This window comes from Diadema antillarum, unplaced genomic scaffold (assembly GCF_040938485.1).
Source record: "Diadema antillarum isolate AM-2024a unplaced genomic scaffold, OU_Dant_1.0 seq00000782_RagTag, whole genome shotgun sequence".
In the NCBI taxonomy this organism is placed as follows: Eukaryota; Metazoa; Echinodermata; class Echinoidea; order Diadematoida; family Diadematidae; genus Diadema; species Diadema antillarum.
The window spans coordinates 1,255,720-1,327,808 of record NW_027271670.1 but is presented as its reverse complement, the minus strand read 5'-3'; the positions used below and the strand labels follow the sequence as shown (position 1 = coordinate 1,327,808).

The window sequence follows — 72,089 nt, the reverse complement described above, 5'->3', positions numbered from 1 at the left end:
ATTTCTTTTTTTTTTTGTCATTCATAATCTCTTGGATAAACTACAATACATGCTTCTCAATTCATGTGTAGCAGAATTTAAATCTGAAATGGTACACTTTACCTTTAATTAAATAAGTATGTGGGAAGAAATGAGAGTCAAGATCTCATAGAGACATATACAAAATCTTGAGCACATACTATTGTAAAAGTGAAAATTTTTGAAGTGTTGAAATTTTTGCGTATTTTGCGCAACCTGAAACTAGCGCAAAAATAAAAGTACACGAATATTTTTGTTTGTATGACTTGATTCCACGGAATTAAAAACACGTGAAACTCTTCTTATCCCGCCGAGCGCGAAAAATTAGTCGCGCGAAAATATCCACTTTCACAGTTGTCTTTCAATCCAGCTTTATACTCTCAACAAATTTGGAATGACAATAGTGTGGTCTTCTTTATCCAAGGTAGCCTCTTCAGCATTTCCAATACTCTACTAGAGGGCCCCGACGTTATTACAGTGTATTATTACCATATTAACACTGCTAGGTACCCATTTATACACCTAGGTTGAGAGGGACATGGGGGGTAAAAACATACTGTCCAAGGACGTACATGTTATATCCCTCATTAAGCATCATGTATTTGTCCCAATAAATGTCCACCCTTTGTCATATATTCCCCATTAAATATCTTAAATTTGCCCATATGTCCACCCATAGCCCCTCACTCGCAGCCCATCCTACCTCAAAATATTAAAGTATCAAAAGATCCCAGATTTGATATTATACAAGCACCACAGAAATTGGCACTGCCCGGATCATGGCTGAATAAGATCCCAAGACATGACATCTCTTTAGCCGCAGTCACCAGTCACCATCCTGTGTGACAAGCCGGGAAGCCTCGACCAGCCCAAAGCCAGCCTTACTTCAAACAGATTTAGGGTCCATTACCAACAACAGAGATGGAGCGCCTCATCCAGGATGTCACTGCAGCCCTTCAGAGCTGTAGTGAGGAGGAGCTCAACTAGGTGTTGGTAATCGTTGCAATCGGTGAAGAGAAGGTAACTAAGGCAAGGGTGAAGGGTAGGTTGGGTCTGATGAGACTGATTAATTCCTATTTGTACAGTGAAGACCTTGCAGAGATACCCGACGAGGGCGAGGCCATCTGGAGGAAGGTCCATGGGGTGTTCGCAAGCAAGGTCGAGTCAACAGGAGAGACCAATGATGACACAGCTCAAGGATGCAAGACCCACTCAGCTCCAAAGACAGCACCTATACCAACCCCAATGACATCGTCCTGTATGTCTCAGCCAACTTACGGTCAATGGAGAAGAGATATCCAGCCAGATAGGGGAGGCCACCCAGAAGTACAAGCTGAGCTACACGAGCCTCATACACCAGCTCGAGAGGGGAAGCTCGAAGGGTTAAAGCAATGAGGAAGTCACTGAAGCTATAATCAGGGCCATGGCACCAGGACTTGCCCTCCGAGCGTACCTAGAATCGAGTCCTGACCTCGACCTTCCCACAATGCGACGTCTCCTCCGCTCTCATTACCAGGAGAAAGAGGCGACTGAGCTCTACCATGACCCGAGTCAAGCAGTGCAGCGAAGGAAGGAGTCCCCACATGATTTCATCCTCCGTCTGCTTGCCCTGAGGCAGAAGATCCTTTTCTCGTCCAAAGAGGTAGGTTCATCCTTCTGCTATGACAAAGATCTGGTGCAGAGCATGTTCCTACACTCAGTCCTGACCGGCCTCTCCAGCAAAGCAATCTGGAATGACTTGAAGCCGCTCCTTGGTGATTCAAGCATCAATGATGAGGTGCTGCTAGAGAAGCTAAACATTGCCGCACACGAGACAGAAAGGCAGGAAAAACACAAGAGGGCCAAAGTCAATGAGGTAGCCAGCACACCACTTCATGCCACTTCCGAAGGGACCAAACCCAAGCAACCTGCCCTGGACATGAAGGAGATGCATAAGGAGATCAAGGCATTGATCCAAGCCGAGGTCCAGGCAGTGGCAAGATCAGGGAGGCAGAACCGCCGACGTCCTCCTGAAGAATGGGGTTGTGCAGACTGTCAGAAGAGGGGCGTGGGCCGGCAATGCCGACATTGCTTCAAGTGCGGAGGCCTGGGTCATATTGCAAAGGGGTGTACGGGAAACGGTCAGCGGGCACCAGCAAGGGACGGGTCGTGCCCCCAAAACGGCAGCCAGTAGGAAGTCCCAAGAAAGGAGGGCCCTTGGACACAGCTACCAGATTCCCAACAAGAGCCAAGACAAAGGTAGCAAAGCTCATTGGTGGAGAATGTAAACTCAATTGCAAGATCAAGGGAGTGGAAACAAAGGCACTATGGGATACTGGAGCCCAGGTATCACTTATCTCACTGAAATGGATCCAAACCTACATCCCACAAACTCCCATCAGGCCCATTTCAGAGCTGCTACATGACCAAGAACTGCAGGTTTTGGCTTCAAATGGTACGCCTCTCCCCTTTGATGGCTTTGCAGAACTCCCTTAGCTGTATGACTAGAAGGAGACGGAGTTAATGAGATTGTCGTTCCATTCCTTGTTGTGGGGGATGGCGCCATTCAGGAGGACGCCATCATTGGGTACAATGCCATCGAGGCTGCAATTTCCCACCCTTCATCCTCTCTCGCAATGAGATATGTTATGCCCTCACCTTGGCATTGGGATGTCATCCTGATCTAGTGGAAAGTATGGTGACAGTCGTTCAGACCGTGTAAGTAGAAACCACTCCAATGGTTAGAGTCAACAAGGTCACCATCCTACCATCTAGTAAGAGTACAAGAATTGCCTGTATTACTCATGCTGGTGCGCGAGGAAAGGTTCCGTGTCTCTTTGAGCCTGACGAGAAGCATCCTCTATTGCAGGACGGCCTCTACATTGACCCCACCCTAGTAGAAGTGAATAGTGGGAGCTCAGGCAGGATCAACATATTTGCTTTCAATACGTCATCCCACCCTATTGTGATTCCCAAAAGGACAGTTCTTGGGCACCTGCAAGAAATTACAAATATGCACGGGCAACCACAGACAAATGAGGTACTTGAAGCTGGGGTGAATCAAGCCACAACCACAGTCCAGAAATCTTTCAGGAGCCAGTTTGATCTAGGACACCTCCCTACCTCGCAACAAGAGAAAATCTTCCACATGTTGGAGGCAGAGTGCGATGTCTTCTCCACAGAAAGTGAAGATATTAGATCGATCAATGACCTCCAGATGAACATAAACCTAAGTGACCCCACACCGCAAAGATGAAGGCCACTGGACTGAGATGGGTTGGCGAGCTTGCTGATTTTAACTTCAGCATCAAATATCGCCCAGGAAAAAGAAACAGAGATGCAGACACCTTGTCAAGAGAGCCGCTCAGCCTCCATAGCATGGACAAGTACTCAGAGGTCATTCCACAGCCAGTACTTCAAGCAGTGACTCAAGGCATCCATGTGAATGAAGAAGTGCCATGGAACCTGGTACTTGGGAGCACAGACCCTCTACCCACCAACGTTGCCGAGGTTCACATCTCAGCTGCACTTCCCCAGTTGTCCAGCAATGAGATTAGGGCAGCGCAGAAAGATGATCCTACCATCGCTGTCATCCACAACCGCAAAGAGGAGGGAAAACCATTCCTACTCTCAGAAAGGAGAAAACAACCCAAAGAAGTCGCCAGACTGCTGAGGGAGTGGAACAAGCTGGTAGTGGATGAGCACGGAATCCTAAGACGGCAGACCGCCACACACAACCAACTCGTCCTACCTGGCAAGTACAAGCAGCTAGTGTTTGAAGAGTTGCATGTCAACATGGGTCACCTTGGGCCTGAGAGAGTCGTGCAACTAGCAAGAGAACGCTTCTATAGGCCACGGATGGAAAAAGATATCCACAACTACATCACATCCAAATGCACTTGTCTTTGGGACAAAAGACCACCCAGACGAAGCAGGGCCCCGATGGTGAGCTTCCAAACTTCACAACCCTTGGAGCTCATCTCAATTGATTTCTTACATTTGGAAAAATGTAAGGAGAGGTATGAGTTCATCCTGGTTGTGGTGGACCATTTCACAAGACTGGCCCAAGCATACCCCACCAAGGATAAGTCTGCCAAGACAGTGGCAGGGAAAGTCTTTAACAACTTCATCCTACAGTATGGCTTTCCTGAAAGGATCCACCACGACCAGGGTGGAGAGTTTGAAAACCATCTGCCCCAATTGTTAGAGGCTCTGTCAAAAATCAAACACTCCAAAACTACTCCATACCATCCACAGGGCAATGGGCAGGTGGAAAGATTACTAATCGAACCCTCCTGCCCATGCTTCGCCGAGAAAGCCGACTGGAAGGACCACTTACCAAAAGTGGTCCATGCCTACTTTACTTGGTCGGAAGCTACAGGATTCTCCCCCTTCTTCCTTATGTATGGGCGGGAACCGAGACTCCCCATAGACCTCGTTTTCCAGCTTGAAGATAAGAAGAGAAAAGGAGGGAGAAACCACCAGGATTTCTGCACCAAGTGGAAACAGAGCATGCAGGAAGCATACAAACTGGCTCGGTCAAATGCAGAAAAGAGTACAGCATGCGGAAAACGTCCGCAATCATAAGCAAGTTCCTGGCCCTAATAAGCTTCAATCTTATTGGGAGAATGATGTCTACATCGTAAACAAGAGGGTAGCAGACGACATGCCAGTCTATCAAGTTGCAAAGGAAGACGGGACTGGACCTACCCGAGTCTTGCATCAGAACATGCTACTGCCCTGCAGAGATCTCCTGAGTCACATGGACGACGAAAAGCAATACCCCCTTTGGCCCCGGAAGGAAAGAAGGGCCCCCAATTGCAAAAAGCAAGACACCATCATCCTCCATCCAGCTGCCCCATACCCCCTTCTAGAGACGAGTCCTCCGACGAGGAAGCATACTATCAAGAAGCAGCCAGACGAGATGTTCCCCACATGCAACCGGCTGAGTATGATAGATCTGCTGTGAGCTCAACACTGGATGAAGTGGTTCTCCTGATGAGGTCCCACAGAAAGTACCCCCGGAAAGGCAAGAGGATCCAGAGGTAGAAAGGGGAAACCCTTCCTCACCACAATTGGCTGAAGACTACCAAGAGCACCCTAATTTCCCACAGAGGGAAATCACCCACCTCCTCAGCCACCCCCCACAGCAAATCTTGGACCAACCCCACGGCGTCGTCAGCCTCCTTCAACATTGACATACGACAATCTGGGTGACCCAACAGTTCAACCGATCCGCCCTAACTTCATGCCAATACCTGCTGAAATGCACTTCCAGCAGCACCAGCAGCCCGTTAACACCCTTCTTCACTACCAGCCTCGTGCCCCCCAATCTATTCCCCAACCCTATCACATGCCTACCCCTCCTCTTCACTATCACTATCAGCCCTCAGTGCATACACCAAATAATGCTTGTAATAACCCAGGACTATGGACCCCATCGCTACCTCAGTTTGGAGCCCAGCAGACTACGGCCCTGGTGCAGCACAAGGACAGGCAACCGCTACTCAGCGGGCACCCACCTCTGGCCCCGGCAGGGAGCTGGATGGCCGATCGTCGCCCACCTGTCCCTTCCGTGTAAGCGGGAGAAATGAGCATCATAGCCCAGCAGAATACAGTCCTGATGCAGCGAGACTACACAGCAGCCATGGAGGAAAGGAATGACATCACTCAGGTAGAGACTGTTGCAGACCGCGGATATCAACAAGGTCAAGTTTGTTTCATACGCGATCAATATCAATGTGGAAAATACTGGGGATATTCACTGCTAGTTGGACATGAACGCTCCCGAAAGTGGAAAGTGGATGAGATGTATTAGAAGAAGTAACACTGCGCAGTGTATTAAGTTCAAGAAACGTTATTCTTTTTGGCCGATTCCTGAATAGTTTAGTGCCAGAAGAAAAATGAAGAGATCAAAGCTCATTCACTCTTTCTTTTATTGTTTGTTTATATTATGGAAGGCATTCATGCCTGAGACTTACCAGAACAGTATGCGAATTTGACAGATCAGAGCTGGGACTTGTCGACACCCCAGTTCATCAATTACGACTGGTGTGACATAATAGAAGGACAATTTTGTTACTGGAATGTAACAGTAGGAGGATTTATTAAAAAGAGTTTAACTAATTCTCAGTTTGCACAGCCATAATTGATTGGACATTGTGTGTTTCCAGTTGTAAGTTGTTTTTTTTCCATGTTCAGTGGACATTTATTTTTTTGGAGGGGGAAGGTGTTATATCCCTCATTAAGCATGATGTATTTGTCCCAATAAATGTCCACCCTTTGTCATATATTCCCCATTAATTATCTTAAATTTGCCCAAATGTCCACCCATAGCCCCTCACTTGCAGCCCATCCTACCTCAAAATATTAAAGTATCAAAAGATCTCAGATTTGATATTATACAAGCACCACAGAAATTTGCAAGATAGACACCCCCCCCCCCCCCATTTGAATAATGGAAGAGTCCAGCGGACAGGAGAGGAAGTTGGTGGAGAAAGTGTTACCACTGGAAGCCATGCTGCTATTCAGTATCTGGCTACCATCAACACCAATCAACCACCTCTGTCTCTCCTTGTCTTTTGTTCTAGGATCACTTGCGCCCTCAGAGGTGCAACATACACATGGTAAGCATTGGACTAGATTTGAACTCGGGTCCTGTGATTGGGACTCGGTAGTCTTATTCACTATGCCACAGAAGCCCCTCGAATAGAAAGCTACATAAGGCTGAAGTTTACATATTCTGCCTGGGAACTGTTCTGATAATGCCCTATCTACTGAATTCATAGGCAGATATTATTGACCAGCACGGATACACTTCATTATATGTGGGAATGTCGATGCAAACCGAACACAACCTGGAAAGATTCTTCACATGTATGAAAGATATAGATCTATTTAGCTTTATTTGAATAATCTTGCCACTGCAATCATTTACAGCTTTTTCAACCACAGATTTTGATTACGACTGACACATTCCATCAGGTACACATAGAGAGCATAGATTTTGGGCGACATCTCTTCGAGATCAAGGGTGAAAATCCATAAAACTTTGTTGACCTCAAGTGGATTTCAACAGTCCATAAATCTTTCCATCATTCCTCTCTCCTTCTCTCTCCCTCTTTATCTACCTATTTCTATTTCTCTCTCCCTCTCTCTCCAGCGACACTATCCATGTACTGTACAAATACAACAGAAACCATGCCTTCAGATTTAAAAAAAAAATAAAAAATACACCCGACGGGGGAGGGGTGGGGACTCCTACGTGCCCCTTCAATGGCTCCCATATACCTATGTACTGTGCCCAAACATTTTTTACATATTTGTGTGGGTTGGACTTACATTGAACAGTATGGATGTCATACAGCAATAATTGAGTACTCATTCTTCAAAACAAACATTTTTGTTATTTACTTGCGTGCTGTCCTATTGAATGGTAACAAACAGTGGATATTTGAAAACATTGTTCGCATACTAATTGAAATAGAAATCATTAAGAACTGGAATCATTAAAGAAAAATTCAAAACCTGAAAGCAAAACAAAGATTCATATATCAGTGCCATTTTTCCACAGTTAAACAGTTCCAGAGTCCATTTGCTCCATCAGCTTTCACAACTAGACAAAGTCTGAGAAACAGCAAACTTCCAACAATTTACACAAGACACAATGATTTAAAAAGAAAACAATGCCAGCAATTCATTATTCATAACATGGCTATCAATACCACCATAAATAAGGCTCTTTCCTTTGTCAGGCAGGTACACTGTGATACTAACATATGTACTCTTGAGTTGTGTTTTGTATGCTTTTATTTCCAGGTTGTGATGAGAGTAAGAGCATGTCACCAATTTTTATCACGCTGGAACTGAGAGCAGAAAGACTACTTGAAGATTGAAGTTTCTCTTTCTCTCCTGAATTGGCAAAAAAACAAAACAAAACAAAACAAAACAAACAAAACAAAACAAAACGTTAAAAACAAAACAAAACGAAAACGTTAAAACAAAACAAAATCGTTTCTGATTATCTGGAGATTTGATGAATCAAACCATACTATCTTACCTTTCTCTGATATAAAATATGCATTGAAATTCACAGGTGTCAATTAAATGACAAGATGATAATTCCTGCAGCAAAGTACACTAAAGATTTGACAGGGTTTAACAAAATATTAAAAAAAATGAGACAAACATTATTGTTAATATGAAACCTTCACAGGTTGGGTAATGAACCAAAAACATTAGGAGGAGGCCTCAAGGAAACTGAATGTTTTGGGACCTCTGTTCTGTACTTCCACCTTGGTACAGGTCTGCCAACATTCCCACATCCAAATCAGGGATATTCCACTTCGCAATCAGGGATCTATCTGTATGTTAAGTGCATTTCGATGGGTGGAAATAATTCCCAAATAAGGGAGATTCTACTATCCTCTTATTCAGACACGAACAGATTTTGACATTTTCAGGGTGACTCCTGCAGAATCAAGGAAACTTGGCAGCTCTGCTGGTAATAGCCCCTCTGAGGGTTCTCCTTTTGATGACAAACACATTTACTGGAGCTCCTCATGAAACTCTTTTTCAAAGACCCATGGCAGATGCTGAGATGTCTATGGGTGACTTCTACAGTTCCCATCACATATGGTAAAAACTCCCATAAGCAAGGATCATATGTTGCATAGCAACGTAATTCTAAATAGACATGTCGTCTTTAAAGACCCGAGTCCAAGTGTCTTTCCACCACACAGGAGAAGCTATAATATGAGGTGAGAATAGAAACAGGGTGTGGTCATGGGGGCATGGCAAGGAGGCTCTCAAAGTTTGGGGTGCAGATGATGCGGTGCTTGATGTGACCCAACGTCAGCATCTCGCTGGTTTCATCCTCCCCGTCTCTGATGCGGACGGACACCAAGTCCTGGATGGAGCAAAGTGGCAAATTGAGAAATATGTGACTGCATTGTGTATGCCTGTTTCAAAAGAACACACACTGTCAAGGTACAAACTTTCATGCTATTAATATTTCACATTGGACTGATTTCAGTAAACATCATTTGATGACATTTCACAAATGAAAGTATTTCAGCACATACATGGATATGTCAACAGATATTTGGGTGTAGTCCGTATTGTACTAGTTCAGTCACACACAAAATGAAGACATATTTCCACACCCTAAGATAGTCCACATTTTCAGCACATTTGTGTCCCACATATACTTTTCCTCTGGGACATTTTACCACCAGTTATTGCACTGAAAGCAGTTGCTTACAAGTGTAACTACCCAGATAAAACTAAGGGTAACTATGTGTTGTTATGCTCAAAATCCTATTGTCAAACCTTCAACAAAATTCATGATAAAAATGATTAGTAATCTGCACACAAACTTCATTTATATGAAGCAGAATGAACCCTCTATTAGAACAAGTATCTTGATTATTTCCCCCTCTGGAGTACATCAGTAGCTGTTCAAATATAACCAATGCATATATTTAATAAAATATACTTCAATTAGCATGCTTTACTGGTTATTTTGTTTTTCCTTCTTTGAATGTAAAATAATACAGAAATAGTACTGCTAAGCTTTCTAAGGGCTCAAGCAGAAAAGAATACCAGCAGTCGTTGTCAGATCTAATGCATATGGTGTATCATCATCCATTTCCCAGACAATAATACAGCAGTCTATTTCCCAGGTCACGACCTCATAAACTAGAACATACAGGGCATAAAGCAGCACACAGTCATACCTGTAAGAACCCACAGGGCGTTCCCATGGTGACGTCCAGGGTGACACCGTTGGTGAGGACTAGTCTTGTCTTTCCAGACTTCAAGACTTGCAGCTTCCCCAGAAAACCCTCAGGGAGATCCTTGAGAGTGCATGGTCGCTACAATAGCAACCGGCAGAGAAAGAGGAGGAGCAGAAAGAGACAATATCTTCATAAGAAGTATATGGTCCTGTATCCATCACAAGAGCTGTGGGTCACATCACAATGATAACTGCTACTTTGTGGCACCTTGAGAACTATCATTTCACAATGTGCAGCAAAGAGATATTATTTCCAGTGACAAACAACTTGCAGAAACAAAATGAATGAAGCAAAGGTTGACGACATACTGTATCAGCTGTTGTTTTTGTGTACAGATATTTTCGCGATTGAGGAGATCAGACATTTTCGCAAGATGTTATTTTCATGAATTGATACTTGCTGTTGTACGAGTGCACTATTACCCTAGTACAAGGTGATATTTTCGCGTGTTGTTAAATTTGCGATCCACCAGTGATTTGCAAAATTCATGAAAATTAAACCCTCGCAAAAACAACAGCATATACAGGACACTGAAAATTAAATTTCAGCTTTCTGTAAGTTCTGACTTCAAAGCAGATATGGAACTATTTTTATAATGTCTACTCGCAAAAATGTGAATTTAAAAAGAATAGTTTCCCTTTATAGAAACTGGAAGATATCATATCGTCGCTGGGGCGACAAGACCTCATATCTACAAAATGTCAAATGCTCAGGAGAGCCAAAAAACATGGCGGCCAAAGCACTATAGCAAATGGGATAGCCTTTCCTTTGACATGCCATGGTGGCTTCATTTTTGGAGTAAGACAGCTGGGATTTGGACAGGACATCACTTAACCTATTATTTGACTATTAATCAAAAAAAGTCCTTTTCACCAAAATTGCAGATACAAGGTCTTATCACCTCAGCGACAATATGTCTTTTGTGCTCTACAATTAAGACAAATGGATCACTGGCAACCAAAGTTTATCTTTCACTGAAAGTAGCACTACCTTTTTTGTGCTGTTCTTTGAGTTCTGAACACTCCCTCCGGAAATGACAGGCTTCCGGTCCTCCTCCTCTTCCTCAGCTATGGGGAGCCCGGGGAGGGTGTCCGGCAGCTGGAAGAACAGGGGCTCTCCCTCCGACTTCCTGCTCTTCATGAAGAGGGAGGGGCAGGTGGGTCGCCCCGTCGAAAACTTGTCCTCCTCCGGGAGGGATGTCACCGGGGGAGGCGGAGTGATGGAAGTTTTGTCAAACTTCTTCTCGTCAGGTAAGTCAACTTCCATGTCTACGGGCTCAGTCTTCACTGCAGAGCAACAAAAATTCAACATGATTAATGTGGAGCTTTAATCTCCATATATTTCTTCCCTGACTGCTTAAAGGGATGGTACAGTATCTGTGGAGATGAGAATTGGGCTTTTAACTTTTTGCGAGATACCAAGAATAACACTTATGAAATAGTACAGAGGATACCATTTTCAGAGGAATTCAAAGTTTATTTGATGAAAATTGGGTTTGGAATGACTGAAACATCCAAAAACAAAGTAAAACAAAGCTATCATAATAAAGTTTGGGTCCAACACTTACTAGAATTGCTCTGTTTTGGATATCTCAGCCATTTCCAAACCAATTTTCATCAAATAAACATTGAATTCCTCGTGGAATTACATGCTCTGTCATATTATCTCACAAAAAAATGTTAGAAACCTGAAATAAGTTCTCAACCAAAACTACACGATCCCTTTAATAGGCAGAGTAACATCACTTTATACAAGGACCCTACAGAAACAGTGTCTACTTTGATTGTGATGAAATTGAATGAGAGTAACATAACTTCATCATGATTATGCTGCAGCTTTAATTTCCAAGTGTCTTCCCTATGTGCTTCTGGCCAGAGTTACAGAATTTTACACGAATACCCTACAGTCACAGTGTCTACTTTCCATGTGATGAAACTGACTGTAAAGAAACATAAATTCATTATGAATATACTGCAGCTTTAATTTCAAAGTATCTTTCCTAACTGCTTCAGGGCAGGTTAACATTATTCTATATGAGGGCCTTAAAATATATTGACATGGTGTCTATCTTAACCCTTTGAGGATGGGCTAATTTTGCTACAGCACATATTTCCCATAGACACTTGCCTAGACTCGTCCTCAATGGGTTAACTGTGATGAAAAAGAAAAGATCCTCACATGACTACACTTCAGTACTAATTTCTGAATGCCTGCCTTGACTTCAATAGACAGCATAGATCAGCATCAACATAGACATATGAACTTCTGTATTAATTCTCGAATGTCTGCCTCGACTTGACAATATTACATTAACAGAGACGCCAACCCAAAGCACCTTCTTATCTGGACATTCTCCCGCCTGAAACCCCTAGCAAACGGGAGACTCCAAGTTGATGTGTGCGAAGCGCGAAGTTCCTAAGGTTCCAGATGCTCTCTGGTGCTATATAAGGCTTTTTTTTTCAACATACAATAGAAATAAGTAAGAAATCCTCTCCGATGGGAGACCAAGAGCCAGGGCGGGAGAAATTAAATCTCAAGCGGGAGAACGGGAAATTTTGCAAAAATGGGTTTTTGGCGGGAGATCTCCCGTCGAAAATGGGAGAGTTGGAGTCTCTGCATTAAATTACATTTTCACTTAAATTTTCCTATTAAAAGTAAGAATTGTTCACGTGAGTTTTTCAAATACCCAGTGAATCAAGACAAGTTGCTGAAAATTTCATATTTCTTGAGCACCAAAAGAACATTTGACTTCACATCTTCAAAATACATGGGGAAAATTTAGCCCCACCATATGTCAGTTAATAGACAAATCATAAAGATCAGATAGGAGTGTAAGTAAAATTCTCTTTATCTTCTCTACATACTGTAACATTGTAATATCATATATTTGTGGTAGAGTTTCTATGCAGAGACAACAGTACTGTAAAACATGATATATTCGCGGCATGAAATTTTCGCGAATTGGAGCCAACAGCCTATTTCGTGGCATGAAATTTTCGCGAATTGCTACTGGCATTCAATGCATGTAGTGTAGACAAAAGCTTTCGCGTGCATTTTAATTTCGCGAATTTTGGCACTCGCGAAATTCGCTAAATTAAAATGCACGCGAAAATTTCTCGTTTTACAGTATATGGATCTAACCAAAGCTTTAAAAGATTCACAAGTTGTGAATGGAGAATATAATTTTCTGACATTTTTCACTGAGAGCTTTCAGTAATTTCTTAATTCGCTGAATCTAACTATAGTTCAGGAAAATTCCCTTAATATGGTCTCAGACAAGACGTGCACTAAACAATGACAAAAATAACAAAACATACCTTTCACTTTAACATCTGGTAAGTCATCTGTCTCCATTTTCACTTCGGACTCATCGTCATCATCATCCGATTCATCCTTAATCACTGGTTTCCGTTCCCTTGTGGTCACCTCCTTGACCACTGCCTTGGGTGGCTTGGCCATGGGCAGTGAGACTGGCTGGTATTGGTCATCCACGCTTGAATCCTCCAGGTCACTGATGAACTTTGACGAATATGAGGAATCAGATAGAACTGATATTCATTCCAGTGTATGGCATTAGAATTACACTTGTCGCAACTATGTGGACAGTGTGTACATGGGAAGAGGGTGGATGCACTGATGCACATGCCGACATAATCTCAAGTTAAATTGGTCAATTTGTTAAAATCAATACATTCACAGCATATTGGACTGCATCTTCAACGTCCTACTACCATTGCATAAAAGCTGTCTTCCCGAAATATCTTGCCCTGCCATGGCACTATGAAATGTCATTCAAGGCACTATGAAATTAAAAAAAGCTAATCAGGTGTAACAGCAGCAGTGGGAATGTACACACTCATGTGTACTACCAAAAACTAGCAGGTGGAAAACCACAGTTCACCATCTTTCTTTTACTCCACTCTAAGACTGTCTTCATTTCAAATAATACTCACATCTACCAGAACCTGCCAATCTTTTTCAAGTTCACTTTAAGATTGTCCTCAAAATGCTCCCCTGTACACCTTGTATACTGTGTACCATATATATGTTGTAAGATGTAAAGAATAACCTATATAACTTATTCAAGTTTCCGCTACCCTTTCTTTTTCTGTCAATTACATCCTGGTATGCTCTCTCTCTCACAATCATCAAACTGTTCTTACAACTATTGCATTGTGACAAAGAGGAAGTTTTATCACTATTCCCTAAGTGGGGCTTACATCATCTCTCACAAGCTCTCGAAGACGATCATCTCCACCAACAAAGTCTCCCGTTTGGCCGACGCCCTTTTTGCCGCCACCTTTGCCACCTCTTGAAGAAGACCTACCATCACCCCCTCCTCCTCCTCCTCCAAAGCTGGGCCTTTCAAACACGCTTGAAGTGGCTGAAAAAATATCAAATAGATCTTGCAATTCAACAGACTCATGAAATCAAGCAAAATCAAGTGGGATACTTCCTTTGTCCAACTCAGTTGATATTTACTGTGGCTAGAAAATGATCAATAATTATGAGAATTCAAAAGCATTACTTTTACTGTCTTTATAACAGTCTTCATTATTGTTTTTGCTGTTATCATCATCAGTATGTCATTAATATTATTTTCATAATATTTCACCTATATTATATCATGATCAATCTATACTGCATCACTCAATGCCAACATGTAATATGTATACAGGGTCCAAAAAGCTTACCTGTACAGGATCATTTCCTAGGAAGCTTATGTCATTGGTGCATGAGCACCAACAATTTTATGCATGAAAATGGATCCTCACAGTACGATGTCACAACACTAGAAAGAAGAAGAAGAAGAAGCAAAAAGGAAAGACTGCCAAATAGATTTGGCATCATTCAACAGCAGTAATGCACTCACGCCTTGAGTTCAACCTCTCCGTGGGCCCACCCTCAAAGATGGATGAATGGGACTGGATGTACTCCACCTTGCCACGCCCTCTCCCCCTGCCTCTCCCACGACTCCGGTCTCCTCGTGGCCCATCTCTAGACTTTGATACCACGGGTGAGGATGAGGATGAAGAGGCTGCATCTCCTTTCTCTTTGCCACTTAAAAAAGAAATAAACAAACAATAAAGCATTAACTTTTGTACGTCAAAACTTAGATTACATTGCAAGTGCAAATTTGCTGCCTCAGATTCTAACAGGTAGAGAACTAAAAGATTGGCTGATATGTGATGCTTCAAGAATTTGCTATGCTCAGTTCTTTCTTTTTTCAGTTGCTAAAGATAGAAAATGATACATAAACAAAGTCATAGGATTCTTGCATGAACGTACAAATTATTCGTGTAGTAACGCTGTAAAGGTGCAACTTCTAACATACGAAAATATGACTTTCCACACTTACTCATCCTTGCTCCTGTCTTTCCTTACAGGAATATTTGGCTTGAAGGATTTCTGCAAAAACGAGACAAAACAAAGAATTAGTAGGGCAAACAAAGTATGATGAAGATAATGTGAGACAATCTGTATTACATAAAAAATATGGCACCACATAAGAATTAAAATGTGGTAAATTTGAGCTATGAGCAAAAAGCATGACATACAAGGTCCTATGACCAGTGGTATTGATGTAGGAAAACAAATATCACACATCACAATTACTGTAATACACCGTATATTTTGCAAGGTTTTTATTTTCACAAATTTTGCAAGTCAGCTGCAATACGCGAAATTCAAGATGGTGCAAAAATATGGACTCTGAATCCCAATATGAATGTGATGTACACGTATACATTTCTCTGTTTAGTACAGGACTCCACGACTGCAAATCTAAACACTCGTGAAATCATTGGGAAAACTCGATTCGCAAAAATTTAGACTTGCTAGATGTACATGTATGGCGTATACAGTATCAGATCATACAGATTTATATCTCACATCCTTGAACAAGACAGAACAAGTACAACTTCATTGTGTTGCTTACATTTACTAGCATTATGATATACATAAACATTTAGAAATAATATAAAAATGTTTTATACAAAGTAAGGATCAAAGCCTCACACTGAACAACGTTCACTCATACAGTATTTGTTCCTGTTCAACCCTTCTAGTGCTTTGTTCAATGATTGGCTTACATGCTGGCCTGCTGTCTTTGGTGATTGGCAAAAGTCTGGAAACTAATTGTCCAAGAATGGAGAATACCTATCCCCCCTGTTTCCTATTGTGTCACCTTGACCTTCCAGTTGGAGCAATCCAAATTACCCATTTGAGTGGGCTTGCTAACTTTACCACTACAGCTAGGTCAAGTTGGGATAAACTTCTGGTGATGAAACAGCATGGCAAGTTACAGAATTACCACTGTCACGATAATGGTCAAAATTTGCAACAGGCAGCTGCTGTGAATGGGCACTGGTCCTTAAATTCTTCATACTTGCCTTTGGTATTCCACCCAGTGTGAGGTCACGTGTGCGTAGGGAAGGCAGTCGCTCGCTGGGTTTGATCACACTCCCTCTACGGTTGACCAGGCCCCGGGGAATGGCCCCCGATGAGCCCTGTCCAGATGGATTGCTAGACATGTCTTACAGGCCAGGTCTCCACATAAACTCCGAACAGGATGCTCGTCCTCCAACTTTTTCGAATCATGGAAGAGAACATATTTGCAATTTAAAATGACAAAATGGATGCAGTTACTACGGGCGAGGATCAGATTATATTTTGGTGTAGTTTCTGAACAGAAAACAAAAAATTAAATGACTTGTCTGATCTCACTTCAAATTATTCTCATCTACATGTATTTGTGACCCGCTACAACAAAAAGGTCCTAAAGTCGCGCACGGTCGAAGCCGTGAAAATCGAGTTTGAAGTCAGAGCATCAAAATTGGTCAAAACTTACGATTTTCTGATGTTGACATATTATTGTAGTTTGACATATCTTCTATCATCTGTCGAAATTTTGAAGCAAAATGGTGAAAGGAAAGACAAAAAAAAATAGCGTTTTTCTGGGCCATGTTTTTTTGGGCGTTTCAACGAAGCAGAAACTGGTTCCAAAATTTGGATTGAGCACCACAGATAGGCTCCGCCCCTAACAACGACCAGAGTGATCTCATTGGTCAGTTTGCTGCTTGCCGCTAATCGAAGCGTGAAGCTCACACACTGCCCAGTCGACTGGTGTGTGCAGGCGGGGTGCGCTATGCCCAGCCGCTTCTCCTGGCATTCTGGTCACTGATTGGTCGGTGAGGAGACCGCCGACGCTGTGCTTGAATGAGCATTTCGGGAGTTGCTAGGGCTTGCTTTCTATTGTCCGGAGGTGAAAACTGACTTGCGTGTTCCTTGATCGCGATTGCGTCGCAAGGAAAACTTTTAGGGTGCTTTTCTCGAAACAGTGATTTCCCAGACATCTCGCCATGCTCTCTTTTAAACATCGATATCTCCGCAGCCGATTATTTTTATAAGATGTGTTATATATCAATGTAAAGCAGAAAGATTAGGAAATTAAGCCATGCAATTTTCAAATAATTGACCTCGCCCGACTTTAGGATCATTTTGTTGTAGCGGGTCACATTTCATTAACAGAAACTTGGTAGTTTTGTGTCCACCAGAATGACAATTAAAGAGCTCTTTAGGTCTTTAGAAAACAATTAATGGAGACACAAGCACATCCCTGTTATACATCAAACTCCAGTCAAGAGGGTCAAGTACAATTGTACTGTAGTCAGAAATATCATTGCTCAATGATCATTCCTCAATATCACATCAAATCAAAGTCAGAGTCATTTCCAAATGGGACTAAGATACATCACAGTGTAAGCGTCTCAAGATACAGTGCCATGATTTCAAAGAGTCATACTCATAGCACATTAAATATATTCTTTCTGGTGACATTTACAATTCAAATCACATTGACATGTAGACCCTACTTGGCAAAGATTTATGTCCATGCTCATAGTTTCACAACATTTAAATGACACGAGTACTAACTGTTCAGCATTTGGTTCAAACATATTTGTTGACTCGTCTTGTGGCTCATGATGTCGAGGGTCTAGAGAAGATATCAAAAAGGCATGTCTACTCATGGCAAGGCATCCAATCATGTGATACCTCAGCTAGAATAATTATGATGGAGCCTAGGCTACCCGAGCATGCAACTGAAATGTCCACAACTTGCCAGAACTTTTCATACGACTTCAAACTTCTGTATGCTCTCTCAATCTCACATTTCTGATAACCTGGAATTCCAGTTTGTACATGTATCTTAGAATAACATTGGAGGTGTGTTCTTCTGCATGATTACCAAAACTTTTTCAGCAAAGATTTACACATGTAGGACTAGGACTTAGGAGTAGAAAATAGTACATACAGTCAGTGCTTTGGCTGCACATCTTTAATAATTTGTGAGTAGTAATGCACAGAGGGGTGGAGCTAAGCTCAAACTTGGAGACAACATAGCATTGCTGCAAATACGGGGCCGAGAGATGTCCCTGCAGGATAACCTCAATCATGAAATAGTATGCATCCGTGTTTTTGCTCATTGTAGAACTCTAATCTCACCTAAGAAATTGTCTTTCTTTCCAACCATAGTCTAGAGTTCTATAATTTCAACGATATAATGACTAATGACAAATGTCAACAAAGAAATTCTTAGAATACCGGTAGTTAAATTTACTGTATCGTACCGCTGTGTAGAACCTCTACCTATGCTAAGTTATAATTTTGAAGACCTGCTGTTACTATAATCCCTGTGAACTTGTTAGCCTAAATTTGATTAAATTTAAAAATTTATATGAATTTTAACAGCGCAGCGGGCAGCTGCTCAGACCGATAATCGATATCTAATTCAGTTCAGATCGCGGTGCAGTCATCGATCGATTGGAGCAGTGCAGTTAGCACTTGTGGTCGCTGAGTTGTGGAAGTAAATAGTTACCCAGTCTTCTACTAGTATTACATCCTTAGCATCATATCCAGAATTGGACTTTGCTGAGTAACATTAACAACGTTGTCGTTACCAACGTAGATATGTACATAGATGTAGATACACATTCCCCAACACATTATTGAATATACGGGACTGAACATACACATCGGTCCTCACTCACGCAGGCATAGATCTAGATCCGAAGTTTACGAGAATTGACGAACAGTATATTCTTAGAGATCATATTCAATCAAAGCATACACTATTTCTCTCCACTGCTTTGGGTCGAAACGCAACTATCTTACCTTTTTATGCATTAAAAGACACTTTGGTCAGTCATTTTATGGTACCTCACACGCACTGCTGCACAGACCCAAGTGGTGCAATCCCAACCTGTTAACGCTGAGGTCGCTCTCCATCTTGCTCGATTCGGCCGGCAGAACGCGGACGCTATGCGACAGAAAACGTCCGACAAGGGCTGCAGACTGCCGAAATATAAGCGATGTTCTCCCTCCTCCTATAGTCCATGGGCCAAGACCCGAAAAATGGGTTATTGGTACCACCTGAGGTTACAAAACCTTTTTGGTGCCACTTTGTTTGTCGGGCACAGATGTGCTTATCAAGGTATGATAGCATTTCCAAATGAGTAGCTTAGTCATAATAAATGAATATTTAACCAATTTGGTCTCGTTTTTATATCCCTATACTTCTGAATCGAAACTAACCGCTATACAAAGAAGAGCACTGTCTTCTGTATGTCCACAGGTGTTCTGTTATAAACGTCATTTTCTTGTGACGTTATGACATCGTCATCCTCCTGAATTGCATATAAATGTGCGATGTGACCAATATCCCCGTTTGTGAAGACTAGTGAAATTAAAGCTAGAACATACTTCTCAGAAGGGCTCAAAGTTCATCTTCTTCCATCTGAAATTTGCTTGCAATATATCGAATATTCAGGCTCTAAAAATAAAAATTAATGTCTGACTGACATGATTTGCAAGGATAATGGGTTGTATTTTGAGACCGGATGTGTTAGAAAATAAAAGTTGATGTACCGACTCATATTCAGTAGTGGATAGGAAAAACCTTAGAATGTGTATTGATGATCGGAACGTACCCTTTTATAGCAGTAGTATTGAATGACATACAGCTAACAAGCTGTGCATGTTATTCACTCCTGATAGGTACATGTACTACTATCCCGATATGATGTAATCGATTATCAAAGGAAACCAAAACCCTAAGAGAAATGTGAATTTTAGGGAAAGCAGCAACATTAGTACACTAGAACACATCAGTGAAAGCTTGAGGAAAATCGGACAATCGATGCAACAGTTATGAATTTTTAAAGTTTTAGTGTTGTAATGACTGGATAAGGAGACTACTAGAGTTTATGACTTTATGTGTGGACAACAATATAAAGAAAATAAAAGAAGAATCCCCCCAAAATAATTCTTTTAATGGAAAATATGCATTCCATCAACTTGTTACTGACATATGTTAAGGGTAATATCATTCCCCCTGCTTTATGAAAGAGGTTGGTCAAGTGCTCTTTCATCAAGCTAGAAAAATGAAAGTATGTTGAATTTTCTTTATAATATTGTTATCAACATATGGTGGTTGTTGTTGCTTTGGTTTTAACGGTGTGTATTACTCAGAATTAAGTATTACGCAATGACATCATTAAGTGGAGTAGCCTCCTCATGCAGTCATTATAATACAAAAACTTTAACATTTCATAAGTTTTGCATCAATTGTCCGATTTTCCTCAAATTTTCACTGATGTGCTCTAATAATGTTGCTGCTTTCACTCACACATTGCTATTTGGTTTTTGGTTTCCTTTAAACATCACATAGCAACCATGCTATGAGATTGCTGTACTTTTGGCGTAGTCATGTGTTCCACAAGTCCGTCGTTATCCAAGTAGAATGGTGTTTTCACAGCAATATTTCGCAAATTACAATATATTCATACATTCATAAACATTATGTCTCCGTTTTAGAGCAAAAATCGACAGTTTATGCAGTCACAAAGGAACTGTGTTTTGCATTTAACACTATATAAACTGTTTATTAACTTTTATGTCAAATTCTTTGTGAAACTGCTACCACTTTGTGCATTTACGATGTGACTTTATTGATCTATAGTCAACCTCATGAGGGTGGCATTATATCAAGAAAGCTTCTTGTCAAATTGTTTATTGCAATGTCATTGTATATATATATATATATATATATATATATATATATACATATATAATGAAAGTATCACATGTCGTAGTGACTCAGACAAGCGGTCGAATGACAAACGCAAAATTAGTAAAGCTTGTGAAAGCCACCTATTAAGTATTTGGTTAACGTTTCAATGTTGATCATCCTCGAAAATGTTCTGTTTGGTGAATTTGCACTTCAGATGTGGCAGATTATCTCATTCTCGACAATTCAGTTATCGACGTGTCAGTAGTAATTTGCGATAATATACATGTACCACGATAGAAATAGCAAAAACAAAACAAACAAGCAAACAAATAAACAAAGTCAGTTTCTTCATCTCTTGGTATGTCCTTTGCCGCTTTATTTTTTCTCCAAATAATTCACTTTTATGATTGCACATGTAATACTCAAAGATGCATCATTGCGCTGGAGTTTTTGTCATGTATTTGTTCAAACAGGTTGTTCAGCAAAGACCGGCAATTTCTTATATTGAGTTTACACAATGTTATAATTATTGTCCTTTTTTTTCATTTTTTTCAATTTTCAAAGTTTATTTTCAAAGTTTATTTCATTTTTCGACGAAGCATATAATTATGTTACACTTCTTTTGACAACAGAGAATAAGGTAAAAAGAACATTATGCAATGAAAAGACTGTACAATAATTGAGGACCATATAGTAATTATACATTGTAGGAAAAAAAACAGAAGTGGTCGAAATGAAGTACATGCATAACCTTGCTTAAAGTAAGTCCTTAACTTCGTCTTGCGAGATAACGTTGGTGACGGACAGATATAACAAGGGACATTGATTCTTAATTTCAGTTGTCTGGCAAGCAGCTGGAATCTCTCTTCATAATTGCCAAGATCTCAACACAAAATGTCATCTGCCATCTGCCATCACACACACACACACACACACACACACACACACACACACAACACAACACCACACACGCACACACACAGCCACACACACGCACATAAGCATAAACATGCAACCGCACCACAATTCTGGAAGAGAACAAATGCAGGTCATATTTTCATGAGAAGCTTATATTCGCTCAAAAGAATGTTTTCCTCATACTTATCTATGTATGCTATATATAGGACTACTGTCCGACATCAGTGCCGAGTGAAACGGATAATAATATGTTTTGTTAAGTATTGGGGAGGTAAAGAGGGCTTCAAAGAATGATGTCAGCTATGTGTGTAGACGGTTTCCTTCGTTTTAGACTACACTTTGGCGCCGCTTGTTGGAGACGAGTCCTCTTTCGGTCGTTTTCTGCGTGTCCATGGTTCACACCCCATGGCAGGTTCGTCCCTAAAATAAAGATCAACATAGAAATATTTAACTTGCATTCAACTTGCATTCAATTCAAACCAGGAAAATGGTTTGTCGGAACACTTACGCAAGACTTTCAGTTGTTCATACCGATGTGTTGGCTCAGTGAGTAGAGCGGCTGCCCTCACAATCGGGAGGTCGTGGGTTCAAACCCCGGCCGCGTCATACCAAAAGACGTTCAAGGATGGGAGTTGCTGCTACCTTGTTTGCCGTTCAACAGTTGAAAAGGTTAGAGCAACGTCGATCTGACGCTGCTCAGTGGCTGCCGGGCCCACGATCAATTGGGCAAAAAGAATTTCCATTCTTGGACAATAAAATTTGGAGTTTATATCCAAAACAATTATTATCATTATTATCATTATTGTCATTATTATTATTATTATTATTATTATTATTATTATTATTATTCTAACAAGACGTTCTCCTGATATACATAACAAACTATAGATACTTAATTCAAAACGCGAGACGGAAAAACTACTTAAAATATCTTTAACTGATCCCACGTGTCGACAATCCATGTCAACAACTGCGAAGAGTATTTACGCATTGCCACTTTGCAGCATTACAAGTAACACTTTTTTAAAATCATTTCATATCTCTTGCGGATTACCATGTCTGTAGTTTATACATGGTAAACGAAGCAGTTAACAAACACATATACTCACATTCATTATTTCTATGATTTGTGTTTCTAAGTTGTTGTTGGTTCGTCAATACGTCGGAGAATTGAAAATTGGTGGAATAACTCGATAGATCAGAGACACTAAAATTAAAGAACAGATAGAGAAAGGTGTATAGTACCTGCAGAAATTCTCCCCTTCTTCCAGCGTGTCAGGCAATGCTTTTCCTATGGTTTCTGGCAGTAGACGGACTAAGATCGATGTACACACTGCAACGCCCCCTTGCAATACGAGCACAGCGGGCGCCCACACCTCAGCGAGGAGCAGTAGAAGTGGAGTCGCCATAGCAACGACACGAGACGTTGTGGAGCATAAACCCATTCCTACGCTCCTACAAGACGAAAAAAATGATATCTCCCCTCTGTGTAGAAATATGTGCTATGACTATATTCATTTACTGTTTCTTCTACAAAGATGAAGAAAATATACAGAACCATAATTCATTATTATTCAACCGAATCATTTCTGTATACATCACAATACATCAATGATGGTTATTATTCCACTGGAAACAATACGAAGAAATGTATCGCTCAAAATCGAGAAGGGAGACGCTCGATGGATTCAAGAAAAATGATGAAAGACAAGTGGTGAGATGGGAAGAGATTAATGTCTAAGAAAACTCTGAGAAATTAAGATCACCTCAGCTGGGTGGGAAGTACTTCAATGACGTAAATGCTGCAACTCGCCCAAGATAACGCGATGGCGAACTTACCAATCAGTCCCACGGCTGCTCTGATAGGACCTGGAGCTGTGTTAGGAGCAGAAATCAATTATCAATACTATTTAATCAATATACCAATATTGATATTTCTCCTAGGTATATTATATATATATATATATATATATATATATATATATATATATATATATATAATATATATATATATCACGGGTTTGATTAAGATCTTTTGTCACACCATGGGCACTGATGAAGAGTGTGACCTTGCCTTTCAGTATTTGAGAGCTATGCTCCGTTTTTAAGATCTTCAAGATCTAGGATTTATTATTATTTTTTACGGCGTTCTTTTTCTACTGATTCGTTTACTATATATATATATATATATATATATATATATATACATATATATATATATATATATATATATATATATATATACATATATCATATGTGACCGTGCACCTCAAAACGAACATAAAGTCGCACACACTGATTTTGCGCGAGGACTGAAAATAAGTGAAATGGGTCAACCTAGCCGAACTTGATTTTTTCATATTTTCTGAAAGAACGGGTCTTCTTTTACATTGTGCTAAAATTTAGTATCATAAAACGGGCAGGAAAGTGTGTTTTTTTAGCAATTTATCTCGAACATTTTTGGTAGAATAATGTGATTAGCTGTGTCTGTAGAATCCCTTTTTCATTTCTGAAAAACCTTGTCCACACTCTTCGCTTTCAACTCTAATAACTTTTGAAAAGATAGTGCTACTGCTTTGAAAGTTGGCATTAGTTATGGACAGAATGTGTTAATGAGGCATGATTTATTGTTCGCACTTTCATGAAGGCTAATTGAAGGGCATGTCAATAGCATTTTACTGTCCCGGATTTGACTGGCATTCTAGACGCTATTCAATTCTTTAATCATGTAGGTCCTGCCTTCAAGTCATACGGATACACAAAAATATTGTCATAATTATATGAGCCATTATTTATGCTCGTTTCCTTTCGTACACGCACGTCATCTTTATAAAAGAACTTACTTTACAACGTCTCAATGGAGTATTGTACAGTAGGAAGTACACTTACGAGAAGGTATCACGGCGAAGCTTGCCAATCCTGCTACGATAACGGAGACAATGCAGGTTGGTCTTCGACCGGTGCTGTCGACCAGGAAGACGCAAAGACAAACTGCGACCACTTCTAGCACTCCAGAAATCACAAAACCTATATAGATGTTGACCCCGAAGGTACTCGTACTCAGATGAAGAGCGTAAAATATCAAATTGTTCGCCATCCTGTTACGAAACAAGAAATGAGTTCAATTGTGTTCATGCACTCTGCGATTGCATTTCGAAGGTCGGCAGTAAGTTCCCAAATGGCAGCAGTGTTCTGTCGTTATCTAAAATGTAATGGAGATAGTTATATCACTACTTCAGCATTATCAAAGCAGAAGTTGTATAATAATCACGACAACTTGCATTCACCTGTATTCATTCGTCTTGTCGGGCCTCTATATCTGGAAAGACAATAGTCTTGTAATGCCCACCCACTTTCAGCAAGCTTCCACTGTATGTCAAACTTGAGTGCCTTTACTTCTTTTATTGCAATTTGTAGATCAACATTTTGCTTTGTGACCCCCCTCCAAGAGAGAGAGAGAGAGAGAGAGAGAGAAAGAGAGAGAGAGAGAGAGAGAGGAACATGAATACATTCCACATAAGGCTCCGCATAAATAATTATGATGCAACGTTAACGATCTGGGTATGAATTAATACAAAATTTCTTTACACATTTTAACCAAACTCTAAAAAGGTCCGAAGTCTCGAAAGTTCAATGGACGTAGAGACATGAAAGTTGCAACAGATTCATACACATTTTCATCATTTACCGCACGCTCAGCCTGTTACCTTCACACCGCTGAATGATGTTCAATCACCACAGAGCAACCAGTATCAGCGTTCGTACTCAGAGGACCGGCGTTCGGAAAAGATCGGTAATGTTCGGTTCGCGTGATTTATCCTTGGTTGAAATACTAATACTTCCCTGCAGAGGAGAATAATTAAACTGTACTCAGAAGAGGCGTGATTATTCCTGGTCAATAATAATTATTATATATATAACGTATAAACCCGCCCTCGTTCAAACAAACTTAAACAAGCTCTGTCCTTCCCGCCCTTCCCTAACAGACGCAAATATGCACCAACTCAACAGACACACAAATCAGGTGCAGGGTGTTTGCTCATGCAGTGACAAGGGTACCATCATGCCATCTTATATGTTTAGAAACCTTGTTTTAGATAAAGACCTTCGATGCCTTTGATAATTCATCACCATAGAATTTTCTGGACCCCGAAATAAACAAAATCAGGATACCCACTGTGCAAACATTCCGTAGTGCACCTTGAGCATTCTGCAATGTGGATTTTGCCCAATATATATAAGTTTCATGTATTATTATTATCATGTAGAATTGATAGGCTATTTCTGCAGTACAGGTCTATTGGTCATTTCATGGGAACAAGTGAAACAAGCCTTGATTTAGAGCTTTGCACTATGTTCTGTCTTATTACAATGTATCAACTATAGTCCGTCCGACAACGGTTCATTTTCAGAGATGGACCGACATCATGTTTTACATTTTTACGACTCCGTTCACTCACAACAATTCTTGATTTTGTCAACAGGCACAAAACAAAAACAACACCATAAGCAAAAGAGAACAAAGAAAAATAAGCAAAAACATATATTTGACAATAAATTCTGATGCTAATGCATGCTGTATAGTATACATCTTCTGTGGTCGGTATAACTTGAAACAGGATGGAATTTGAGGTGTGTCTTGCTGGAAATCGTTTCTCACCAATCAAGGCCATACCTGGAGCTCCTCGAGCGTTGAGGTCGGAAGAGCGACTTTGTTGATCTTCGCTGCTCACTTGATGGTAAGCTCTGCTCCCTTGAGCCTTCCCATAGACAGCTGCCATCGGAAAGATTCGAGAATCAAGCTGTTTGATAGAAGTGAAAAATAAACAGTGTGCTCCAATTTCCCTCAACGTTAACCCTTGCTCTTTATTTTTCAGGGTTATCTTGTTTTGTTGTTTATTTTTTCTTCTTTATATAAGACTGCATCCTTTGTAAATTTTAAAATGAAGTAGAGTAAGTGATAGACTTCGGGTGACATGTCTGGCGTCTTACCATCTTGCTCGTGTCATACTGTGGTGGTGTTACTAAAATCGTTTTGTTGGTTAATTCATATTTGCTCATGTATTGACAATGGAATGTAGAAATAACACTGAACTGAACAGAAACTGTAGACGAAACGAGAGTAGCCCTATTAGACCAACTGAATATTAAACAGTAAGTTGGGGATCTTTCCATAAACCAAATGAAAAATAGACTAGATAAAAATAGACTAAATGAAAAAAAAAACACGAATTGGTAATAGGCTAAATGGTATTAGACAAAATAGTCATTATAGACAAACCTACACAATTAGCAGACTTGACAAACTTGATTGTAGACCAAATGAGTTTAGCCATACTGGTGGTAGACGATCTGGAAAGCTGGCCACCTCATAATTTTAAACCAAGTAGCAATAAACCAGTTTTACTTAAGTACGGTCTTTAAGTTGCCATCCACAAAGACGCGCTTACGCCTATTACGATCTGCCTATGATACGAAAAACAAACATGCAAATGAATTATATCTATTTCTAACCAGAATTATAGCTGATTTACATATATTGCAAGCTTCCATAATATGTTTTTTTTTCACCATTATAACCGGGGCTTTATGCATTTAGTACTCTCAGGCCATATTAAGAAAGATGTAAAGACTTTACGAATATACACAGTCCAGTGAATTATCCCTCTTTCCGCAGCTATTACTAAGATTAAACTTACGGATAGAAGAAAAAGTACGGGACAAAACTAAGGTTTAAGGCGATGAGGAGAAAACGCCAGTTTCTGATGAAATAAGCGAGGAACGTCAGGTAGAGGTAGCCTCCAGGAAATCCCACAGAAATTAAGATTCCGATGAAAGCATGCTTGGAGCTGCCGACAAATTCAGTACCTGTTTTAGGGAGGACGTTTGTTCCGTTATGTTTTCTTCTTTTTTTTATTTGTACTGATACGACATACAAGACATTGCATTGTGCACAATAATCATGGGACTGCAACTGATTGACAAATTGCCCTGCATCGACGTAATTAGCACTGCATTGATTAGTGTTTAAGTAGAAGCCATGATAAAAAATCATGGGATGTACAACCATCAAGATTTTTTTTTTTTGTTTCAAAGTAATATGATCTTACTGTTTTGCACAAAGAAAGGGAGGTCCTTAATCGTTATATTTGGGGAATATTTCATCGTATTACTTCGAAAACAACTACGAAAGATGACTTAAAGGATGGTACAGTTTCATTTGAGATGGGGCTAAGGTAGCCAACTTTTTTATTAATATCTTTTAAGATAAAGAAAAGTCTCTTATGTAATGTGTGAGACCATATAATTCTAAGGGAATTCATAGTTTATTTGATGAAAATTGGTTTTGAAATAGCTGATATGTCCAAAACAAAGCAATCCTAGTGAAATGTGGCACCAACCTTTCATCAGGATCGCTTTAAAACCGATTTTCATCAACCGAACTTTGAAATCCTCTTAGAATTGTGTGCTCATAAAGTTGTTTGTAAGTATCTTGACGATAAACGCAATTAACACTATGCTAGTATACATGACAAAGAAATCTTTATCGGTGAAGTTATCAGAAAGTTTCATCTCCAATCAATCTCAAAGTATACATTTGAAGGAATATGGAAGAGAATGAAATGAAAGCATGGACCACATTTCAAAACACAAAAAGGTCTATTATCTTTCACTCGTCTCAGGCAGACAGTCTTTTTGAATATCTTCGAAGGTGACCATGAGTGTTGATAGGGTAATATCAACTTGGCAATTTCGCGCCTCTTTTACCGATGATAGGTGCCACCAAAACAATCAGACCCCAGCAGGCCGCCGCGTTGACCAGTCGTAGAACCACGAACATGACGTAGCTTGTAGAAAATGTCGCGGCTGTTCCAAACACCACCACTATTCCAAGACAGAGAAAAATCACCACCTTTCGGCCGATCCTAATAGCAAGATTTCAGAAAGAACACGAAGAAGAATCATATAAAAGAAAATCATTGCACTGCAGGTCACAAAGGGTACGCAACGAACCCTTTATATGATAGAACGAAACCAAAATATAAAGGTGTTACTCACAACAATGCTCCTTCCTTGTATTCGTTCAAAAAAAGATTGAAATCATTCCTCCTTAAGTCTCATAATGTAACAGAAAAAAATTAAGTTTGTTTGTTAATCTTTTTAGCAAGTAGGCTTTGTAAGCACCGGGATACTATTGATTTTTCATAGGCATGTTAGGTCGCGTCTTTCGCGGCATTCCACATCACATCCCTTGTTTATTTTATTGCAAACTTGTATACTATTACACGTGCCTTCACAGAACAGATAATATGTTCCGCTATCAGCAATTCCATGCAATTGTATATATCACTTTCTCGTCGCTTTCAACGCTCTACACTTCTAAAAGGGCTAATAGAAATAGTCTCTGTTGGTTTGATCTTGAATGTATCGATTGATCTAGGCTTTTTGTTTTTAGTTGTCTCGTCTCTTTACTTCTATTTCTGTTTTCTCCCTCTCCCCTTTTCCACCCTCTTTTTTCATCCCGCACACTTGTATAGTTAAGTTATTCACCTATTTTTTCCTCCTGTGAGGTGCCCACATTGTACAAGCACAGTCTTTTGAGTGGGTACCTCCACTTTTTTTTTCGCAGAATGTATAAATATGTTTGTATGAAAAATGCCTCATTTTGTAATGACTACTGACAAATGTTATTCTTTGCTATCTATGTACATTCCTTCAAACGCATGTCGAATTTATACTCTTTGTACATTCTGTTGAAAGAAGTGAAAATAAAACCTTTGAATTGAATTGAATTGAATTGAAGGGCAAACAGGGCGAGTATTATTACATTATACATTTAGAAAAAAAAACTATTTCAATGATTTTACAATACTTTGTTAACAAAACAGAGATTCATGTAGGATCATGTTTAAATTCATCATTTATTCGGATACAGATTCAATGAATCAAAAATGCATATCTGCTGATGAACATGATTTGATGTCGGTTCTTTCCATGATCATCAGATTATTGAAGAACAATGGTCCGACCTAGGGTTCAAGAGGACTCTGTTTAAGCTACTCACGCTAAGTCATCTGCTATGTTCTGAACGTCCAACAGTGGCGGGTGGGGGGGGGGAGGGGGGGGGGGGTAAGCCTCCACGACCCCTCCCCCCACTTGGCTCCTTATTGTTTTTTGTCTGTTTTGTTTTTGGTTTTTTTTAGTAGGGGATTCAATCCTCTCCCATCCCCTTTATGATTTCCCTTTTTTGTGTGTGTTTTTGCTTGATAGCTGAGAAGTGGCACCCAAAATGTGAGGACCTTTGTTTTTTCTTGTCACCCGATTTTCAGAGGGAAATCTGTAAAAAATCTGTCAAACCTTAATCTAAGTAAGATCGATATTCTTAATTGTGCAAGTCCAATATTCCATATATACCATCATGACCATTGATGTACTTACGTAGAGCGAATAATGCACCTCTAATAAGCCAGTACAAAAAGAACGCAAGCAATCAACTTTGATTGACAATTAACCAGCTTTCCATCTTTGTAATCTATGAAAATTTCAGCGATCATCGTGTCATTCAACAGTGTCCTCTTCAATCCAAAACTTGGGTGCCTTTAATAACACTGTGTGTAAAACTTGTAGTATAATGGGCCTACGGTGCGGCAAGAACGCCAGTAGATATATCGCTTTCATCATTGATAGCAACAAAATAGATCCAGTTGACATACTTAACCATCAGATTAGATACAAAACAATAGGAAAGCAGTGATGATAGTACTATGACTCTTACAATCAATCAACCAAAAGCAAAAAAATTGGGGTCGAAATAGAAGTACCGCCAGGTGTCTAGGAACATATCAATATCAATGATTGAGAAAACAAAATGTAGCACAGTGATAATGCAGGACGTATACTAGATTCATAGCCTTTCCTTGCAACGGCAAAAGTGAATAATTCAAGAAGGGCTTATCGAAGTAATCTAAGTAATAACAAACGATGTTTCGAAATTTGATGTGAGTTGTCTGGACAACTGGATTTTCATTGTACTTGAATTTTATAGCAGGCAGCTCATTTTGACTCAGCATAAGCTTACTACTGTTTTTCATGCCTCTATCATCCTGATCGAGCAGGTTAAAATGGCTAGACGGTTAATCGCATAAGTTTTTTATGTAATTTTATGTTTCATGAAATATACTATCATGTCGACGGTTATATAATATCTACGTATAATGTTTGGAAAGGAAAATTAAAAAAAGAAATGAATGAACTAAGTGCCCTTGCGAATCACAATGATGGTGAGCTCGAGTTCAAACCAAGTGCCGAAGCCATATTATAGAGGCACTGTACATGACACAGTGTCAATATTGATGACAGTATAGAAAGACAAGTAATAAATGACAAGCAAATGAATATAAGATGCTTCAATAATACACGTCATTAAACATAAAGCACTATATATTGTGGACTTCGAATAGAAGTGCCAACACGCGGAGCATTTTATTGAATATTCGCAGCTTTGTATTGCACCACCTTTCACAGTAGTTAGAGTGTAGTTCCCATAGGCAATAAACTATATAATAATAATGTCTTATTTATCCAGTTAGAGTAGTTAGAGTGAAGTTCCCAGAGGCAATAAACTATATAATAATAATAAGGTCTTATCTATCCAGTTAGAGTAGTTAGAGTGAAGTTCCCAAAGGCAATAAACTATATAATAACAATAAAGTCTTATCTAGCCAGGGTAGCCTCTTCAGTGTTGCCACTGTTCTACCAGAGGGCCCTGCTATTATTATTACCCTATCATTACCCGTTGCCAGATACCCATTTATACACCTGGGTCGAGAGGGACATGGTGGGTAAAACATCTTGTCCAAGGACGACAGCACTGGGCGGGATTCGAACTCGGGTCCTCCGATCGGGAGTCGGGAGTCTTATCCACTATACCACAACGCCCCCACTATATAGATCATCTGAAGAGATATCACCTTTATAGATTTTGATAAGTGATAGCAAGACTTTGCCGCAAATGAAGTATTTCAAAAAAGAAGAAAATGACTGCTAAAGTATTTTGCGATAACAGAACACAGAAAAGGGGCAGAAGCTAAAAGACGGTGGTAATTATGGCACAATCAAAATCGGAATAACGTAAACGGACATAAGGTCATCGATGACAAGTACACCCTGAATGCATTCAGTGCATAGTCCAAAGATATTTCTATTTTTATCACAGCAGGATGCGCTAATACATGTAAAACAACTTAAATGAGTGATAGTTTCGCTGAGATGTAACAGGAAGTCGTGAATAGTTGAGGCAATTCCACTACCTGTATAGTAGACTGTGATGCCTTGGCCTTCTCACAGGATCACTATATCTCACCAAAAGTCTGTCATTGCATGCAAATGATGTCCATTCCCAGTGACACCCGACCTGAGTATTGGCTTTCAATATGTTGGGGTTTTTTTGCCCAAGAGAAACAACTTCCGCTCTGCTCTGGTACGAAACCATTATTGCATGATTACTAAAGACATGAGAGCAATTTGGGGCGAGTAAAGCCCGCCGCACACTACACGATTTTGCCCCGATTCACTGGTCTTAAGACCTTAAGACTAGAAGTGTGACGTCATAGTCTTGCCATGCAGTTTCCAGTCGTACGACTGGGTCTTAGCGCCAGTCGTAGAGATTTGACATGTTGAATTTCTACTACTGGTCGTAGGCTTTCAGCCATTCACAATGCAGTAAAATGCAAGCGCACGCAGTGCGCACTGCGCGCGCTTTACAGTCGGGTCGTATAGTGTGCGGTGTCCGGTCGTACGACTGGTCTTAAGACCCAGCTTGGCTTAAGACTTTAAGACCAGTCTGATCGTATAGTGTGCGGTGGCCTTAAGTCTCACAGTGTTAGTTATATGAAAGGTACTTTAACCTGAAACACAAACTAAGACAAGGAAACTCAGGGAAACTTTTTAGGTACCAAAACTTTATCCTTTTCACGAAATTACGACGCCATTGATGAACTTGAAACACGAGTGACTGACACGAGTTCATCGTGTCATTGTCGGCGACCAGGGATAGCCTGGTGGTAGTGTCGCTGCCCGTGGAAAACAGTACATGACAAATTGAAGAAAATCATACCGCATAATTATCTTCACCCCTGTACTATAATCTCTTGCTGTTTACGAACATTTTTGCAACGCCATGTGTAAGGGCTGTTTTCACTGAGCAAGCAAATGATTTGCAATGCATGCAAATGTTGAATAGAAAATGGCAAAGTCGAACATTCCGAGAAGATTTCCTCCGAATGTGTCCTGACAATGGAGCCGAAAAGCCGAAAACCATTCTGGTGCGGTTTGTGTGTAGTTTCCACGACGTGTGTGCGAATGTCGTGTGTACCATTGCTGAGCCAATCAACTTAGATGCGAACAATGCAAATGTTCCAATAATCACGGGCAAACTGTTCCAAAGGAAAGTTCATAGTCTATAGCTGTCTTCAGTTACGTCAAATTTGCTCTCTTATTTCCCATTATCTTTTTTTCGGGTGCTGTTCGTTGTTCCGAAGGTTCGTTATTCCGAAGGTCCGTTAATCCGAAACACACAAATTTCCTATACCTAGAGGTTCGTTAATCCGAAAATGAAAAAGGGTTTGTGATTCCGAACATTTGTTGCGTTATTCCGAAGGTTCGTTATTCCGAAGGTTCGTTAATCCGAAAATGAAATAGGGTTCGCTATTCCGAAGGCTTGTTTTAATATTTGAAAATGGAAAAGGGTTCGTTAATCCGAAAATGAAACAGGGTTTATTATTCCGAAGGTTCGTTGATCCGAAATGATATAGGGTCCGTAACGAACCTTCGGAATAAAGAGCTTTGTTTCACTTTCGAATTAACGAACCTTCGGAATAACGAACCTTATTTCATTTTCGGATTAACGAATCTTCGGAATAACAAACCTCATCACATTTTCGGATGAACGAACCTTCGGAATAACGAACCTTCGGAATAACGAACTGTAACCTTTTTTTTCTCTCTCTCTCCCTTTCATTTCTCTCTGTTGTTTGTTGTTTTATGACATGCTTGTCGTGTGTGTCTGTGTGTGCATGTGCCACTTCTTTTCTGAGGTCCTATACCCCCACAAGTATCTGCTTTTCAGTAGGTTCTCCCACATATTTTAATTTTCAAATATAATTTTGGCGGCCCCTAGAGTCGTTTTAAGTGTATTCTGTGACTTTGATAAGAAAAAAAAATCATTATCTTAATATTTATTTCATATAATTGCTTGATATATAGCTGTCTGTTACGATTTTCTTAATATTGTATGGTCTTGTGCTGTTTTGTTATATTTTCCACCCAAATCGTGGGAATGGAATAGAATGAAATGAAATAACATAAGCACATTTTTGCCCAGTAATGTACCGTGAAATACAAATCTACTGAGACAACCATACGTCACATCCTTTTCTTAATCACATGAATATGAATACATGCACCAGTTTCAAATCAGTGATGCTATCAAGACGGCACGTATAGACTTTCCCCGTTCTCATAGCTTTGAATGGTAATAACTCCCCACAGAATATGACATATGCGTACTTCAAATACCAAGATATGACACATAAGAAGACAAGTCATTGCAGTCAAACATGTTTACTTTACCAAACCTATATGTGGTTGTCAGAATACCTACTCTGAATGTCTCCACTAGGAATTTATGCCATAAGTATGATAACAGCTAATTGTATATTCTACTTTAATAATCTTACCCAAATAAAGCACGATCTACAACACTAATTAAGATAGTATAGATCGTCTTGATCATGCACTCTCAATTGCATACTCCAATGATAGGCATAGGCTCAATTTACAGCATTTTACATAGCAGTGATATTATATACTTGGACTAATACCTTTACGTTTCGTCACTAGAAATACTGGTAACCCTAAGAAACTTTCGGGATAACATGCATTATCCAAATATCTATGCATTTACTTGCATGATTTTGCGTGCATGTATGATTTTTGTTCTCTCTTTTTTACGAGAAAATTGGAGAATTAAAGGCAGCAAGCAGATAAACAAACAGGAATACATATAATTTGTCCCCACTGTCAGCCAGAGCGCCAAACACGAACGATCCTATGAAGACTCCAAGGAAAAATATCGTCTGCGAAAGATTCACCAGGTACTTTCGGTGGCAAACCAGATCAAACTAAAGATGAAAACAGATACACAAACAACTGCATTTACTATCATGTTCTTTCATTTCATTTTATCTTTTTTAGTATGGTGATAAAAGGAACTTGCGGATCCAGTTGTTGTTCTGCAAGTCCGTGCATTTCAAACACAGCACAATAGATTTAGGGTATACAAAGTAAAAATCATATGGACTATGGAGAAAATACAACACAGATAAAAGACCGACATAAAACAAAACAATAGAGGTATTCATCAAATAAATTTGCGTCAAGCTTTATAACCAGAAATTATTCTCAGTGTGTGATAGATATTAGACTACAACCCCTTCTAAACTTTTGTGTTTATTAGACAAATAATTTCAGGAAATATTCATCAGTATCTTGTCCTCACTTTCTTATTTTCATATGTAAGAATAGAATCATTTCTATTGGTACGAGACTCAAGAAGGAGTCCTCCTTTGATGCTTCTAGATGGATGAGGATAATTTTCAGCTAGTTAGTTCAACAGTATAACAAATCTGCCTGAGATTTATGATTATGTTCTTTGATGAAGAAAGTAAAGTTCCTGAGAACAACAAATACTGGTAGATTTGGCCTACACTTGTTTGACTTGTACTAATAGAATCAATTAATAGTTGCATACCATTCGATTTTGCCATTGAGGGAAAATGAAAATGGCACACCTGTTGCTCAATGGTGTACTCCGGCCACGCCCTGTCATGCTCCCACCCATGCTGACAGGGAATGACGTCATACTGCCCCGCATCTCCGCCATCCTCACGAATCGCATCCTGAAAACTCACACCAGAAACATTGTACTGGTAGCACTGGAGATAGGAAGGTTCTCCCTTCTCAGTTTCGTTGTGGGGTATGCTAAGGCGTTTCTTTAGATCTCCGCACTCTGACTCGCTAAGGGATAGGGCAGCACAGTTAGCAGAATCCCAAGCAGAAACCTGTGGCAGCGGTGAGTTTTGACACGTTGTATAAGATATGAAAAAGATGTTACCTAGAACGCATCGTTACAAGTCGTTATTCTGAAGTTTCGTTATTCCAAGGTTAATTCGCTAATACGAAGCTTCGTTAGTACGCACCTTTTTTTTTTTTTCGTTTTCGGATTAACGAATCTTCGGAATAACGAACATCGCACTAACGCAAAAGAACCAAGTGAAACGAATGAAAGGTCTACATGCAGAGAATAGTTTGGATTCGGCTTTGAGGTGAGAAGTGTTTAAAACGGACATGTTTGGGTTGCTTGGGGATTGATTCATTTGAAGTAAACCTACCGGTACTATTGATCGAGAGACAGATAGACTAATGCTGTGTCTTACAGTTTGTGTGTCCTTTGTGCAACCATAAAAGTAAAATCCCTTTCTTAAGCTGGTATATTGTAGATAGGTTTGCCAGACCCTTTCCTAAGAATAAAACTGACAACTTCTTTATGATGGAGGGGGAAACAGTATTACATATTTCCGGTGAATTTATTGGGACCCCGTAAATTTTCAACCGTTATTCTTGGTACAAAGTGTGAGTGTGTATTCCGGGTGTATTCTTGAGTGACATGGACTTATTTTTTCATAAAATAAATCTTGGGTGTATTACCGCAAGAGTTCATATTCAATGTTAGGAGGCATTACTCTTTACAAGTTTTAACCATGAAAATTTCGTGACGTGTCCAAAGGGACGATCGACGATCAACGATCGACGATCGATCGACGATATACGATCGACAGTAGCGGATCCAGGGGCGGGTGCATCGGGCGCGCCCCCTTAATTTTTGTTAAAACAAGAGAAATAAAAAGAAAAATCGAGCCCCCCCCCCCCCGTCCCCACTTTACGAAATTCCTGAATCCACCCTTGTACGACTTTTAAGAATTAATTCAATTCAATTCAAGTTTATTTCCACAAATACAGTTTAAAAAGATACAGGAAGACAATCAATTAGAATATACATGTTCAAATCAAAATTATTTCAGGTATTAAGTACATAGTCACAATTAAAAAGTGTGTGATGGAGGTTGACAGAATAGCTTGAGTATATGGTGGTGAAAATCAGCAGTAGGCCATTGGCCTTTCGAGGTTGATCCTTTTGACAATAATTTACTATTAAATGGGGAAGCAGTGACGTGCCTTCTTTGATTGGAGTAATGCCGAAGGACACAAAAAATGACAGGTGAATACTAACTGTAAAACCAGAAATATTCGCGGCATGAAATCTTCTTGAAATGCCACTGGCATAGTGTAGACAAGAACTTTTGCGAATTTTTCATTTTTATGCACCCGAAATTTCTGATTTTGCAGTAAGTCGTGATCATGATGTCTGCAGATTACTCAGTACCAACATAATCATGACATAAGATCCTCGGGTTCTTTTAGTCAATTATGATTTTAGTTGCTGGCTCATTTGACGTCCTGATTACGTCTGTAGAAATTTTACGAGCAAATAAATAAATAATTAAATAAATAAATAAATAAGCAAACAAACAAATAAATGAATAAATAATAGAGCAATAATAACAATAATCGTCATCATCATGTATAGATGAATGGATGAATAGATAGATAAATAAATGAATAGATAAATAGATAAATAAATAAATAAATAAAGAGGAACACTTGAAATGTAATTGTCTGCTAACAAAGATTTTTCATGTCGAAGAGATAAAGTTGACTTAATTTCGTGAAAGTTGATATTGAAAATGTTAATACTTGAACGATGAAGAGCTCATATTTAGTGAAGATAATGCATTACATTCTGTATGCCTGTTACTCATAAGAAGCAAAAAACAAACAAACAAAACAAAAACAAAACAAGAGAGAGAGAAAGTGAAAAAGTTAACATTGCCGGAAACGATTAGGGATGCCAAGCTTTTTCAACGTAAAGACAGTCTATTTAATCAAGGAATTACTACACATGGACGTTCATTGCTTTTTAATTCGTGCAGCTATTTCTGTCAAAAGCTTTACAATAACATTTTTCTCATGCTTCCTGCTTTGATCTCATCTTAACCGCCGACAGCCAGTCTGGACAAGACGGCGCCTTAAGAAATCTAAAAATTAAATACTACTACTACTATATACTACTACTACTACTACTACTACTAATGATAATGATAACAACAACAACAACTCTCTTAAATCAAGAAAAATGTACGTGGAGTTGCAATATATATTGGAAAATCATCACTTAAACCCTTTCATTTGCCAAAAATTCACGTGCTTTAAAAGAACAAGCAAATATTTTGGCAGGTCGATTGTGATTTGTGATTAATTTTTCCCATTCTTTTTTTTTACATTCTTCTAGATTAAACATACACAGTAGCGGCAGACGACGTGTACATACGTGTCCACTAGTGTCCACTTGATCAATTTTGCGACGCAAAATTTGTCATGTTTTGAGGTTCGCTGCTCCCCATCCTTGGTGTTTACTCAAAGTCAGTTTAGTTTGAATTTCTGAAAAGGCACCTCAGCCAATAAGACCGACATGAGGGAGACTGTTGTCAGTGATGATGCACGATTACACAATCTTCATTGTCTTAATACTCTTAGAACTCATTCACATGCACATATCAGGTGTGGGCGGTGAGGATGGGATCAAAGAAAGACACGTTTGTTTATAGTCCACGTGTGTAGCAGTAGCAGCAGTAGTGGTAGGTCTATGATTTGATATAATCTTACCGTTTGGGTTACCGGGAACATTTGGGGAAGAGGATTCCACAGAGTTGATGCCTTTTTCAATCACCTTTTCTCCACACAAATATAGATTTGATATAATGCGCATTTATGGTATGGTCCATAAAATATATATATATATATTTTTCGTTTGACTTTGAGTTTATTTGGCAGACATGTACCTCACTTCCCTTTCTGTATACTCTTAATTTTTGCGTAATGCTTTTTATGACGAAATAAGTGACATTCTGTTTATACTTTGACTGTAATATGAAAAAAACTGTAATGTTGAAAACTTTTTTTTTGCAGGTGTTAATGTTAAATTTAATGACAGTGCCTGAAGATAAATCATAATATTGTGAAATCGTTCTTTGCGGTGTAAGACAATACAATTTAACGACAATGTACGCAGGTAAATGTGTACATAATACCATCACTGTAAAATGTGCCGAGAATACTTCGATAATTCATGATTATAGAGATTAAGCAGGGTAGAGTTGAATGGCTTACTGAACACCAATGGTCCCCTGGAGCAGATAGGTAGACGATCGACAGAACGTTAGCGGCGCCAGGGAACCAAAGTAAAACAAGGAGAACACAGATCCTCCTCTGGTAGATCCCGAATTCCCCGATGACTGACAGAATGTTGTCGAAAGCCATGTCTGTAGACTTCTCGCATTGCCACCCTAGCATTCACACGTCTATCCAGGCGAGCATCATCACTTCAACTCAGAATGTGGATGGAAAAATGTTCGTCAAAGGTGAAAAAAAGTGTGAATGTTATCTTTATAGCCGTGTCCCAGCGCATCGACTGCGGGCAGTTAAAGCTTTTAATGCATCATTACTTTAATGTTCCTCATTTTGTTCGTACTTTGGAGCCCAGGTCGACCCGTAGAACAACTTTGACTTTTGCGCTTTAATTAGGTGTATTTAGAGAAACAACATACAACTGTAATATTGTACATAATAAAAATGTGAGATTAGACGACCCTGCATCACGCCCACTCTCAAGGCAAGGTTCTCGGTAAAAAGAAAATTACTGCCATTACTGAAGAGGCCTTTCTCTCAATACATTTAATAAATCGATGTGGTCATTATAATTATTATCTGTTCTCATAATCAATATGGATCATCATCACTGTCTTCTTAGGCGGCATGCACCTGCAGTTGTGGGGCCGAGATATACAGATATATGAGTTTTCGATACTGGCTAGTTTAGGAGCGTCCCATGTATGTGCTTTCGAGCTGCGCACTTTCAGTTTAAGTGAAAATATATAGTTCTCACGTGGCTACAGAATTGTCGAGTTTTGCTCTACATAATGTACACAAATGGATGAGAAATGCTTGAAATAACGATGTTATAATAGGATTTCAGTTGGGTAACGACGAAAATGCAAAATATTACATAGACAACACGCTTCGCCGGAAGTACTACAATCTCAGTGCTCAACAATATGTTAGCTATTAACCTCTATTACAAATCGTTATGAAACTGTTACTATTTTTTTTTTCATTGTGACTTTATTGATCAAAGTCAACTTTATGAGGGTGACATTGCATTAAACAAAAAGGACCCTTGTCAATTGTTCTAGATGGCAACGAAAGTGTGCTTATATCTTAGCGCAGTATCAGATGTCATTCAGACAGGCAGTTGAACTACAAGCGCAAACTTAGCGGCTTAGGAAAGGTTATGAAATTAATAGTCCTTGGTTAACGTTTCACTGTCAATCATCTTTGAACGAGTTTTGTTTGATGAATAGGCACTTCAAGTGCTTCAAATTATGCTCATCAAAACTGTATTTATCTAAGTGTCAGTAGAAAGTTGCAATAAGATATCATGATGAAAAAAAAAACAAATGTATAGCAACAAAATAATCAGAGTCGGTGAATTTCTTCATCTTCTCGTATAACCATCACCACGCCTTCTTTCTTTCAAAGCCATTTAGTTTTATTACATCACAATTATGTAATATTGTTAACATAAGGGGCCTACATTAATATTGTGTTGCAGTGCCTCTTCTGACATTGAACACGTCATGATGATAGAATATTTGACATAATAATAGTACATTAACATAATTGCCATAACGAAATCATATTTACTACGACTTGAGAAATTGTAAAAAAATACGTTGATTTCTCACCAGTCATGTAATAATATGGAACATAAACACACATTCTCATTTTTCATGCGAGGCCAGAAATCTTTGCAATACTAGTAGTTGTGTGTGAACTTAAGCGGACGCAACCACTGATTTTAAAATCGATGGAAATCGTTTTTGCTTTGTACACGGAAACTCGTTCTACATGACTGTATGTGGTATTGCGGAATATTCAATTCTATTCAATTTGTTTATTTATCTCATTTTCTGATAAAATAATACAACAGCACTGAATTTTACAATACGGTACAAAAGATAATCAATCATTTACATATATCTGTGAAATTGAAAAAAAAAATTGAATAAGGCCAGAAAGGCCTTGTTAAGTAAGTTCCCTTCTATACGAGTATGTACAAAATAATTGATTTAAGTACAAAATGTAGACATGGACAGAAAACACACAAACTCAACACAACGAAATAAAACAAACAAAACCTATTAAAGACAAATGATATGATGATTGACTAGGCCTATATGTGATTTGCTAAAAGGCATGTTTTCAAATACCTCTTAAATGAAGACAGGCTATTACGTGAACACACATCTCTACGAATCGAATACCAGATTAATGGAAATTGGTGACGTACGGAATTTTGAACCAGATTTGTTTTTACTACCCACATGTGGAATCTATTGTAATTTCGTGTGTTGTATTTGTGAGTTTTATCATTAACGCAAAACATAGATGAAATATCATGAGCCATATATGTTTGAAATAATAAAATCCACGAACAGTGGTATTATAGATATGCAATTCAAAAATATTCAAAGTATTACATTTACGGAAACGAGGTGCCGAGTGAGCAAGTTAATGACTATAGTACATAATATACGTAATGCCCTTTTTTCTGCAATTTATGTAAAATCAGCATTTGACACCAAGCCAGCAACAGCATTCAGGAACTCGGCATCCTCGAGTAGTTCCTTGATCAGCTTTTTATTCCTGGCCGTCATGTTCAGTAGTCTCTCTCAGCAGTCCAGAAAAAAAAAATATAATATTGTTTGTAGTTTAGCAACTTAGAGTGAATGGGAATTAACTGTTAAGCAACAAACTGCTGACAAAGGGCTACTCTGGCTATTTTCCAGTAATCGTGTGCAGGCTTACCATGTATTTCACGCAGGCAAAGCAACTTTCACAGTCAAGAAGTACACAGAAGAAAGTGTTCGGGACTGAGCAAGCCTCGAGCTACCAGAGTGCAGATTTCAGTATCACAAATTCAGCTTCTATAAACGCAAAAAGTGGTGTACATGACTCCTAAGTAGATCCTTGTTGTGTTATTCCATGATAACTGTAGCCCATGTTCACAAGAGACAGTCAAGATCAGTAAATTGGATTCAAATTATTCAGTTCATACCACCTTTGTTCCTACTTTGTTCCTTGATATCTTAATTTTACTGACATATAGCTTATGTTATATCCGCCCCATAGAATAAATCATTGCTTGCTATGAATGAGCTTTAATCATAGCCACTGATGATGATGATGGTAATAATGGTGATGATGATGATAAAAATATTAATGACAATAATGATAACGTTACTGTTATCATTCGCAGTAATAGTAAGTAGTAGTAGTATTACCAATAATAATAATAACGATAATAATAATAATAATGATAATAATAATGATAATAATAATAACAATAATAGTGACAAATTCAATTCAATTCAATTCAATTTATTTTCATACTTCTCAATGAAGGAATGTACATCAAATTTAATAAAAACATAGTGAATCATAATATTCGGCTTGGATGTACAGTAAATTAATATAAGCATGTAAAACATATAGCGGTCAATCATCGTACGTTTGGTTCTATGTATAACGCTAAAGAAATATGATGGAACCTACTTAAAAGCGAGCTTGTTAAGCATAGGTCCCAAATTCTGAACAGAGTGTAAAGATGAGGAGCACGGATGAAACGTAGGACCAAAATAAAGAGAAACAAAAATGAAAGGCAAAAATACCTGGGGCACTAACAGAATCTTCTCAATACATTAATAGTGATATACAGACAACCACATTCTCCAGATGTAAGAACAGTTGATTTAACAATGTTGACAATAGTGTAATAATATGATATGAATAATGGTGAAAAGTTAACAACTCGACATGCGAGTCCTCGGAGGAGATGCGGGAAACCTAAAGAGTGAACATACAAATACTAACATTCAAAAAAGAATTACAATTAGAATTGCGTAAATAATAATAATAACAATTATACTGTTATAATAATAATAATAATAATAATAATAATAATAATAATAATAATAATAATAGGAGGCACCCGTCTGCTTGATTTCTCACTTTAAATCGCAATATCATATAGCCCAACCGAAGTAATTACAAATTAAAAACAGCACGAAAATCACTGACATTTTAAAGTCAGCCCTCCAGTTTGATAATCAAACCGTGCTATTCAACAATATTTCTTCTTCGAAAAATCTAAACTTCAAAGTCCTTCGTGGCATCACACAATGAAAAATATTGATTTCTGTGAGAACGTGAAGGCACAGAATATAAGATTTAAATAAAGATGTTTAATGCTTCAGAAAAAGTATGAACAAGATGTGTGTATGACTGGATAAACAACACTCAATAGTTCAATAGACGCCAGTGCTAGAATAATCATTATTACTATTATCATTACTTTCTCAGCGTGATGATGTTTGTTCACTGCTATCTTGGTCAGTGACTGGGTTATTCTCAAAAATTGTGTGCGCTGGAGTTTGTGTCATGCATTTGTTCACACAGCTGGGTCAGCAAAAATCGACAGTTTTTGATATTGAGTCTACACAATGTGACATTGTCTTTGACCTCTTCTTTCGAGTTACTATTGGGTGACAAAACAGAATTTAACTGAATAAACCTGTTTAATCACTTCATTTGCAAAAAGTATATTATGTAGCAATTTATAAAGCGTATTAGTAATCAACAACATATTTGTTTTCTGCTAATTAAGCGATTATCTAAAATGCTCTTAACCATTGCATTATCTTTTTCAATTCTATATCCATAATATCAACTAATGTATTGGGATTTGAATTAGAAAAGAAAAGATTAGAAACATCTGCAAATAATATAAAGATTAATATAATGTAATCTTATGAAATAGTAGCCCTCCAAAGTTGGATTACCCTTTTTTGATACGCTCTCTCTCTCTCTCTCTCTCTCTCTATATATATATATATATATATATATGTGTGTGTGTGTGTGTGTGTGTGTGTGTGTTTGTTTGTTTGTCTCTGCATCACAAAACCAACGAAATTAAGACATTAATTTTTAGTTTAGTTCAGACTCTGAAAGAGCAGACTTTAAGCTTTAAAATGATGTATAACTCAATTCAAATGGTACTCGCCTAACCTATCTATATATTGGAAACACTGTGGAAAAGTGTAGTTTAATGACATAACATTTCAGTAATTAATTAGTTAATTTCTTTTGTCGAAGCAAGGCAGTTTTTTCTCTCTTTTTTCTTTTTGTGCTTGTTCAGGACAAGCCGGAAGAGATCGCTGCAAAATCATCGCATGAAATAATAGTCCTTCTACGATTTCACTCTCGGATATAGATATTATGAGACTACAATTACCATGAAACAAAGGAAATCGGAGCTGCAAAAATGCTGTACATAAGGTGCAAAAAAAAAAATGAAACCTGTTACCCAAAGAAGATGGTCTGAAGAAGGATATAGTTATCTTATTGATATTGTCGGGAGAAGTCGACCGAATGTCACGAGCTTAGACACGAAAAAGAAAAAGAAAAGTGATCATTGTTCAGTGATTTAAAGCGCAAATTCAGTTTTGCTCTAACGGATAAACCACATTAGCAGTATTATAGAGGTTTTGTCAGAATATAAATCTAGATTAGGAATGTGCGTTTCTAAGCCAAAAGCAAGCTGAACTATTTCTCAAGAATGTGATACGGATGCATATCAATGAGAACAGGAACTATGTACATTAAATGAAAGATAGCTCTTTGGGATCGCCTGACAATCCCCAGACGTAGACCATAACCCATTAAGGAATCACGAAAAAAAAAAGCGGATGGATGTCAGGACAAAAGGAGACCGTGTTTCATTCATTTTGTTTTGTTATTGTTGTTACCGGAGTTGGATTGCAGTGTCTTAAAGCAATGCAGCTTTAAGATGATAACGGTTTTTTGATAGTGTTGACAATGTATGGTATGGGGCGGCAAGTGTCGCATGGCCTATTTTGTCACGAAATCAGTCATTTCATCGACGAAAATGTTGTAATTTCGTAAGGAAAGTTGTCGTTTCGTTATGAAATGACAACATTTCGTTATTAATGATCATTCCATAACTGCTGCTGCTGCTGATACAATCGCACTGCGCGGCAATGGACATTTCTAGTTTCAGTCGTTTCTCATACCTTTTTCGTTACGAAATGATCTTTCACAACGAATGGTCATTTCGTAACGAATGACAACATTTCATATTACATTACCTGTATTGTTGGCAAAAATCATACTACTACTCATAATACTACTATAGGAGGATAAATGCACTAGTAATTTAACATTCACCTATATTGTCGGTAAAGGGTTGAAGAAAAGTATCTCATTGATCCTACCCGACTGACGTGAAAGTATGAAAGCTCTAGAGCGATCTTTTCTCACAAATGAAAACCCTGATCAAGTGACCACTTCAACTTTAAAGAAAAGGAAACGATACTCACTATTACAATAGATGGGTCTGGACTATTCCGAATGTTATAATGAACAGGAAGGATCATCGAAATTTTAGAAGGAAACATAATGAACATCATGAACTCGATTTTGAAACAAAGGTGCGTATGTATTTTTCATTGTTTACTAGTGTAAATCCGCGCCGTTTTGCTTTAAAGGATAAACCACATTCCCAGTATGGTACAGGCTTCGTCTTGAGAATCGTACTTGGAGGGTCAAAACAAGCTGCAGTTGTTTTGAAAAATCAGGATTCGAATGATGTCGATGTTGTAGGTGGTTGCGATTCGCAATTCGGAAGGTGTTTTTTTTTTTTAGTCCGCAATTCAGAAAATTAAATTAACTTCATTTCGTGACAAACAATATTGTATCTAAAAAGGTGGGAAATTATGCATATTAAAAAATTAGTCAACATACGCCCTACCATACACGCATAGACACATGTTTTCTATAAATCTAACCTCTTCACACTCTCATTACTTCTTGACATTTTCAGATTGACTGACCTTCGGGATAACACACATCTTCTGATGTTAGTGGCAACTATACCATATGCATTGAAGGAGCGATGCTGCATGTGGTGTTTTCAACAAGAATTTTTCAACCTGTAAATCGTTTTTTTTTTCTTTTTCTTCTTTTTAGAAATTCAAAAAAATTAAAATATTCTTGCATCATTCTGTTGCTTTTTTTTAAGAGCTCAAAGAACGATTTTGGAAACTTGATTGTTTTTTTTTTTCTTTTCTTTTTTTTCCCCATTCTTTTGATGTTTTCTCTTTCTTTTATTTCTGACATTTTGGCACACATACCAACCATTCCAGCTAACGGAATATGAGATGTGTCATGGTGTTGGCTATTTTTCATTATGTGGTTGGGAACAATTTTTCATTGCTAGTGAAACATGTGAAGCTTACTTCACAGACTATTATTTCCTATCATAACTTCATTCGATACCGCTGAAAGCTTCCCCCTTTTGTTCAGCCGACTGCTTTTATATAACACAGTATCAAATGTGGCACACGTCGTAGCGTGTCACTTTTAGCTTTCCCATTGTTAGATTGGAGATGAATGATTTTCATGACTGTAAGCAATATCGCATTTTGGATAAAGTGGTTTCAAAAGCCACCTCGTGTTTTTGTACATATATATACGTGTATATATATATGGGTGAGAATTTTGAATGATGTACAATTGCCAATTTTCACACCTTATGGCACTGTTTCCCTTAGAACATACTAGGATGATCTAAGAAACCAGTTTCTTTCATGCCATCTCAAAGCCTGGAAAATTTCCTTACAGGAAATGTATGGGTTGGTATACTTTCGACCAATGTTTTGTATTCGACAAGATCTTAAAGCGTAAAAATACGGTAACAATTCTATTTTCAAAATAATTTTTCCCCAATGATGTGACTTCTTAAAGGTACGTGGTATCTATTATCTGACCGTGTTCTAGATCTGACATATCTTGGATGTCCCAACTGTAATGTATACCAAAAATATGGTGTTCCACCTGACGTACATAATTATCCTGCAAAAATTGTAGGTCTTCCAGCTATATGCAAGATTATACTCAGTTTATTTCACAGAAGTGCGACTACTACTAATAAAGATCGTAGGCCATTCAACGTTATTGGCGATATTGTTCCCAGTTGTAATCAACTAAGGTGTAGCCACATGGTGATATGAATGTTCTGAGTTTCTGTTCATCCCTTGTCAAATGCGAACCCAAATTACTTTTTCGACGAACCTCCGAAAAAATGCACGTTGATTAGAGAATCATGGCACATTTTGCTTTGATGGCGCAGATACATCTAACCTTTGGGTCTCTAGCCGAGGAGCTGCGTGCCATGTTTGGAGCGGACTGGGGCTCGTCTGTAGTTTTTGGACCATACGATTCACCTAAAACCAAACAAATAGTGAATATTTTCTCAGAAAATCCATCTCCTACTCCCTCTCTAAGCAATATATATGTTGAAAGGCTGTCGAGTTTCTAATAATTTGCATTGAAAATACCTTTTCACAATTTTGAAAGAGTTAAGAGGGCTACGCGTATAATCTCCATCGATCTATCCGTCCTGGAATGCGCGACCCCGTTGGTCGAACGAACGTCCACGACAATTTCAGTAAACGTCCGTGATGTAAAAAATCATTTCTTTGTCATATTCAGCTGTGACCGTGTTTGTTGTAAGCAAATTTTGCATTGCAGACTTTGTATTATGAATAACAAATTGGTGACCTGAATCTTTATTCAGATTCAGATTCAGATTCAGATTTATTTATTGTCCATTTAGGAAATTCTTCTTGTTGGCAGGTGTACACGTAGGAATGTCTTCATACATACATAGGTATATTCATGTACATGTATACACATAATACAATTTTCAATATATACACAATCGTACAAACATAATTTATAATCACAATACAGTAAATACAACATACATCATTACACATTTACATTTCATCACAATTTAATCATAATTACGGATCATCAACAAAACAAGAGTTTAGAAAACATAAAGCCCGTCTGTTGCGACACGGATTGTCGCCCCTACACGGATTGTCGCCTCCTGCTCGGGGCGACAATCCCTGACGGGCGCTGGCGGCACGGATTGTCGCCCCCGTCACGGATTGTCGCCTGGCGACAATCCGTGACGCTTGTGCAGTTCCCAGCTTTTGACCTCGAAGGCGACAATCCGTGTTGGCAAAAAATTTGTTGCGACACGGATTGTCGCCCCGTCACTGATTGTCGCCCCGGGCTCGGGGTGGTTCCTCCGGTGTTAAGCTTTGGTGGGATGGGTATGACTGGTAAGTTATGCGTATGTGTGTGTGTGTGTGTGTGTGTGTGTGTGTGCGTATTGTGAGCTGCATGATATGTGATGTATATGATTTGTTGTGTGTGTGTGTGTGTGTTTGTGTGTGTGTTTGGAGTATAATATAGAAACTGTGCATGTGCGGTGGTTGCATGGTGGTAGTGGTTTGTTTGTCTGTGTGTATACGTGTGCCTGTATGCTTACGTGTGTATGTGGAATACATATAGTGGCGCTACTGTGGCAATACAAACGCCTTCAGAGTGTATGAGCACGTGTTTAAAGAATTCACACCAGCGTTGATCTAAAAATAGTATGGGTGTGTCAACCAAATATCAGCGGTGAGGCGGGCTAGGCGAGAGAGAGACCGAGAGAAAATACATACGAGGGAGGTACCCTCCCCAAATGTTATTTGTGTTTGTTCATTTTCCCTGCAGTAATTTTCTTCCATCAGTCTTATAAACTAGAACATTCATACCACTATTCTTTGTCCCAGAATAGGTTTGGCATGCTTTATGCATGAGCGAATAATTTCCACACGCCGTAAAAAATTTGTCAATCGTTACTTGATTTTAGCACAAACGAACTGCCATTGCACACCGCTAATACATACGTAATATAAACAAACACCAACAAACACTCAAACAAACCTCATAATGCAAATAAACCAACTCAACACTTTTTTCCTTGATATTTATTGATTTCATTCAAATCATTCATAAATCGACCCATTCTGGGTGCAACATGAACAAAAAAAGTTACAAATGGCAATTCGAAACAAAAGCAAATCCATTTGTCAATTTATACCACAAATAATCTCACTTCAACATAGATAACTCGATTATAGACCAACCCTACTAATGATTTCTTCACGAGAAAGTTTTGACATGTATAGGGCCCTACCAAACCTATATTCCTTGAATATATTGGTTTGGATCATGTAACACCTTCTTACTTACAAGGGCATATACATTAAAAAAACACAAATATATTACACAAATCTAGAATGAAATCAGTCATAAAAAACCCGACCACCCCCTCCCCTCCCAAACCGAAACAAATCTAGGGTCTACATCTATCCTAAATATCAAATCCTACCAACATCCGTCATACCATTTATAACTATCCTTCTTCAAATCCAATCCCCAACCCACCAACCCCTGATTAAACAAAACCTAAATCATCCCACACCCACATTCACCGACCCAAATACATACATACACACACACATACACACACGCACACACACACACACACACACACACGCACACGCACAAACGGACACTAAATTATCATGTGCACGCGCACATACACACTTCCTTGAAACCTCACCATGACTTTTTACATGGCATGTTTGCATGGATGTAGCCATGTAAGTGATGTGTTAGTATTTCAATGATTATGTCCAGAACGATATTACCCAGCAAAATGTGCTTCGAGGGCGGGCGACAATCCGTGCTGCCAGCCCCCTACACGGATTGTCGCCAGGCGACAATCCGTGTAGGGGGCGACAATCCGTGCCGCCAACGCCCGTCACGGATTGTCGCCCCGAGCAGGAGGCGACAATCCGTGTAGGGGCGACAATCCGTGTCGCAACACCCGTCCTTTCCAAGGGAGTGCATATTTTACGTAACCTTTGCACACCCACACACAACACTCGCACGTTCTACGAAGGTTAACACTTCGCGTCGCCCCCTGTTATATGACACATACCACATGTACATCACTGAATACGTACAGGTGAAGGCAGACGAACGCATGCGCGCACTCACAATTACAACACACATACACACACACACACACGTTCACGCACACACGCACACACACACACATACTCCGTTGGCTCAGTCATATCATACACATAAGAATGCAGAGACTCCAACTCTCCCGCTTTCGACGGGAGATCCCCGCCGAAAGCCCATTTTTGCAAAATCTCACGTTCTCCCGCTTGAGATTTAATTTACTTCGTGATTAGGAAAGATTTATAACTATTATTCGTTGTATCGCGATTATATGGGAGCGTCAAATTTTTGAAATCAGTCATTTCTCAATGTAGCCTTGTTTTGTTTTTGTTTTTTCATACGGACTTGGGCTAAAAACCGATCTTCAGTTAAGACATCTCGACATATCATGCTTATGATAGAACGTAATGTCAAAGTCATCATCCAACTTATTTGTGGGATTTTAATGAAAGCAACGTGTGTGGAAAATCGCTTTTTTTTTCAATCTTAAGAGGTTGCCGTTGGCCTGCTTACAAATGACAAAACATTATATTTCCTTTGATTCTTTTGACCAGAAGTGTAAATTTAGAAAAGGTTGTTGCTAAAATTGCCAAGTTAACTGATTTGCTTGATGGAACATACTAGCGACAAGGCGTGATGTTTCATCAGATGGACTACCCGTACGTTACTGAGATTTACACTTACGTTGGTTGGTACGTCCATCTACGAGAGATGGAAAAAGTATTTTCTTTGATTCCTCATCATGGAAAGATAAACAAGCCTTTGAAATCGAGATTTGCTAATAACAATTTAGGACTTTGCAGAGGAGTTCGTTCTCGACATGAGTTTGTTGTTTGTGGTGAATAGAATGCGTTTTCAACTCCACAGAACTGCATGCATTGCTCAATATCTTGTTTGTTCAGAACGTTCATGATGTTCATGCGAATCTCCGTGATAAAAACTTTGCTATGTTTGTTAGGTTATAGAGACTGCCTAGATCAGATATATCTTTGAAAAAATCATCTTATTATTTGGGAGTGAGGATTTAAGTAGGGGATAGTGAAATAAGAGGTCGAAATGTTGAGTTTTTCTGTAAAATGCGCTTAAATTTGAGAAAATGTTTAGTGAAAGGGTAATATTTCAACAGATATTATTTAAACATAACGAATTTGGTTAAATCTTCAGTCGTCTACCATTACGTACAATTTTAGAGTACAAGCTTGATATTCTGCCCACACATACACATATCCCTTAAGATATTTTATTTTGATTCTGAACCGAGTCAAAATACAAGCTATTTTAAATGGTATTCAAATGTATGTGCAGTATTATTCCTCGCGGACGTTCACTGCTCTGGACATGGTAAACTTCCGCGGTGAATAAAAACTTGTTCCTCTGGGAAGATCCTAGTATAATTAGGTTCATATTAAAGCTTGAATTGTATTCTTTCAGGTTAGAAAAATGATTCTGAGCAATTGCTACTCTTTAGATTTGGTGCTGTTTTGGCACAATTGTACATCGATCAAAATTTTGACCCATATACCGGGTGTCCCAAAAAAGCGGAACGGTGGATTTTCAGTACCTTTCGTTCTAAAAGTGATATATTTTTTGACATCATTAGAAAGAGCATCTTCCGCAATAGACCATCATACCAAAATCATTAAATTTGGTTCAGTACTTTTTATTCTACGTCAATTTCTGTAAATGCAGTCATTTTCAATTTTTTGCGACTTATGAGATAATAATTTGGGTGCGACACGCGTTCCATATACGGTGAATTGTGTAAGCTCGTTGATCCATGTCAACAAAAAATGACGCTTTCACTTTCATATTGGGCGCGCGCACACACACACAGACACACACACACACACACTGTTTTTTTCCTGGCCCGTGCCCAATGTGAAAGCTGTATCTTTTGTTGACATGGATCACCGAGCTTACACAATATTCACCGTATGGATCGCACTCAAATTAATCTCATAAGTCGCAAAAATCCGGCGAAATTTGAAAATGACTGCGTTTTCAGAAATTGGCGTAGAACAAAAAGTACTGAACCAAATTTAATGATTTTGGTATCATTGTCTTCTGCAGAAGATGTGTTCTTTCTTATAATGTCAAAAAAATATCACTTTTAGAACTAAGGTACTAAAAATCCACCGTTCCGTTTGTTTGTTTTTTTTTGGGACACCCGGTATACATACCTATATACAGGTATATATATATGTATATACATATATATATATTTATTTATTTCTTTAAGCCATATAAAGAATTTTGTCGTAAACCGAGCTAACTCCAAGCCTCTTAAGTTGAGATATTTGCGAGTAAAGCTGCTAATATGTGTATACATTTAGAAAATATGAGATATATTTCATTTTAACTTCTATAGATTATTCTTTGTTATGCTACTAGTGAGGTATTACCGGAAAGGTATCGTTTTGCTCGTATAACCGATGAAGGACATAATACTATTTTAAGATGTTCAAAAATGGCGCTCACCCATTTTGCAATGAAATTCTTCATTTTGAGGATGTCGATATCACTAGTTACCTGTGTAACAACTATATACATGGTCTTCTTCAAAGTATTAGAGAGGAAAGTGAGAAGAATCTATATGTATCATTATTGTAACTGTAAGTATTCTGGACACTTTGAGGTGTATTTATCAGGCTTCTTTGATATTTGCTTCTTTCTTTTTCTTTTACAGTAATTGTTGTTTTGTTTTTTTTTTACAATTTTGTATGTTCAATATTTTTAATCAAAGTCCACCAAATGAACACTTATGGGGGGAAAAAGATTGGGAATTATCCAATACAATAACCCGTTCCTTCAGTCGTTCTCCAAGAACCTTCAGTGTCTCTCAATGTGATTTTTTTTTCTTCTGCATGTCGACATGTAAATATACATGTAATATTTTATGCGGACGAGAGATGTGAAAAGTCAAGGAAAGCAAAATCCAGTGACCATAACGGTAAACATATGAATTTGTGCCAATTTAAATGCAACTCTTAGACAAAAAAAAAAACGATAGGAGAAACTCTGATATTTTTACTGCAACACAATTTTTACCTCACTTTAATCATTAATATTAGTAAACATACATTTATGACACAAATGACGAATTTTTTGTGTACATTTTTTTGGAACTGGGTATGCCAGGTTTCCGTCTATGTATTTTTGGTATGCACGTTCCCCAAAGGAACGAGCTTACAACAACATTGTATTTTAAGGAACATTTATCTCCGTAAAATACACATGTTTGATTTTCTTTTTGATTAAAAGTGAATGTCTGAGTGCACTACACTTGCAACGTAATAAAGAATTGATATCAAAAGCAATTTTTGGAATTAAGTTATTGCGCGTTTGGATGCAAGGAAGAATCTTGTTTAGTTAATTGATTTGAAAAGAACAAAATAACAACTAGGTAGATCTTGATGAGAGTCCTTGTACATATGTCAAGGCCTGCTTAAGATCAGGAAGGTGGGAAGAGACTTCCCTGTTCAGATGTACGATTGCTACCCTCCACTGATTGGCTGGTTTTCTTTTCTTTTTTTTTTTCGTGTGATTGGATGATCACTCGGGTTATGGTATTTTGTAAGGAAGCATGTGCATTGCGTGCGCTTATGGATCGAATAAAAGCCAGTCACAATCTGGAATGTTATAACGCTGCAACAGTAATGTGCATATGCTGGTAGTGCCTATTAGACTATACTCCAAAGGGGTGCATCCATGAAGTCTTAATTAATCACCAGGTGTCCACTAACATTGTCGACGGCCTCTCCAAGCTCGTGTGCAGACGTCGCTATTAATTTGAAACTGGTGAGAGAAAAACGAAATCTTTGTAATGAGGAGTTTGCCTCGTATGCATGCTGAACTAATATTCGTCCTCCGAAGCAATATTCAAGCTTAAGTACCAGACCGATTCAAAAACTAATCTCTTATGATCTTGTTTATGCATTTGTGATCATGTTTAAGTTAACGAGAGAAAACTTCACTTTAATCTCCTGCAAATGTGGTTTGATAGTACCGATTTTAACTTCATAGCGAGATAAATATTGCCATTGCACATCAAATTCTTGATATCCGTCGATATGTTGTGTATATTCGTTTGTATTATCACATCCCCGCTGTCCCGGTCAGCTATTATCACCTGACAGCGCTTGAAGTAAATAGATAAACGAGATATGAGTAAAACGTAATACTGATAAAGGTCATCTTTTATAAATGCAGTCAACCTCTAAGTCGAATATAATGCTACCGTGCACAATCGAATAACTATTTGTTTATATCCGACCAAAGAAGAATTTGAAGCAGAGCTTGAGGGCTATACCAGGAGGGAGGGATATTGGTGTATCAGGGGCGCTTTGTGGGCAAAGAAAATGCCAAAAATGCCAAGAAAACAAAAAAAAAAATCATTAGGCATAGATATCAGATTCAAATAGTGTTGTAGATAATCACAGAGTTCACGCATTTCTCAGACACTTAAAATGCTGGTCAGTGACTAGTTTACTATTTCCACATTTTAAAATCGAACAATATCTCATACTCAACATGAGGCATGAAAAACACAATAGCAGGAGATGGGGGTGATTACTGCTTCCCTATTTTTTCCTAACCGAATTATTATTTCTTTTTTTTCATTCATTTTCCCTTTGGTTGTCATACTTGAATATGACCAATGTTACACCACATGTTCGACATTCCACATATCCCACGTCTGTGCACTGCATGACGAAATGACGTACACATTTCTTCTTTTCAAAGTTAAATGGAAATGATCCATTGAAAGATTATGTATTTAAAACATCAATCTTGAGAAAAAAAAATATAAAAACGATAGAAAATTGGAATAGCCAACTGTAATATAGATGTGCAATGCTTGTAGTATGTTGGCCATTCTGAAGGGAAATAGTTCAAAAATAGTTTGGGCGCCACTTAGAAGATGTGGAGTACAGCAGGGACAACAATAGGACCAACAACAAGAGACAAGAATGGAACAATGGAAGGCCTGCTTGGTATGAAAAAAATGGTGACACACACACACAAAAAATGCACAGATTTAGGCCAGTAGGGCCTACAGATGGCCTGAGCTGCAGTAGTGGTCGTGGTCAATCAAAATAAAATGCTCTTACAACACTGAGCTGGATTTTTTTTTTTTTTTTTGGGGGGGGGAGGGGATCACAGAATGAAAAACAAAGTGGAGGCAAAACGTAATAAAATGGCTAGATCTGAATGCAAATAATATGCAACGTTTAATAACATATCAGTCGCAAAAAGGAAACTTTACGAGAACGTGTCATTTGGAAGAAATTCCAAATGACGCTGAGCTCTTTTTTTTTGTGTAGTACATTGTACTAACATTTGGCGTTTTCACGTCAGCCCGATGAAAATCCAAGCTCGGGATATTTTCCAATTTCCCAAGTCAGAAAATAGTGCGCTATTTCGAAACATCGGGCTGATGTGAAAACGCCTAATCTATACAGAAGATATTTGGGACATCCAAGCTCGAGATATTTTTTAATTTCCCAAGTCAGAAAATAGCGCGCTATTTCGAAACATCGGGCTGATGTGAAAACGCCTATTGAGGCATCTTCATTAACAATTGGTTTCAACCAGTTGACACTGCCCAGGAAAAGCTACAACTTGCCTGCTTCTCATTTAACGAGTAAGAAAAAAGAAATTCGCACATACCATAATTACATCCGAGAATCATGATTGAGATCGCAAAAACAATTGCGTTCGTGAGGTTTCAGCAATCGTGAATTCTGCACCTGTTTCTGCGTTCCAGACTGGCTTCTTAACACATTTGAAAGGAAAATCGCATGAACTTAACCATGCTTTAAATGAAATATGTTTACAAACGTAACATCCACTTCAAGTTCAAGTTCAAGTTCATATTTATTCGTCCATTTTGTCTCACAGACAACAGACATCAACGGCCTATTAACCAAAAAAAAAAAATTAATCTTTACCTTTAGAAGGGGGCAATAACTTTTATATTATACAACTTTATCAATTACTCTATAAAAATTCAGGGGGAAATTATCATTGATGAATGCAACACGAAACCATTTTATCGTCATAGAGAAAGCAAATTAAAAAAAGTCGTTGTATATGAAGCAAATGAAATACTCAAACCTTTAGAATTCCCCTCCCCCCTAAAGATTGAAACGTACATTCGCCATAGTAAAACCACACCGGTCTTATCGGAAACTCTTTTCTTTTGTAAATTAACTACCAGTATTTTATACTGTTGAAGCGTAAAACTGCTGAAGTTGAAGCGTAAAACTGCTGAAGTTGAAGCGTAAAACAAAGCATCATGCGCTGAGTCAACACTCAACAGGTGAACAGATAACCATGCACAATTTAAGAACATGCTAGTATTTATCGTCATAAAAGCGGATAAACTTAAATATCTTGGAATCAGTAGAGTGTAAAAGCATACTAGAAATTGATTTATCTAACGTGCTTTGAAATGCATTAAACTTTAATCCCTCGTAAATCATATTACTTGAAGGCAGCCAGAATAGCATACAATTCAACCATAACGACAAAAAGAATGAAGGAAAAATAGCTCTCATGTAATTCTAAATGTTGTAAAAACTGTAAGTACATTGTATTTGGCATGGTCAACACATCACCTCACTTTGGAGAGCAAAAGCAAAAATGGTAGAACGCTTAGGCGAAAATGATACAACGGTAGCATCTTCCTCAGTTAGAGGGTGGGTACTGGAATCCGGGGTTGTGGAGCCTTTAGGTGAAGCATATTAATGTGCTCCATCATGTGTTCCATTTGGCAAGTTCTTCTTCAAATCTACCGAAGATTGCATGGTGCATGGACACACACACACACATACACACACATTATAGGTCCTGTTTACCTTTAGGAGCATTAAAATGTTCAAAATATCACTTTTGATACATATATTGTGTAGGTCAGTTGTATTACAAAACATCCTGCCATCACAGCCGACTATATATATATATATATATTTTTTTTTTTTTTTGGCAGTTCAACCACAAACATAAGGAGATGTCACTATTTTTCTCATTAAACCATAACTCTAGACGGATTTGTCTGGAAACATTTTTATCATAACTATTGTTTACATTTTGTATATTTTACAATACTTAACATCGATTATACCGATTTAATCTTTACATTGGTTGTTTCTATCCCTAACTCACATTCAAGAACTATTTTGAAGCACTAATGCTGGGTTTTTGTTTCATCTGCAAATGGTAAATTATTCCTTAACAATCCACCACTAAAGTTCAGTCAAGCTACTTACAATACACACATCAACAGAGCACCAATGTCAAAACCAACATACCCACTTAACACACTATAAACCACATAACACAATTCATGCAGACAAAAGACACCAAAGCCAAGCACAGACACGTAAGATACACTCATAGTTTTGATATTTACCATAAGAATTTTCGTCACCAAATACTCTGTCTTATTCCGTCTGATTGAAATCACACATACACGTATTTGCATTTATAGTGTAACCTACTATGCATTTTATTCTAATTTTATTGCGTCGCTGGGGCAACAAGACCTCGTATCTGAAATTTTGGTGAAAATGATCTTTTTTTTAAAATGGATGGTAAGGTAGTCAGTTAAGTGATGTCCTGTCCAAATCCTAACTGTCTTGACAAGCCACCGCGGCATGTCAAGGGAAAGGCTCTCCCATTTGATATCGTGCTTTGGCTGCCATATATATATATATATATATATATATATATATATATATGCTCCCCTGAACATTTCACATTTTGTAGATACGAGGTGTTGTCGCCCGGGCGACGACTGTTTGTTTGTCGGGCACAAAAATGAACACGGCGAAAGGCCGAAAGCTCGAAAATAAAAAGGCCGATTGGCAAGCCTTGTCCTGGATGAAATCTCCTTCGTTCGTACATTTTTACTTTGTATGGGTTTTACACCTTCGAGTACGAAAAAATGTTGTGTCGGTACCACCTAACACCTGTGTATATATGTATATCGTGTGTGTGTGTGTGTGTGTGTGTGAGTGCGCGCGCCCATGCGTGCATGTGTGTATTACTTTATTTTCGACACCAAAAATGTGTGTGTGTGTGTGCGTGTGCGTTTGTGTTTCAGTCAACGCATATGAAAACCTATGATAGAATCCGACTTATTTATTGTCAATTTCCGTGGTATTGTCCTGAAAGGGGGAATTTGCTGCGTAATGAGCAATTCATGGCATTATCTTTCACTTAACTCCACTTTGCAACCTCTTCTAGTCATCTCTAAAATCTGTACCATTAAAAATCTTATTAAAGAGTGATTCGATAGAGGTAGGAAATCGTGCTGAAATTCATTCCATGCCGTTTTTTCTTTCACAGAATACGGAGACAGCAGCCAGCTGGCATCGGCAGACATGCATTGTAAGGACAGCGCGTCTTTCGTCCTATTCGCTATATTACATGTTCTCATTGCCCTGTCTCTAATGAAGAGAGTGGCCGTGGGGAATTCAACCTGTCGCATCGATCTGGTAAAACGTGAAGCGCACTGCAACAACTTGGATCTATTGTCGGTGCCTAAGAACCTACCCGGTAACACTGAGCTTCTCGATTTGTCTAACAACAAGATCACCACCTTGTACAATTCGTCATTCCTCGTCTACAAACACTTAAGAGTTCTGGCCATGATTGACAATAACATTTCTATCATAGAAAGCGGAACGTTCTTGAGCCTGCCATTTCTTCAGAGTCTGGATCTTTCACAAAACTTCCTTCTTCCGGTACCTCGATGGGACATGTTTGTCAGCACTAACCTAAAATATATTGGGCTAGAAACGTTGAACATTTCATACTTCTCTGATGATCTCTTCAGGGTGATGAATTCACCTTCAATATTGAGCTTAAACTACGACTTTGTTGAGGAAGTCAACTGGACGGAATGCCACAACGTATCATTTCACTACGTGTCACTTGGGTATAATTGTCTCGAGGAACTCTCGGAACAGTCTTTTGTGATAGATTGCATCGTAGATACCCTCGATCTGACCGCCAACCCAATCACACTCGTTAGCTCCGCCACAATCTCATCCCTCAAAGTCCGAAACCTTATCATGGACCTGGTAATGTTACCAGAGATAGAGTTACGCCACCTCTTCGAGGGTGTAGGTTCGTCGTCAACAATAACATCGCTATCCATCAAATTTATTAACCTCGCTTCCATACGGCATGGACAATTTAGTGCATTACAGGGAAAACAACTTCATAAGCTTGATCTCTCCCATAATATTCTTCAACAGCTCATTCCAAAAGGGTTCGAAAATTTGACGGGCGTGTTTGAACTGCAACTTAACAGCAATCAACTGAAAGCGATTGGTCCTATCCACTTCTCTGGTATGTCGTCGCTGCGAGTGCTGTCTTTAAGGGATAACGGGATATCTTTGATAAATATGGACAATTGTTTGTGGAGTGCAAATCTCACTTCACTTGATCTTAGCGGAAATAATTTGATGCAAGCAGGGGATCATGCATTCAACGGGCTGAAGATTTTGGAGGTTTTAGACTTATCTGACAACAATTTGAACGCAGTAGCGAACGTTCTGTTTTCGGATCTGGAGTCGTTGAACACTCTGATCCTGGTTAGGTGCAGAATAACGGAAGCACTTCATTTTAACGTGTCGTCCTTGAAAGTCTTAAACTTTCAGGATACAAAGGAAATCCCTCCAACAATGCTCTTCCCCGATACATTTCAGACAAATACTCCCCTTCTCCAAACAATAAATTTTAAAGATACTGAAATATACTCTCCTAGTCTGTGGGACTTGAATAAAGGTATATCTTCCTTTTACGGGCTGCATGATTTACGTGAATTAAATCTTGGTGGTACTGACATGAGATTTGTATTCGGTGCTCTTTTTCGAAACCTGTCCAGTTTGCAAAAGTTATCTCTAGACTATAGCCAGGTGAATGTTAAACCTTTCCTGCTTGAAGGTCTTTTTAGTGTGGAGATTGTCAGCCTTATAGGAAATGGGATATTGTCCCTTCCCGAAAAATTCCTAAACGATACAGTTCAACTGCGAGAATTGTCATTAGCTCACAACAATATAGTTTTCTTGAGAAACGATCTGTTTCGAAACATTGAAAATCTAACCGAATTAGATCTTTCATTTAATAGATTGGTCATGCTAGACATTGCGACCTTCGAGCCTATACTACACACCCTCTTGGTACTAGATTTGGAGCAAAACCAATTGGCTTGCAACTGTTCTCTTCAGTGGTTACCTGAGTGGGTTTCTGAGAGATCCATCTCTCTTGAATCTCGTGAAGAAACGAAGTGTGCTTACACTGGCTCACTTAAATCGGCTAAAGGAAGTCAATTGATGGATTTTGATCCAGGTAGAGAGTGTGGTCCACAGTTTGTACTCTACTTTTCAGTGGTAGCCAGTGCTTTGTGTGCTACGCTTGCTATCATCCTGATCTACTACAATCGCTGGAAAATAAGTTACGGACTTTTTCTGTGCAAGATCCACTTTATTGGTTACCGGGAAATCGTTCCACGAGAGCAACGAGAGGATTTTGATTATGCTATTCAAGTCATCTTCCACGATGAGGACGAAGAGTGGACAAATGAGATCTTTCGACGTGGTCTTGAGGAGAATCTGCCTGAATATGGCCGACTTGCCATTGGAGATGAGGCCCTTCGGCTTGGGATGTACTACCTTGATTCCGTTAACCGTCTTGTGGAAAACAGCTTTAAGGTGGTCTTTCTTATCAGCGCAAATGCTCTCAGGGATCACATGTTCCTTCTTAAATTCCGAATCGCCCTGGATCATGTTAATGAAGTGCAGATAGAAAAGATTGTGCTTGTGTTTCTGGAAGAAATACCGAACGCCGACCTGCCATTTCTGGTCCGTCTTTTCCTCAGTGATAACCGGGCTTATCTCATGTGGCCGCAAGACCTTCAAGGGCAAGCCTACTTCTGGGAAAAACTAGGAAAATACATGAACGTCAACAGATATTGTAATCCGCTGGTTCCTCCATAGTGGATGATATTAATTTTTCATCGAAGCCGGTTAGTTGAAACATGCGCCGTTTACGTACGGGGAGTTGACTGTACTTATAGTCTGTACGATCTGGCCCTTTCACTTCCTGTCTTGTCATTATCAGGAATACGTTTCTCGTTGAGGTTTATTTCATTTTTTTTCTCTCTCTCTCTTCCCCTTATCTGAATTGGCGCTGTAGGGTAGTGTATAAGACTCTTGACTTTAAAGCGAATTTTCTGTGTCCGAGTCCTGCGGAGTGTTATACCTCCTAAGACAAGACAGTTTCAATGTCCCCTTTAAACTAGATGTAAAAATGGGTACCTCACATTGATACGGTAGTTACAATTAAATACCTGATCTAGAAAGGACTCATGGCCATGGCTGGTCATTTTTGGTGAAGACAAAAAATATGAATTTGTCCAGTCAAAGAATATTTAAGCATGACAACATTGTAAATTGAAGTTAAGGTGTAAATTGTTATCATGATTATCCGTCATGTCATTTTTTTGTTTATTGGTGTGTTGTTGTTGTTGTTGTTTTTCTTTTGAGGGAGGTTCTCCCGTTTGATGGATTAAGGTATGTTTTTTATTATTTGATTGGGCCATTATTTGAAGAATTTACAGAGTACATGTATAGTATTTACAGTGAAGCAACAGAGCTGGTGCAAGTTTTACTCAGCATGGCCTACAGAAGTGTTAAATGCCTACTATTGCACAATGTCCCTCATCACCTAGTCATCCATATCTATTGTGTGTATTTCTGTGTGTGTATTTCTGTGTGTGTTTGTGTGTGTGTGTGTGTTTATTTAAAGGAAAATGTATTCCGTCTATCGTAATTGTGGAAGTCATTTGATGTATCTTAAAGAAACATGACATATGATGTGAGTAGACAAGTCTACGACAAACAATGTGATTATTTGACTCATTCTTGATATTATATTATGTTTTGTTTTACTCCTTGTTATATGGAAAATGAAAACTGAAGTGAATTAAACTGATCTGACCATCAACTTGTGGACGCACTTGCTGCGGTATTAGTTCAAAGTCTAATAATAAAATGTTACATGTTCCATGTTATCTTTGTAATGCCTAAAGATCATTCTTATGAAACATAGTGTATGTATTACGAGCAAGGTTTTCAAAAAGATGTGGTCACGGTGTTAAAGGTTAAAAGTAAAAGGTCTATAGAAAAATCTGCAAATTCACGTTTCTTTTTGTTTTATCAGATATCGATTGTTTTGATATAAAATTGACCATTTGTTCAAAATTCAAGTGAGTTTTTTTTTGTTGTTGAGTAAAGTAAGATCATATATATATATATGTGTGTTTTGGTATGATTATGAAGCAACATGTTATGTAAGGGGCTTAGAAAACTTGTAAGCGTGGGTAGTAATGATTATTATCATTTATTGTAATAATTCTAAAAATCTCACCATCTTGTTTAGTTTTCTTTCTAAAATTCCTTAATAGCTACATTTTGAGAGACGCCTAAACTCAGAAACATACACAATACAGGTTATGGGCACTGACAAAACGTTAAACCATTCCACATGAAGGCCCCCCCCCCCCCCCCAAAAAAAAAAAAAGGAGAGAGAGAGAGGAGACAACAACAACAACAACAGCAAACAACAAAACAAATAAAACAAAACAATCACTGTTATAACATATGATTTTCCGGCCAATTTTCATGCTTTTTCTCATTTTATATTCATGAATATGCATTTGGAATTTTACATAGCTCACGCAGGCAGAAAATTCAGAAATCTGAGCGATAAAATTTTTGTTTTTTCTTTTGGATTTTTTTTTTTTTTTTACGGGAGCTCTATTTTCCTTTCCATCGATTTATAATTTTACGCATAATTCGTTCAATTTCCAAATGTGAATTTTTGTCTTTTTCTATTCAAATCTTTTGCGTTTTTTCCCTATGAGTTTTTTTAGGGAGTTTCAATTTATTTCATTTTTAAAAGTGATAAAATAACTACTTCATGCAATCAAAAGAAAAATAGACTTTTTGAAAAAAGTGGGTAATGGAGTAATGATGATGTGGGGGAGGGGCGAAAGGTTCTTATAAAAACAAGCACGCAGATATTACACAAACCAAGAGTGGCTTATTGGTGTATTTATTATGAATTATGTTTCAAAAGTTTCCGTGTTTGTTTCTGTGTTTTTATTATATTGTCGTTTTTGATTTTATTTTTGTTTATGTTTTCTTTTTTTTTTTCCATTGCAAGAAAAATTGAAATAATAGGAGGTCAAAAACATCGAAAGCAAACACTGGGGACAATATACTCTGGGAAGCTCCGCATACACACACAAAAGAAAAGGAGATTGCCCCAAAATCTAAATCACATAATGCAATCACTTTTAAAAAAAACAAAACTGAGAAAATCACAATAAGATTACAATGAGCAACAAAACAATATCAAGCGTTTCAATGCAGTCCGAGATTGCTTTTCTCGAAGGTGTCAGTTAAACCTCCACGCTATTATGCTGCTTTGTATTTATATATACAGTGGCATGATGTTACCTGTATAGCGGTCCGCGTTAATTGCCATTTTTACCATCATAAAAGTAAAACATTTTCAGCAGCTAAGTGAAAAGGACACCACATCTGTTTCACTCAACCCACGAGTAAAATAAAAGCAAGACTTATTCTATATTGAATGCACTTATTAGGAAACACGAGTGTCCATTTTGAATGACGGACGAGGACTCCGTCCTCCGCCTTGAAAATGGATTTTGAATGCTCCTTTGTGAGATGCAAAATTCCTATCTTAGATTTTTGGTGCAAATTAATTGCTGTAATAGTGAATTTTGAATGACTGGATTTTTAGATTTTGATCGCTGATTCAGTGCTGCGGACCTAGGAAATGCGTGAAATTAAATGCTTTTAAATTGGAAACTTCAATGACAGGATAATGGACATTGACCGGGGAAAAACCAATATTATACATTATCAGGAACTTGGTTTTTCTTTGCTATTGTTTGTAGGGCCTACACTTTTCCCCTTTGGCTCTAAGCATTTTTCCGCGGTATACCTTGCTTCCATTTTTGATTGATTGGCCTGTTTTCTGTTTTCCTAATGAGCTCATCATCACTGTCCAAACAAGTAATGTCTGTGTTTACATGCCAGCTAATCCATTTGGTTTAAATTAAGCTTTAGACAAAATAGTAATGAGAGGGCCGGGGCTCTAATACGAAATGCGTGAAAGTCCTTTTGCCATTTTTCACATTTCCTAATACAATTGCATTTTGGGGTCTTTTTTTCAGGCTCTTAAAATAAGGTTTTATTATTCACAACACAAAAGTAGGCCCGTGAAATAATCAAACAACTAGGAAGGTCTAACTCAAACGAGGCCATAAAAAAATGAAAGAGAAAATGCATATTATCCAATTTCAATTTCATTTTCAATTCAATTTCGGTTTGTATAATAAAATTACACCAAAATATAAGTCCGAAACAAAAATGAATGATTTCATCTTTACAAACAGGGAGACACAAAGAAAAAAAAAAATACACCAAAACTATATAATATATATATATACATAAATACATATATATATATTATATATATATATATATATATACGTATATATATATATATATATATATATATATATATATATACGTATATATAATATAATTATTATATATATATATATATATATTATATATATATTATATATATATATATATATATATTATCATGTATATGATTTGGGCCGATTTCAAAAATATTCAGATTTTTCAATGCAAGGTCCCCGTGGAGTGATGGGAAGGACAGTGTATGGCGACAATAGAAAAATAAGCCTTTTTTTTCTCTTTCTTTTGTCTTCCGTGTTTTCCCTTGTCCCTCCGTCCCTTCACTCTTTTTTTACGTTTGCTTGTTTTATTTGTTTTTGTTTTGTTGTTGTTTGTTTTTATGGGGGGGTTTCTTTTTCATTTTTTCATCTTCATTTTCCCGCGCAAAATCCAATGTGAAACGCGGGGTGATCACCCCCTGTTTCCATTTTCCCTAGTTTAAGCGTGTAGGCATTTCTCTTTTTTTTTCTTCCTTTCTCTCCCTCCATTCTTTTCCATCTATTCTGTCAAGGTCGTGTCCATTTTTTTTTTTTATTTTTCTCCTGTCATGTTCCGTTGTGGTCCGTAAAATTATATCTGTTGATAAGTGTTTTGTAAAATAAGTTAATTTCATAAGTTTGTTTCATTTTTTTTGAGTGGTTCACAAACATACAAGCTTGCTTTTTTAGTGGACCTCTCAGTTTTTTTTTTTTTCTTCTCAACTAAAGCATAAACTTTACTTTTTTTGTACCTTTTTTGCCAGTATGCATTCTTTTTGTTTTATCTGTATCATTTATCTTTTTGCAAAGTCGAATGTTTTGTGTTTTATGATGTAATTCCAAATTTTTATTATGCGTTTATGTTTTTTGTTTGGGAAAGAAGAATGAAAAAAATAAATGAATTGAAATTGAATTGGAAATTAAAATCCCTTAGTTGTTTTTTTTGTTTTTTTGTTTTTTTGAGGGGGGTTTTCCAAAAAAACCCTGGTGACTTTTTTTCGTTGGCTAAAAGTTTTCAAAATGGGTTTTAAAACAGTAAGCAAAAAATTCATATGTCTTATGCATTCTAAGGCAAAGGCACGTAAGGCACGTATACAGCAGACCGGACAGGAGAGCTAAGAGACAGGCACGGGCAGTCCTCAGTATCGGCCCCCAAACAGGACTTCATCTGCTGCAAGTGCTCTAAGGATTGCCCACTCAAGAGTGGGGGCTTTACAGCCACTCAAGGCAGTTGCAAAACTTCCTTGCCTAGCTAGTGGCTACGCCATTCCACTTTCTCGAGACGAATGGATGCCAAACATATGCATTCAAAAGTGTTTTTCATGTGCAGTACAAAATTTGTGGGAAGTGTACAAAAATGGACCATACGCTTGTAGCACCATAATTTATATTGTGTTATACTACAATGTTTTGATGGTATTGCTCGAAACTAATGGAATTGCAAAAGCGATGTCATACACAGAATGATTAGATTTTAGTCAATCTTAGAATTGAAATCACTAATGTACTTTTGTGGATATGACGCCCTGTCCTATTGTAAATCATGATGTCCACGTGTTTCAAATCCCACACGAGTATGTATGTCCGTCATTATAATCTGTTATTGTGCCCAATTTACTCCGCCACTGAATTAATATTGATGTTTTATTTTTAATACGTTTGATGAAGGGTCCAATTTTGTCAATCTGTTTGCAAACATAACAACAGCAATTACACCACACACGGGACACAACACACACACACACACACACACACACAACACACACACACATTGCCGATTCTCACCTTTTAAACTTTCGCCTATAATATACACTGTATTTTCGTAGGTCCTTTTTCTATTTTCACAGCACACCACAATATTCCCATAAGCAAGTGGTTTTGTATCATTTGCACAAGTAAGTGAGCGGCTGCTCGTATGCATTAATTATTGTTTAAGTACACTTACTGTAATCGATAAGAAACAGAAAAAAAAAAGTTACTATGTAATTTACACTTGATCCAGAGATACCGCATTCATCAACTCAGATTGATAATATTTTTTTTCGAATGTATACAATAATACAATTTACGGGGGGTATATTTATGTTTCTGAAGTTTTCTGATCATTTACCAATATTCTCAATTTGTTGAATGTAAAATTGGGTCCGTAAAACAAATTTACGTGATGAAAATATGGTATTTTATAAAGAATCAAAAAACGCAATGTAGAAATTGCTGAAAACAGAATTTATTTTTTAGAGGAATGGACAGATATTTTATAGTATTAATAATGTTTAATTTTGGCATATAAAATGTTTTTAATGATAAATTAAGTAGAATAAAAAAATAAACCGAAGTAAAACCAAGAAATCCTTGGAATTACAAAAAGGTATTTTTGAAAATCCATGAACACTCTTAATTTCTTTGTATAAGTTTAACATATTCGTGACCCAAACTGAATTTAATTTGAATATGTATAAAGTCTGTCGAAAATAGATTAACAAAAAATTGATTTCGTTTTATCCCGTAGATTTATATATTATTTTTTTTTTGATAGAATGAAAAAAGGTCTCTCTTCGAATATCAAATGCAACATGGAAAAATCATCAAAGAGGTCCTAGGTTAAAAAAGCCTGATTCTCCGCCAAACGGATGATTATCACATTAAAACGGCATCAAAAATAAAATGATTTTCAATACGTATGCAAAACTCATTTAACTCATTTTTTTCGTTAAACATCGGTCTGGAATTTTGCTACTAAAAATCAGCAATACTTCTGCTCATTTTTACAGATTATCTTTTTGACCAAAAATCAAGAGTCTATTTATTTTCAACCCAAACAAGTCCCCAGTGAAAATTATTAATATCACCAAATCTTTAAATAGTTTTCCAAAATCTTGTGGGTTTTGATAAAAATAAAGTATGGACGTTTTTTGAAAGATATAGTTTTATCCATTCGCAGAAACCGTTTAAAGCCATATAATTTTCATCTTTCTTTATCACAAGGTATTTTTTCCAGAATCTGCTGAAAATAGCTAAAAGGTCAATCCTATTCCATAACAAAGATGATCCTCATGAAAATTAGCAAATTACCGTCCCATTTTCCTATTGTTTTATAATAGACTTCTTAAATTTATCCAATTAGTATGATTTTACCTATTCCCAATCAATATGGTTTTTCAGAAAAGAATTATTCCACTGATTTTAGCACTGATACAAATTTATTATAAAATTACGAGTGCTTTTGCAAATAAAGAACATGTTTTGCAGGTATATTTTGTGATTTGAGTAAGGCATTCGACACTCTTGACCATTCTATTTTACTCTCCAAACTTAGTCATTATGGTATTCGGGGACAAGCACTTTTATGGTTTAAAGATTATCTAACTAATAGAAGACAATATGTTACTTTTAATAGTTGTGAATCTGATCCCCTTTTAATCAAATGTGGTGTTCCTCAAGGCTCAATTCTGGGCCCACTAATATTCCTCCTTATGTTAATGTTATAATTAATACATCCTCTCTTTTCTCTTTTTGTTTTATTTGCTGATGATACCAACATATTTTATTCTCATAAGGATCTTAAGATTTTAAATGATACTTTAAATATTGAAATTAGTAAAGTATCAAATTGGTTTAAGTCGAATAAACTTTCTTTGAATATAAAAAAGACTCATTTCATTTATTTTAAACTTCATTCTCATAATGTAGATACGCTGATACATATTAACATTAATTATATCCCATTAGAAAAGAAAACAAATTCAAAATTTCTGGGAGTACATATAGATGAAAGTTTGACTTGGAATGAGCATTTGCATTATGTTACAACGTGTATTTCTAAAAATATAGGGATTATTTCTAAGCTGAAATTCTTTCTTCCTCGTTCAACTTTATTTTTATTATATAATTCCTTAATTCTCCCATATTTAAGTTATTGCAATGTTGTATGGGGAACTTGCGGTTCTACCAACATAAATTCTATTTTCAAATTACTAAAGAAAGTTATACGCATTTGTACAGGATCGCATTTTCTGGCTCATACTGATTCTTTATTTCATGAACTTAAAACATTGAAGGATTTTTATTTGAATATTATTCAAGTAGCAATAATTATGTTTAGATATAAACATGATCAACTCCCATCATCGTTTAATAATATGTTTAGTTTAAATACTTTTGTCTATTCGTACCCTACTCGTATTATGTAGAAATTTCCATCTTTTGAATCCCAAATTATTAGTGACACATAAATCTATAAGACATTCGGGTCCGGACATTTGGAATAATCTCCCGGACAATTTAAAGTCCTGCTCAAGTATTTATTCTTTGAAAGCTTCACTGAAACGATATTTGATACAATCATATCCTCCAAACCAATTAAGATAACAAATATTTATGGTAAATGATTGTCATTTTTTTTTTCAATCTCTATTTTCTTCCTTCAACTGCATCTTGCACCCACACCTGCAACTGCACTGCACCCACCTGATCACTTTCCTCCAAGAGAGTTTTGTCGTTGGATAGAGTCATTTTATGAGGCCTCCATCCATTTCAAGCTAAATCGCTTACGATGGTGGTTTCCTGCATTCAATGATCTCTGTTGTTTACTGAAAAATACCGTATATTTTATTTTATGTTTCTGTGTATATGCATTACTCAATGCAATCACTTATGTGTATCTATTTGTGTACCATGTTAGTAATAACTATTTCTTACTGAGCTCTTTTACAGGACCTGATCAAAGCGCTGTACATACATCAACAAACAACATTCACAAAGCATAGGAACATACTTAGTAGTTACAATTGAAATAGTTCAGTCTCAGGGATGCCAAGTTCAAAAAATTTTATGAGTGAGATTTTAATGACTCGGCATCTCGGCATGCGAATGTGCGCGCGAGCGAGGGAGTGGGAGGGGTTTTCCCCCCTGTGGCCTCCCACGGTAGGGAGCTTTTTCAATTTTTAGCTCTTAATGGTGCGATCAGGCGGATACTTAAGTGACTATTTTTTACTTATTTTGAAGACAAAAGGGAAATATACCTTCAATTGCAACTATCACTTTAATCTTTTGAGCTATGCTCATTATTATAGGCCCAAGTTGCAGACTTCTCCCGATGTGTGAGAAAAATGGGTGTCATGTGTGAGAAAAATGGGTGTCATGCGTGAGATCGTGAGATGTCCCCTATATGCTTGAGTCTCACGCAGAATGCGTGAGACTTGGTAGCTCTGCAGTCTTGAGTTTCCTTCTAAACATTTCCTCTGAATCACATAGACGGAGTTGTTTTGGTAGAGTGTTCCAGACAACAGATCCAGCATATGAAAATGTACGTTCGAAAGCTTTGGTTTTTGCTTGTGGGATTTGTAGGACTGTCTTATCATTTTGTGACCGGAGCTGATATCTGGTGGCTGTAGGGGCGGTTAGTATAGGTTGGATAGGTATTGAGGAGCGGTATTCATCATGCATTTATAGACAAGAAGGGCTAGTTTGAAATCGATACGCTCTTTGATGGGGAGCCAGTGTAACTGCTTCAGTACGGGAGCACTCGGGGATCTTCTCTTCACACCAAGCACCAGGCGAGCCGCTCGATTTTGGACTTTTTGGAGTCTTTTCACATCACTGACATTCATATTTGCCAGCAGAGAATTTCCATAATCAAGCCTGCTCAGAACTAGAGAGCGCACAGCATGGTTACATGCATCTTCCGTAAGATACTTTCGAACATGAGATATGTTCATCTCATCTTCCTATCTATGAAAAAATTGAACGCTTATAATACATTTTTTTAATGATGTTTATGTACATAATATGTGTACGTTATCCATACTGGACGTCCCAGTCAAGCTTTTCATAGCTTCTGACGGTCCAGACAAAATGTGTAATATGTTTCATGTACAAATTATGTGCATATTTGTGAATAATGTATGTATATGCATTTTGTGAATAAATCAAATCAAATCAAATCAAATCAAAATGTTTCTCAGATGGAGGTTTGCTGTCTGGCACACTCTACTGACATTATTCTGTCATCGACAGTATCTGGTCAAAATGAACACCTAGATTTTTTTATCGATTTATTTCACTGCACTTGCTATTCTTTGTCTTTGTACTTCGGAAATTTGTATTCAAATTGTGTCTGATTGGATGCAGAAATAAAACCAAACAAACAAACAAACAAACAATACCAACAACAATCGCGGAATCTATTAAGAAAAGGGGAACAAATGTGTACATAGTGAAAACCGCATAGTTTTATGTAATATTATGAAAACCTACAATACACTTGTGTATGCTACAATAGCACAACTCTTTCTGTAATGTAATATGAAAACCGAAGTATATAATATAATTATTATCCATTTTTATGGATGCGTATGAAGAAATATGTATGATGTACATACATAAGTACAATTCACAGTGCTGTCACGGCATCTGGATGCCCTTTAACTTGCTCGATAATTGAATCAGTACCCATCATTTATGTTTGATCTATATTTTACGCTGACTCATTTACATTCACACCTTATGCTTTATGTACATTCAGTTATTTGTAAAATATGTGCACATTCCACTTTGTTATCGTATTTTTTAGTGTGCACAGTCGCAATCAAGGCCGAAAAAGGCAGAAAATTTGGAGAAATAAAAAGTTTTGGAACGCCAGCACGTTGAATAAATCACCCTTTATTTCTTCATTTAGATATATTTCCATAATATTATGTATGAATGCATATAGGCCTACTTGCATTCATTACACAATCCAATATGAAGTACGGATAGAAAGGAGACGGATGTATAAATGTGTGATTTATTTTTGCGTGTGAATGCCTGTCATCAGTCCTCCTTCATTTCGAAATATGCCCGAATCATCTAAAGAACATAAGGTATTCTTTACCATAGGGAGCAGTGATTTAAAAAAAATGTTTGAGTTATCACATTTGATGTATATGTGAAGGTCGGTTGTATCACAAGACACCCTACCATAAAGATTTTTGCAACAAAACCTAAGATATAAGAAGATATCACAATTTTTCTAAGCTTCAACTGTAGAAGGTTTTTTTCTAGAAAGAATTTTATCGAATCCATTGTTCACATTTTGTATATTTAACAATACGTAATATTTATGATAACGATTACAATTTTCACATCAGTTGTTTCTATCCCAGAATGACATCTTAGAATTATTCTGAAGCACTAGAGCTGTTTTTTTTCCTTCTTTTTCATCTTCAAATGGTAAACAATGCGCGTGGACGTTGATCAATGTACAGTCGAAAACTATATGTAAATAAGAAGCAAATGTATATGAGTAAATGTAATCAAAGCAAATGCATGGATACAAAATGCTGAACATGAACAGGATACACATAATATGTGCACATGTGTGTGAACGAAGGCTTTGGGTGAACAACAACGTACCTATTTTATCATACGCGCGCACACACACACACACACACACACATAAACATAAACGCAACTCACACACTCTCATTTCTGGAAGAGAGCAGATGCA

At 37.9% G+C, this 72,089-nt stretch overlaps 2 protein-coding genes and 1 pseudogene across 2 annotated transcripts; 1 reads left to right on the top strand and 2 right to left on the bottom strand.

The window, feature by feature from the left end:
• Positions 1-8,252: 8,252 nt before the first annotated feature.
• Positions 8,253-19,027, bottom strand: LOC139739083 (DNA-directed RNA polymerase III subunit RPC4-like). The gene is made up of 9 exons (XM_071649698.1): positions 18,969-19,027; positions 16,187-16,380; positions 15,154-15,203; positions 14,668-14,855; positions 14,015-14,178; positions 13,112-13,313; positions 10,785-11,080; positions 9,735-9,872; positions 8,253-8,905 (listed from the first exon to the last, which is right to left on the bottom strand). Exons 2-9 carry the CDS (start codon positions 16,325-16,327, stop codon positions 8,780-8,782), a joined length of 1,305 nt encoding a protein of 434 aa, XP_071505799.1. The 5' UTR covers positions 16,328-16,380; positions 18,969-19,027; the 3' UTR covers positions 8,253-8,779.
• Positions 19,028-22,115: 3,088 nt separating this feature from the next.
• LOC139739100 (organic cation transporter protein-like) lies at positions 22,116-39,279 on the bottom strand (annotated as a pseudogene).
• Positions 39,280-54,955: 15,676 nt separating this feature from the next.
• Positions 54,956-61,043, top strand: LOC139739099 (toll-like receptor 2 type-2). The gene is made up of 3 exons (XM_071649718.1): positions 54,956-55,028; positions 58,387-59,169; positions 60,397-61,043. The coding sequence occupies exons 1-3, from the start codon at positions 54,956-54,958 to the stop codon at positions 61,041-61,043; spliced, it is 1,503 nt and encodes a 500-aa protein (XP_071505819.1).
• Positions 61,044-72,089: the final 11,046 nt, after the last annotated feature.

Coding starts and splice junctions, on each gene's coding strand:
- LOC139739083 (XM_071649698.1), bottom strand. CDS start 16,327: ATGTCTAGCAATCCATCTGGACAGGGCTCATCGGGGGCCATTCCCCGG. Junction 14,179..14,667: donor GGAGAGGTTGAACTCAAGGC/GTGAGTGCATTA, acceptor ATATTTTTTCAG/CCACTTCAAGCGTGTTTGAA. Junction 13,314..14,014: donor GAGAGCTTGTGAGAGATGAT/GTAAGCCCCACT, acceptor TATTCGTCAAAG/TTCATCAGTGACCTGGAGGA.
- LOC139739099 (XM_071649718.1), top strand. CDS start 54,956: ATGTGGAGTACAGCAGGGACAACAATAGGACCAACAACAAGAGACAAG. Junction 55,029..58,386: donor AACAATGGAAGGCCTGCTTG/GTATGAAAAAAA, acceptor TTTCTTTCACAG/AATACGGAGACAGCAGCCAG. Junction 59,170..60,396: donor CCACCTCTTCGAGGGTGTAG/GTTCGTCGTCAA, acceptor ATTTTGATCCAG/GTAGAGAGTGTGGTCCACAG.